At 35.5% G+C, this 67215-nt stretch overlaps 2 protein-coding genes across 4 annotated transcripts; one reads left to right on the forward strand and one right to left on the reverse strand.

The window, feature by feature from the left end:
* The first annotated feature begins 12731 nt into the window (after positions 1-12731).
* LOC115979605 (histone-lysine N-methyltransferase SUVR4) lies at positions 12732-23363 on the forward strand. Of its 3 annotated transcripts, XM_031101659.1 has the most exons (11): positions 12732-12853; positions 13040-13545; positions 14375-15405; positions 15996-16261; positions 17752-17818; positions 17974-18024; positions 20429-20523; positions 22125-22261; positions 22362-22646; positions 22808-22900; positions 23073-23363. In XM_031101659.1, the coding sequence occupies exons 2-8, from the start codon at positions 13104-13106 to the stop codon at positions 22219-22221; spliced, it is 2049 nt and encodes a 682-aa protein (XP_030957519.1). In that variant the 5' UTR covers positions 12732-12853; positions 13040-13103; the 3' UTR covers positions 22222-22261; positions 22362-22646; positions 22808-22900; positions 23073-23363. The 3 variants fall into 3 exon arrangements, with proteins under 3 accessions (XP_030957519.1, XP_030957518.1, XP_030957520.1); XM_031101658.1 differs by having other exon boundaries at positions 22808-23362; XM_031101660.1 differs by lacking the exon at positions 22125-22261 and having other exon boundaries at positions 22808-23360.
* Positions 23364-32829: 9466 nt separating this feature from the next.
* Positions 32830-37412, reverse strand: LOC115982484 (peroxygenase-like). Its single transcript, XM_031105092.1, has 6 exons — positions 37274-37412; positions 36061-36210; positions 34472-34557; positions 34294-34391; positions 33283-33408; positions 32830-33185 (listed from the first exon to the last, which is right to left on the reverse strand). Exons 1-6 carry the CDS (start codon positions 37380-37382, stop codon positions 33026-33028), a joined length of 729 nt encoding a protein of 242 aa, XP_030960952.1. The 5' UTR covers positions 37383-37412; the 3' UTR covers positions 32830-33025.
* Between the last annotated feature and the right edge of the window lie 29803 nt (positions 37413-67215).

Here is a 67215-nt window from a genome sequence, read left to right on the forward strand (position 1 = left end):
ACATTACTACGGGTGCTTTAAATTCGGATACTCAGGGAATTATCATTGACAATAACTCAAGGAGAGAATGGGATGTTGCAGCATTAAATCCGAATCATGAGGAGGTTAATACAGATGCTACAAACTTAAAGGAGGCACGTGAGCTACCATTACTAAAAGCATGAGCACACGCTAGACAAGTGCAAACCTAGTAGGCCTGCAAACACAAAGCCTAAATGGACTAGAATCTCTTGTATGGATTGTGGGCTAAGGGGCTTAAGTGAGGAAGAGTCCATGAATATATTGGGGAAGAGGGAGCCTTCACAGATTACAGAAGAGGAATTTAACGAAGGTTTAGTGGGGCAGCGGATGAAGAGGAGTAAGACACAGGACGATGATACAACACAGGCAGCGGCGGGGGTGATGGCTCACCCTTGCCAATCATAATGAGGCTTCTAAGTTGGAACTGTTAAGGGCTTGGGAACCCTTGGACAGTTTGAGCCTTCGTAAAATTATGAAGGACCAAGCCCCTACAGTCTGTTTTTTGATGGAAACAAGGCTAGATAAAAAAGGGTTTAAGCAACACTGTGGAGACTTATCTTTCCCAAATCAGGTTATTGTTAAGAAACTTGATTCAAGGGGGGGTTTGGCACTATTATGGAAAGATGATGTGATGGTAGAAGTTATTAACTTCACCGAAAACCACATCCTAGCAAAGGTGGTAGAGGAAGATGGCTTTCAATGTTACTTAACATGCTTCTACAGGTGGCCAGAAGCGAGTCAGAAGTCAAAATCTTGGGCACTGCTTTCTCAATTGGCTTCCTTCGTTAATGGTCCATGGATGTGCATTGGTGACTTTAACGCTATTTTACACTTCTCTAAGAAACTAAGTAGTCGGCCTCCTATCTATAGCCAAATGGATGATTTTCGACGAACCTTGGAACTTTGCCAGTTATCAAACTTGGGGTTTATTGGTTACCCTTACACTTGGAACAAGAAGAGACTGGGACTAGCAAACACAAGGTAATGGCTTGATTGAGTTGTTGCTTCTGAAAGCTGGAAAGCGAGATTCCTAGTTAGCATAATAACCCACCTGTTTTCCCATGCTTTAGACCATTTACCATTAATTCTTCAGACATGGACCTTCAAGAGAGTGACGACAAGAGGCATAAGGAGTTTTAAATTTGAGGAGATATGGTTGTTATGGGAGGAGTGTGAAGCTATAGTCCAAGATGCTTGGAACAAGTTGGATAGTGGAAATTCGAGTCTGACTAGGATCAAGGACAAGATTGCAAGCTGTGGGATGGATTTGCATGCTTGGGGGTCCACCGGAACGCACCCGGATACTGAAAAAATCAAGGAACTCCAAAAGAAAGTTGAAATAATAAGTATGGGCGAGCTAACAGAAGGTAACGGGTCAGATTTTTTAATAGCAAGTAAAAAGTTGGATAGTCTTTTGCTGAAGCAAGAAATATATTGGGCGCAAAGGTCTCGTATCTCATGGCTGAAACACGGGGATAAAAATACTAAGTTTTTTCACTCAAAAGCCTCACAATGAAGACATAGAAATTTTATCCAGGGGATTAAGGACAAGGACAACAACTGGGCAAAAGAGATTGAATATATTGTAGGGGTGGTAATAAACTACTTTGAGACTATGTTCAAGGTAGGGGGTTATGACCAGTTGGAAGATTGTATTGTTGCAGTAAAACACAAGGTAGCCCCACATATGCTGGAAATTCTATCTAGTGAATATAGTGCAAATGAAGTGAAAACAACATTGTTCCAAATAGGACCAACGAAGGCTCCTAGACCCGACAGCATGAATGCTCTCTTTTACCAAAAATTTTGGCATATTGTTGGTGATGATGTGACCAATGCAGTGTTGCACTTTCTAAATTCTGGAAATATGGATCTTAAGGTTAACTATACTTATATTGTCCTTATTCCCAAGATAAAATCCCCAGAAAAAATGTTTGACTATAGACCCATTAGTCTATGCAATGTCATATACAAAATTATCTCAAAAGTTTTGACAAACAAACTAAAGAAAATTTTACCAAACTGATTTCCACCACCCAAAGTGCCTTTGTCCCTGGTCAACTTATCACTAATAATATCCTAGTTGCTTATGAATCCCTACATATTATGCATGGGCGCAAAAAGGGCAAAAAGGGGTCCCTTACTTTGAAGCTGGACATTAGTAAAGCTTATGACCGGGTTGAGTGGGCCTTCTTTAAAAGTATAATGGTTAAGATGGGATTTCCTGAAGCTTGGATAGAACAGGTGATGTGTTTTGTCTCCACCTTTCTTTTTCTACTAAAATTAATGGTAAAATTTATGGTAATATCATACCTTCTAGAAGGCTCCAACAAGGAGACCCCCTATCTCCTTATTTGTTTCTCTTATATGCAAAAGGGTTCACTTCCTTACTGGCAAAGGCGGAGATGGAGAACTGGATCCATAGGGTGTTTATTTGCAGAAGAGCACCTAGTATTACTCACCTCTTGTTTGTAGATGACTCTCTATTATTCTACCAAGCCAATTAAGAAGAGGTTCAGGTGATCATGGATACATTGCAGTTGTATGCTAAGACTTCCGGTCAGTGCATCAATATGGAGAAATCTTCAATATACTTTAGTAGTAACACAAAGGTGGAACAAGGGGAATGGATAAAAAATAATTTGGGTGTTAAGGAGGTGGGCAAATTTGAGTCATACTTGGGGGTATTTCAATTATCGGTAAAGCTTTGCAATGAACTCAATGCTATGTGCACAAGATTTTGGTGGGGACAAGTTGGCAATGAAAGGAAGATTCATTGGAGGGGTTGGATATGCTGTCTACATCCAAAAAAGAGGAGGGCATGGGTTTCCGCGATATTCAAAGCTTCAATTTAGCAATGCCAACCAAGCAAGGATGGAGGTTGATGCAAGGAAAAGACTCATTGCTATTTAGATGCTTCAAAGCGAAATATTTCCCAAGATGCACCTTTTTGGATGCGGTGGATGTACCAAACAGCTCCTATGTTTGGAAGAGTATTTTGGCAGCCTAAGGAATTTTAGAGAGAGGTCATTGCTAAAGGGTTGGAGATGGATCAGCAATTCGGGTTACCAAAAATAGATGGATCCCGAAGCACTCGACGAATAAAGTGATTCATACCTTTCCAGATGAGGAGTGGCAATGGAAAGTGACAGAACTAATTGATTGGTCTACCCATACTTGGGATAACCAACTTATTGGGGAGAAGTTTCACCGTGATGATGCAACAGCTATACTCCAAATTCCACTAAGTCGGAGACATATCCCGGACTCCATATACTGGATACACAATAAGGAGGGGGAGTATACAGTCAAATCTGGATACCAAATTGCCAGGTAGATTGTGAAGGAGGAAAATATGTAGGGGGAATGTTCCAACATAGGGATGGGTGATTTGGTGTGGAGTACTCTATGGAAACTTCATATTCCAAACAAACTCAAGGTATTTGGTTGGCATGTTTGTCATGATATCTTACCCACCCATGAAAATTTGGCACGCAAAACCATTATCGAGGATCAAACCTATGAACTTTGTACAAGAGGAGCTGAATTTGCACTGCATGTGCTATGGGAATGTAGTGTGGCCCAGGACGTGTAGGCAGGGAGTATTAGGAAGTTGCAAAAGAGAACTTGTGAAGTGCGTGATATTAGATAGCCAGTGGAGGAGATGATACACAAGCTAACATCGGAGGAGCTCGAGCTATTCTTTGTACAAGCATTGTTAATATGGTCTCAGCAGAATATGGTTATAAATGGAGGGAAGTTGCAAGACCCATCTCTACTTGTTCAAAGAGTTTCGGACTTCTTGAAGGAATACAAGGAAGCCCAGGTTCAGTTGGAGGTCCCAACAAGTGTCCCGAGAGTCTCAAGTTGGCACCCACTAACAGGTAATGGCTTCAAGCTAAACTTTAATGCCGCTATATTCTAAGATATACACGCATCGAGGTTTGGAGCTATTATACAAAACGAATCGAGGGAGGTAACGGCGTCCATGTCAGCAAAAGGTCTAGCGGTGGTTGACAGTAAGGAGGCCAAAGTGCTTGCTTGCAGGAAAGCCGTGGAGTTTGCAGTGGATTTGGGGTTCTACAGTTTGATCATTGAGGGGGATAACAACACCGTAATAAACCCCATCTCCAGGGCGCAAGCTAACTATTCTAGACTAGGTCATTTGTATGAAGACATTGGCTGCATTATTTCGAGTTTATAGGAAGTATCCATCAGTTGTGTGAGTCACTTAGCTAATTCTGCAGCGCATTCTTTAGCCAGATATGCAAGAAGTATTGAGGATGAGGTTGTATGGTTGGAGGATATTCCTCCACCTGCACTACAAGCATTGTATGATGATTCTCAGTTTACTTAAATAAAATTTAGGTCTTATCAAAAAAATAAAATAAATAAAATTCAAGTTTGTTTTCAAAAAAAAAAAAAAAAAAAATTCAACTACTAGAGACGCATTCTCCTCTCTCTTCTCTCTGGCCTCTCTCTCTCTCTCCTCTCTCTCTCTCTCTCTCTCTCTCTCTCTCTCTCTCTCTCTCTCTCTCTCTCTCTCTCAAAAAAAGAGCATAGATGCCCAATATGATTTCCGTACAACGCCCACCAAACCCAAAAACTTTCATACTTGCCATAGTCAAAAGCACACATTTATAAAATGTGGTTCACACTTCACACTCCAATAAATATCCGCCACGTCATCAAACTAACAAAAATCAAATCTCTCTCTATGAAAACCAAAAAGTCCCTGTTTATCAAAAAAAAAAAAAAAAAAAAAAACTCCTAACTTTCTCCTTATTACAATTCCTCTGCTCCAAAATTTTATCACAATTTCATGATTTTTCCTTCAAAATGTTTAAAGTTAATCATACTCTCTAGCAAAATCTGTTTATATAATTTTTTTTTTTTTAATAGTCGGTGGGTGATAAATGTTGATTCAATTAGGTTATTGTTTGATGGAAAATTATACAACATGAAATTAAGATTCTTGAGAGTTTACTGAAATTATGAAACTTTAGATGATAAAGTTTGGGGATATCTTAATTCTCTTGATTTTTGGCATTCTAAAGTCTCACCTAAAAGTTAAGATTTTTAACCTCTCACGTCTTCTACTTAATTAGCCTAGTTAGCATTCCTTATTTGGTTTCACCTCCAGATTAGCCTAGTCAACATTCCTTATTGGGTTTCACTTACCAAATTAGCCTTAAAACCAATCAACAATCTTTAGTGGTGTGCCTTTGGGAATTACTTTTAAGTTGGTGTTAAAGTTATTTCTGTACATTACACACCTTTGGTGCAGTGGTCACTCCACAAGTATAAATGTTTGTGGGATATGAGGGGCAAAGGTCATGATTCAAGTCTCCAGGAGGAAACTTCACAAATATATATACACTTAGATTAAATTAAAGTAGAAATTCTATCTTGTATTAAAAAAGAAAAAGTTATTTTGTGTATTATTTGTGCGTCCCACATGGGTCTCCCAAGAAAAAAACTTATTTTAAGTTTTAGCTAGCTTCTTTCTACTACTATTGCAAGTGTCACTTAGCTTTTTTTTTTTAGTCAAAAAATCACTACTTTGCAGGTCCCACTTAGCTTGTTTTTTATTAAAAAATCACTACTTTGAAGGTCCCACTTCTTAGTTTTTGCTCACTTTTTGTTTATTGCAAATCTCACTCTACTTTTTTTTTTTTTTTGGCTAGCAGTTGAATTTAGGGGAAAAAAAAAAAAAAACCAACTTATTTTATTTAACTTTTATCTACAATACTTTCAACAAAAATTTGATAAGTTATTCCACATTGTCACTAGATTTTATTTACTATAATGGCCACCTAGCTTATTTTCTCTCCCTTAAAACTTACATTGAATTCTTAGGATTCGAATACTAATTTCTTTTGACCTCTTTTTTTTTTTTTTTTTAAAAAAAATCTTATGACCTACCAGAGATCCTGATTTCTAATGACTACAAAAACATTGATATCTAATTTCCTAAAATTTCAAAACTTACAAAAATCTTAAATTATCAACAATAAAAAATCCTATCAACAATAAAAATAAAAAATAAAAAAAAATCCTATCAACCATATGTGCCTATTGTATTCGAATGAAAAGTCTTCAATTTCATTTTGGGTGTTACCTTTTATGTTCCACCAATCATAATTTGCTACAAATAATTTTTTCTTTTCTTATAAAATAACAATTTAAAAAAAAAATACACATAGTAATAAACTATGATTGGTGGAGCATAAAATAGAAAATTAAGGACGCATTTGGTATGTTGTAATAGATCCTACAATAGAATGGTTATTCATGTGATAACTATTTGTTTACTTGGTTACATCTTTATTATAGAGAATGAATTTTTTTTTTTAATTTTTTTTATACAAGATAGAAATTCTACTCTAACTTAATCTAAGTGCATATGAGTGTGAAACTCCCTCCTAGAAACTTAAACCTCGGCTTTCTCAAAAAAAAAAAAAAAAAAACTTGAACCTCGGCTCTTGCCCCCCACACCCCACAAGCACTTATGCTTGTGAAGTAACCATCGCGCCTAGGGTGCACGATGGTATTATAGAGTATAGTTATTTAAATTAAGTAATAACTATTCATTTTTAAAATGACTATAATAGCTATTCTATTAAGTGGGTAACAACTTTTAAAATTAATATATTTTCAAAAAATACAAACTTTCCATATGCATCGTATTTTACAAACATTCCATTCATAACAACCGAATGTAAAAATATAAATAGTTACTTATATTGCAACATACTTTATTCCCAACAATAAAAATTAGTAGGGGGTAATCATAGTTCCCTCCCTTGAAATTTGGAGGAAAGACACCTCCACCAACACCTAAAGGAAAAAACACTCCCTTCCCTTGAAGTCTAGAGACATTAACACTCTCCCTTCTGATTTTATTAGTAATGAAATATTCTAAATTTGTATAAGAATCTATTTACAAAAGTTTAATCATGGTTAGTAAAAAAATAAGGGTAAATTGCAAATTACACCCCTAAAGTTTGGGGTTGATTGGATTTTGGGTTGATTGGATTTTACACCCTAATGTTTCAAAAACTTGATTTTATACCTAAAGTTTGGTTTCGTTAGCAATTCACCCCTTACGATTAGTTCCTATCATTAACTGACACATCAACATACTGAAATGTTTTATTTTTGCCAAATCAACCCCAAAATTATGTAGTTTTAGTGATGACCAAGTTAAAAGCTAGCACAATCAAAACTACGTAGTTTCATGCCTAAACTTAAAACACAAACCTCTAGGCTAAATGTCATTGTTCAGGCTAAACTCTAAAACAAAAAACAATGAACCACGGATCTGACCTCACTAACCAATAACCCATGAACCCAGACCTCCCTAACCCATACACAAGACCAAGCTAAAAGTTGACACAATCAAAACTCGTCTTGGTCCCAAAAACTGGTCCAACATATTTTATTATAGCAGCTGAAATTAGAAGCTTTTTATGTTGAAATTGAAAACCATGGTAGCTAGCTCTAGATTGGGGCAACAAAGATTGTAAAGAAGAAGAAGGAAGGTGCATAGAGAGAGGAGAATAAAGAAAGACCCATAGTGTTCATGTAGCCAGTAAGGATTTTCGTTCTTTATTTTTGATTTCTTTGCGTCTCACTCTATTTCTTTGTTTTTGATCTCTAGTTTTGCATCTTTTTAATTGTTTGTTTTCTAGGTTCTTTTGTATTTCATTAAACATTGTTTTGTCCTCCTCTTCTGGTATTTTATTATATTATATTTCTTGTCTTTGTTATTTCTCCTTGTCAAGTTTACAATTTAATATCATTACTTCTTGTTTGTTTCCTCGCTTATCTTTCTATGTTATTCTATTGTCCTAGTTTATAGTTCTGTGCAGAGCAATGTAGCCCTCCTCTTTATGGGTAAGGGAGGTCTGGGTTCATGGGGTATGGGTTAGGGAGGTCAAATCCTCAGAGGTCTTGTTCGTGGTTTTTTGTTTTCTGTTTTAGAGTTTGGCTTGAACGGTGACATTTAGGCTAGAGGTTCGTGTTTTAAGTTTAGGCATGAAACTATGTAGCTTTGATTATACCAGCTTTTAACTTGATCATCATAGAAACTACGTAGATTTGGGGTTAATTTGAGAAAAATAAAACATGTCAACATGGTGATGTGTCAGTTAACGACAAAAACTAACCGTGGGGGGTGAATTGTTAATGAAACTAAACTTCAGGGTGTAAAATCAAGTTTCTGATATATTGGATGTAAAATCCTGTCAACCCCAAACTTCAGGTGTATAATTTGCAATTTACCCAAAAATTAACTAATAAATTTAGAATAAAAATGAAAAATTTATCAAGCACCAAAACACTTGTAATAACAAATCTTTCCATAACTCGTTGATTGAAAAAAAAAAAAAAAAAAAAGCAAAATTCACAATTAATATTTTAAAATACACTTTAATTAAAAATTTCAAACAATAATTTTTAATTATAAAATAAGATAATTTTGGAAATTTTCCATTAAGTAAAGAACAAGTTAGTACACAACATTTTTAATATTAATTTAGCGAAGTTTGATCAATTGAATGTTAAGGAGGGATAGTGTATTTTCCCTTCAAGTTTGGGGTGAAATGTCATTTTCCCAAACCATAGGGGAGGAGAATGTAATTACCCCAAATTAATACTATTATTTTTTTTATATACAAGATAGAAATTCAACTATAGTCTAATCTAAGTGTATATATGTGTGAAACCTCCTTCAAAAGATTTGAATCTCGGCCCTTGCCTCTCATACCCCACAAGTACTTAATACTTGTGAAATGACCATCGTGCCAAATTATTACTATTCTTAATGTTGGATCCTTATGTAAATGTTAAGAGTAGTATTATTCAATGTACCAAAGTGTGCCCCAAGAGTGAGACAAATGATTTCTCTTCATTGGATCCTTGTGTAAATGTTTGAAATTGAGCCTAAATGGTTGTGTTTCACTTTTACAATTCTTTAATCTATGTATATAATATAGACTAAATTACACTTTGCCTTAAAGATTTGAGTTGTTTTCATTTTGGCATTTTACCTATTAAAATTTTAATTTTAGCCTTTTATGTGTGGTTCAGTTTCTGTTTGGCGCTATATATTTCAAATTCTTATTTTTTCATGAAGGGCCAAACAAAATGCAAAATCAAATATGAAGGGCTAAAGTGAAAACATAATCAAACATGAAGGACCAAAATGAAAATTTGGAAACATAATGGCTGATATGAAAATAGAATCAACTATGAAAGGCCAAAAAAAAAATTTTAAAATGTAAAAGGCCAAAAATATATTTGTCTTTTTTTTTTTTTTTTTTTGGAAAGGCATTATAGTCTTTAATATACCTACAATCTATATATATTAAAAATATATAGCCAAAACTAAGAGAAAATCCAATTAGATTTTATATATATATATATATATAAACACGCTACGCAAAATTGAAAATACAATTGAAATCTAATTGGATTATATATATATATATAAAAACACGCTACGCAAAATTGAAAATACAATTGAAATCTAATTGGATTTTCTCTTACTTTTGGCTATATATATATATATATATATACACACACATATATATATATAAATATTTATATATATATATATATATATATAAGAAACCATTACATATTTTAGAAATCTATGGTTTAAAAAATGTGTAAGCTAGTTCACCGTGTATATTTTGAACCTCTTCTAAAAAAAGTATAATTTGAATCCTGTAATTGAGATTGTTTTTAATTGTACTTGTGCATATACATTGGGTTGCACACTAGTTTATATATCTATTTAAAGCCAAAAATCAGAAAAAATCCAATTAGATTTCAATTGGATTCTCAATTTTGTGCTACGTGTCTCATTTAATTTAATTTTTTTTAAAATTTTTGTGCCAAGTTAGTAGTGCAAAACCCAAAGAGTTTATATAAAAAATATATATAAATACTGCAATGGGCAATGAAGAAATTGGATTGTCACAAAAGCTAAACTCTTTGAATTCTTTCTCTTTAATGAAAACCATGAAATTGTTGATGAAGCTTTAGAGAAAAAAAAAACAAAAAAAAATCAAAGCAAGTAACTTTGTATTTACTTGAAGGTTTTAGAGAAGGCTGTTGTCTTCACTGCGCCATCATTCTCTACCTTAAGGTTCCTTCCTCTCTCTCTCTCTCTCTCTAAGTAAATAATTCTTTATTTTCAATTATTGTCTTTGGATTTGTTTATTTGTTTCTTTCTTCTTCTTTTTTCATCATTCTCACTAAGGTTCATATATATAGCTCTCTCTCTCTCTCTCTCTCTCTCTCTCTCTCTCTCTCTCTCTTCAAATTTCTTATTTAGTTTTGATTATCTTATTTAGAATATTGATGGGTTTGTGTCAATTTAGGAATTTTGCAACTTCAATAGTTTAATTTTTATTGATTTTCGTTCATTTTTATCATCGTTGATTAATGTTCCTGTGTGTAAACAGGAGTTACAAGCTAGTGAATTTAATGGTTGATGAAATTTGAAATGATAAGATTGTAATCCATTCTTTTAGATTTAAGATAGTGGATGATGATTTTTCTTCATTTTTGTCAACAAAAAAGAAGAAGATAAGGGATGATGAAGGAAAGAAATGCTATCAATAAAATCAATTAAAGTTAAAAATTTTAAATTTATATTTGTATCTATCAAAAACAACCATTTTTTTTAGCTCTTTATGTTTGATTTAGTTTCTATTTGGCCCTATACATTTCAAAATTTTCATTTTCATGAAAGGCCAAACAGAAAACTTAATTCAATATGAAGGCCAAAATGAAAGTTGAATGAAATATGAAGAACCAAAATAAAAAGATAATCAAATATAAATGGCTAAAATGAAAATTTTGAAACGTAAAGTTTTAAAATTAAAACTACCCAAACTTTAAAGTTCAAAAATGTATTTTAGTCTATAGTATCATACGATGAATTTAGGGCACATTTGGTAAATTGTGATGGTAATTACATAGGAATAAGAATAAATATTACAAGAAATATGAAATGTTATAATGTAATGTTTATTACTATTTATTTGTTTGGTGACAACACAATAATAGAACTCCGAAGACAATGAAATGAAAACATTTTAAATCAAACTTAAAATACTCTCTAAAAAATCAAACTTAAAATATATTTTAGGAAATATCTTACTCATATAATTATATTTCCTAAAAAATAATATTTTTTAAATTTGAAAGAAAGATTAGTTATTTTTTATGATTTTTTATTTCATAATTATTATGTGCATATGGAAATTTTGTTTATTTAGGAAAATATTAATTGTAGAAATTAATATACCTACCAAGGAATAACTATTTCATCCCTTTTAAATATGATTAGTTATTCCTTATTTTAAAAAATAGTTATTCTTAAGGACATATGAATAAGTAACTATTACATTAGAGCATCAGCATTGAAGAATGTTATTCTATCCTATTTTACCATCCCAAAAAGTTACTTTATCAATTATACCATACCATTTTACAATACACCCTACATCCAAAAACTTTATTATTTTACTTTTTCATTAAAATATTATTTTTTTCACATCATCACTTTTTTTCAACTAAGGGGTAGAATAAAAAAAAAATATATATATATATATATATATATTTTTTTTTAGCATAGTGCTACAGTATAATTCTAAGTTTAGAATTGTACTGTAGCACTATTGCAAAAAATTTTGCAATAGTGAGGTATAGCATTTTTTGATATAAATGTTTTTTAGCTATGAAATGCCAAAAAGACTTTAAATATGGCATTAGCATTCTTCAATGCTAATGCTCTTATAGTGTCTATTATAGTCTACCAAACTTTTTCATTAAAATATTATTTTTTTCACATCATCACTTTTTTTCAACTAAGGGGTAGAATAAAAAAAAAATATATATATATATATATATATTTTTTTTAGCATAGTGCTACAGTACAATTCTAAACTTAGAATTGTACTGTAGCACTATTGCAAAAAATTTTGCAATAGTGAGGTATAGCATTTTTTGATGCAAATGTTTTTTAGCTATGAAATGCCAAAAAGACTTTAAATATGGCATTAGCATTCTTCAATGCTAATGCTCTTATAGTGTCTATTATAGTCTACCAAACATAAGTTTTTGATGAGATTTGAAATGATAAGATTGTAATCCATATTTTTAAATTTAAGATAAAAGATGATGATTTTATCAGGAAAAAAAAAAAAGAAAAAAAAAAATAAGGGATGCCGAAGGAGAGAAACACTGTCAGTTTTTTTTTTTTTTTTTAATAGGGAACTTTTTTGTACTTTTTTTTTTTTATAGAAAGTGGAACCTTTTTTTACTTGTTTGTTAACTTTGACTCCCATCTTTATTAAAATAATAATAATAATAATTGACTCCCATCATTAAATTAATTTTAATTTTAATGATAAAAGTTTTTTTTAATAATAAAAATTAGTAAAAAAAATTCATAAAATTGGACTATGAACACACCATTCGTCCCTCTCTGCAAAATTCCGTACAATGACTACGTACTCACCCCTCCCCCGCCCCCCCAAAAAAAAAAAAACTTATAAAACGTGCTTCACACTCTCCAATAAATATCCGCCACGTCATCAAATTAACAAAAAACAAATTCATCTTCCTCTGCCTCGAATAAATAAATACTAATAAAAACACTAACAAATTCGACCCCACAAAATCTCTCTCTCTCTCTCACTGTGTAAACGAAACGACAATAGAAACATTCCCAAACCCCTTACTCTTCCCTCCACAGTTCCCTATACCCATTTCTCTGCTCCATTATTTCATCAAAATAAAATTGTCTTTCACGGTATAAAATTTCTATTCACTCTATTGGGTATTGAGAAAAAACCAAAAAAAGTTTGATTTTTTTCATTGAAAATGGTAGTTTTGTATTGTGTTGTTTGTTTACTTGTTTTCATTGTTGTTTCTTGAATTTTTTACTTGTTAACGAGCTTTTTCTTTTTCTTTTTTGGCCTTCATATGCATGTAACAGTTACTACAAGACAAAGTTGGGTCCTTTTTCTGAGTTGGGTCTTTTGGCGTTTTGGGTTTTGGCGATGGCTCGAAACCCAAGAGTCATTGCGGCGTTTAATGCAATGAAGCGTTTGGATATCCCACCTGAGAAGGTGAAACCCGTGTTGAAGAAGCTGTTGGTGTTGTACAATATGAATTGGGATTTGATTGAAGACGGGAATTATAGAACACTCATAGACGCCTATTTTGAGCTCAACGAAGGTGGTGCCACTAGTGGCAAAGATGAGGTTGAAGATGATGAAAGGTCACCAAAAAGAGTTAAACAACAGAGTTTAGTAGAAGGAAAAGGGAAGGAACCCATTTCTTGTGGTGATGATGATGTGGTTGCTGGAGATGATATTGATGTTGATGATATTGTTCATGATGATGATGGTGGTGGTGGTGGTGATGCTGTGTGTAATACAACTATTACTAGTACTGAAAATCCAATGCTGGATCAACCCATTACAGTTCTCCCTCCTCCAGGTGATAATCATATCAATTGTTTCATCGTTTTTTGCTTCAAATATGTCCCCAAATTTATTTGGCTCACGAGGGAAAGTCGCTTGAGATGGTTTAGTCATGATTAGAGAAGAGTAACTCAAGTTGAAGGAATAATTAATACATAATGCTAACTAATTTGTTGAGGATTTATAGCTAGCTCCAAAAAAATTGGGACTAAGGCCTTGTTTGTTTCTTTGTTTGTTTGTTATTGTTGTTGTTATATGTTGGAATTATGATTAAATGATTAAGTTTATAATTTTGTAGCGGCTTAAGTTTTTGAGAAAATTGGTAATTTATTATGGTATCATATCAGGCAGTCCTAAGTTCTTCGAACTTTGTTTCAACTCTAGCTCCCATTTAAAAACTTAAAATCCCATGTTGAGTCTTGTTTATTAAGGGGTTGTATCATTTTCGAACTGCTTAACATTTGGGATAATTGATGATTAATCATGAGGTGGATAGGGGATTAAACTGTTGCGTCTTATTTTTATTTACATTGCAGGAATTGAAATTTTAGATACAAGTTGCATCATCAATGACCATGGTAGTAATTTTCAATATCTACCTGTTATATTTGTGTGATTCATAATTTACACTTTTACTGTTTGCTGATTTCACTTCCTAGCTTTGTTTTGTATTTGTGGCTTCTTAGGTACTCTTATACTTTGGGCATTGAACTTTTGATCATGTGAATTTCATCATGAATGCCTGCTGTAGCTATCCCATGTTTGATTGATTATCTGTTTTATTTGTGTTAGTGAGAACTATAGTTAATGTTTGCTAATCTATTTCTTGGTCTGGTTTTGTTTAGCTCGTCCAAGGTCCTCAAATGGTTCAACTGCGAAACCTATTGTCAAGGTTCTGCCTCTTCATTATGTGCTTCTTGGCAATGACAATGACAATTCAGTGGGCACTGGCCATACAAGCCATGAGACTGATTTTGGTATTGCTTCTTCATCCTTGGGAGAAGTGAAAATCTTATTGAATTGTGATTCTGCACTTCGTCAAATGAATTTTCGTATTCCAAAGTTAGACTCAGTTCTGAAATATGTGGAGGATAAATATTTCAGATCAGGGAAAATTGTTGGGCCCCAGTTTTCTGTGAGAATGTTGTTGAAGGATTTGTGTGAAAGTTATTTGAAGCTGGGTACAAATTCTCTTGATAGATCTACTGCTGTTAACTCTTCTTCTGATGTGATTATAGATGTCCGTGATGCCTCACGTATTACTGGACCAAAGAAGAGAGCTTTTGCAGTACGTACTTCTGAAACAGATTCAAATCGAAAGGGTTCAGGCAGTTCTAGGCATATAAATTCACGAAATCTGGTTCATGATGGGAACAGGGCCTTCTGTAATATACTTGACATAACAAAAGGTGCAGAAAAAGTGAAAATATCATTGGTTAATGAAGTTGGCAGTGAGCAGCTCCCAAAATTCAATTACATTCCACACAATATAATTTATCAGAATGCTAATGTAAATATTTCATTGGCTCGGATTGCGGATGAGGATTGCTGTGAGGATTGTTCAGGAGACTGTCTTTCATCATCAATTACTTGTGCATGTGCTCGAGAAACTGGTGGAGAGTTTGCTTACTCGCCACAAGGCCTGCTGAAAGAAGAATTTCTAAGCGCTTGTATCTCTATGAAGCGAGCACCTCAAGATCACCATTTTGTTTATTGTCAATACTGCCCATTAGAGAGGATGAAGAATGAGGACATGCCTGAACGATGCAAGGGCCATTTAGTCCGTAAGTTCATTAAAGAATGCTGGAGAAAATGTGGATGTGACATGCAGTGTGGTAATCGAGTAGTGCAGAGAGGCATAACACGCAAGTTGCAGGTGAGATTCTCCTTGAATTTCATATGGTGGAAGCAGGTTGATTTAGCGTGAGTCTTTAATTTAATTAGTCAATTATTTTGGCTAGGGTGTGGAGCCAAGCAGGTTAGAATGACTTCAAGATATCATTTGACTGAGTTTCAATACTTGGTAATCATTTTTGACAAACAATCTCAGAAAGTGTATGTTCAGCATGTGTTCCTTTGGACAATAATAAAGTTTTCCTGCTGAAAACACCCATTGTTTGGTTATTCATGCTGAACTAGTTCATGAAATTCTTTCTGCTATTTTGTATACATCCAGTGATAATTAAGTTTTTTAAGCTACATATGTTATATCATAATAAATGTTCATGGACATTTGAACTCTAGCTTATCTGGCACTTATTCTACTTATAAGTTCTAGGGTGAGGGTGAGGTTGTGAGTTCGAGACTTATTGGATGCATGTGTAACTTACCAATAATACAAAAAGGAAATGTTCATAATAACTACAACAATAACAATGACAACAACTTCTTGTTTTATTGATAAGATAATTTTCATATGTTTATTCTTTATGACCTGTAAACTTTGCATTGGCTTTTATTCTTTAGGTGTTCTTGACTCCTGAAGGAAAAGGATGGGGTATCAGAACACTTGAGGACATCCCCAAAGGAGCCTTCATATGTGAATATATAGGGGAAGTACTAACCAACATGGAGTTATACTATCGGATTCTGCAAAGCAGTGGCAACGAGAGACATACGTACCCAGTAACACTTGATGCCGATTGGGGCTCAGAAGTAGTTTTAAAAGATGAGGAGGCACTTTGTTTGGATGCCACATGTCATGGAAACGTTGCAAGGTTCATCAACCATAGGTAGGCTTTATGTTTTTTTGTTTCTTTAATTGGTTATTGCATGTGTGTGTTATGCTCTTAGCTGCAATTTAGCAGTATTTTTTTCTTCTATCAATTGCGTGTCTTCATCTTAGTGGGTAACCCATTTTATAAATTAGGATGTTAATGCTCAAAATTATCTTGGTTGCTTTTCGATTTTTCATGAGTGAAGTTATTTGTTTCCATGATTATGGCTGTTTTCATGAGTTGATGGCACCTTTAGAGAAGACATTGGAAAATATTATTGGTATCTGTAGCCAAGGAAGTTGAACTACAAGAATAGGAATTTCTTTGTTTCATTGTGTGTATAAAATGCTATAAATACAATCAGTGCTTATGAACAAAGAGTAACAAAAGACAGTTTTGACTTTTGAGCCTTCTCAATATGCATAAGCACCACCAAAAAAGAAGAAGAAAGAGGTGGGAAAGATTAATTTCTAATGAAGAAAAATAGAGGTTTTTTTGTTTTTTTCCAGGTAATGCCTTGTTCATTTGTTCGTTTTCCTTATCTGTTGCAATAAGGAAAGTAACATCTATGATTCTGTGAAAGGAACATTTTTAAGAAATATCATACCTCAGAAGATATAAATCCTAACTTATCTATAGAAATTGAATGGATCTTACAGATTATTTTGACTTAAAAAGAAAGCAAATGTACCTTATTATAGCTAGTGAAACTCAGGAAATACATAGTAGATTGTTTTTCCTGAATAACTTTTTCATGCTTGAGTAAAGATTATGCTATTTCAAGTCTATTTCAAGTCCTCAGAAATCTGAGTTTTATTATTTATTGTCCTTTTATTTAAAATTCTTTTCTGTAACAACATCATAGACTAATGGTCGTTGTTGTATGATCCTCTAGAAAGAAGGAAGTTTAAGCCCTTTGCTTGTCCTATAAATTGAATGCTCCAATGAAATTTTCATAGGATTGCTGCATGAAGCCACAAACTTGAATTGATCCACTGAAAAAAATTTGTGCTGCTGCTTAAATCAGTAGCATGTGGATCATCTGTGTGATTACAAAGAATGCAATTATTTCAAATTTCCTGCACAAGCTGTCAGTGGTTGTGATTTTAGTATTATCCTGTTCAAGCTTTTGAATTTATATATTTAATTAATTGGAAAATGCAGCCAATGAGTTTTGACTCAAATCCTCCTTCCTCCTATAAGAATGGGTGAAGAGTGTGGGTTCTATGAAGAAGGGATGATTTAGTTCTCCATGGGGTGGGCAAATTGGCCCTCTTCTATTTAATCATTATTGGCACTTGATTTTTCTATTTTATCTGTAATTACTTGTGTCTGAGAACAAATTATTATGTTCTTCTACTATCAAATATCAATATGATATCACCATATGGTTTAGTGCACTTCATTACTTGGTTATCATCTACTTTTCTTTTCTTTCTTTTTCCCTTTTTTTTCTTAAAAATTTCCCATTTCTGTGTTCTAAAATGAATTGTCTATTGTTTCAGATGCTTTGATTCGAACTTGATTGATGTTCCAGTTGAAGTGGAGACTCCAGATCGTCACTATTATCATGTATGATTTTGACCAGTTTCATTCGCATTTATTTCCTAACTTATTTTACATATTTAGAAGCAAAGGAAATAATTTTGGAAGGGTTTGGATGGGGAGTTGTAAACCTTCTAGAAAGATGTACAGCTAAAGTACCTGCTTGTGTTTCTTGTATGCAGCTTGCCTTTTTTACTACGAAGAAAGTGCGTGCTTTTCAAGAACTGACATGGGTAAGTAGGCTCATTGTGTGAAAACAAAATTGTTTCTTGGAGTTTCTTAGCTTAAAACATGGACTGCAAATGGTTGTTTCACTTGTTTGTTTGAAATTTTTTGGATTTAAACTACTTAAAAGGAAATGAAAAATTGATGGCCTTAATGTATGATGTCCAGTCTGGGGAATTCAGAATTGTCTTATGCAAAAATAGGGTTCCACATTTCCACTTCTGCTAAAATAGGGTTCCTGGTAGTTCTATTTGATCTTTACAATCATCACACCTTGATTCATTTTCAGCAGCATGTACAATTTTTTTTTTTTTTTGATAAGTAAAAAATAATCATTTTTGTAGTTATAGTAGTCCAAGCATTTTTGTGCCCATTTGAATCTATTGCTCAACAAAGGACTAAAATCTTTTCTATGGAGGTTCTTCAGTGGTATTAGATACTGCAGGTCTATATTACACTTAACTCTTTCATAGCTTGCTTTTACATGGGTGTCATATGAATAGTAGATACAAATGAATCTATCAGCATTATATATTTATATATATATATATATATATTCAATCCTACTTATCAAAAATATATGTATTCAATCCCAGCATGTGTCTGTAAAAATTTAAAACCCCAATTTTCAGCAGTCGTCAAATATCTATGATTTTCTTTTTTGATAAGTCAAAATCTATGAATTTTTGAGTTGCAGAAATGTAACACAATGAGGCTGAGCTTTCCAAAACATCCTGTTGACATAAAATCTGCATCTTTTTTGCTCTATTATATATGAAAATAAAGCTATTTTCATTTGCACACAATTACTTGCAGTACTATTTATCAGCATGAGAAAGTAGTTCCCACACTTGTATTACATGTAGGGTTGATGTAGCCAATAAGTTGTCCATCTGATGTAGTCTTTATATTCGTCTTTTTTAAAGATATATTAGCCCGTTTAGCCCATATCATTAAATTCATGCCATAAACAGGAGGAATAAGGGTCTGTTCTCTTGCATGTGGAGTAGAAGTGGTTTAAGGTTAACTATTTGCTTTTTGTGATTGTGTCTTTTCATGAAATTTCAATTTAGTTATTTCCATGTTGCATTGTTTTTAAAGAAAAGGACAGTGGACTGGGTGATATAAACAAACACGTAAATGTCGCCAAGAGCAACTGGCACCTTCTTGTGTTTCTAACAAAAATGTCTAGGGTTCAAATCCCCCTCCCTATATCAAAACAAACATGTAAATGTCCTAATAGATGTATCTTATGGTCAACCCTTAAAATAGAAGAACAACTATTTATTGTGCTGTTTAAGGCGCATTAAATTCATCAAAGCATCATAGAATCATAGTATAGATGTAAATTTAGGTCCAAGTCAATTTATTAGTTATAAAAAAACTTTAGGCCGTAGTCAATGTAATTCTGATGGCAATCATGGTCACTATGTGCTTGGGAAATGTGAGTTTGGATGCCAGTAAAATGTCACTCTGTAAGCTGGTGAGAAGTCTGTGGGAAGTCAGATTGTATTTTGGTTTAAACCTTTGCCGTAATCTCAATGGGAAGCTTTTCTCAAAAAATTGTTCTCTTCACTGTTTCTCTCTGACTTTCTGATGTTTTCCTAATTGAATATAACACTAGATTGGTGGGTTGTTGTTTTGTTTGTACATTTAGAATAGAAATGTGACATCCCCTTTGAACCGCTGAACTTAATAGAGTCCATGATGGCTTTAGAAAATGTCTTCTTAGTGTGCGTTTGGCATTAATTATTTTTGCTAGATTATTTTACTATTCAGCTTATTTTTAATATTATTCATGGGTCCCATTGCACTTTTTGGTACTATTCATAGATCTCACTGTACTATTTCAGCTAACTTTTACCTTTATTTATAGTACTTTCAGTAAAAAGTTTTCAGTTTCAGTTAAATAAACTGTTCCCAAATGGACACTTAGTGTGCGTTTGGCATGCTTAATTTTGCCAGCTTATTTTTGCTACTATTCATGAGTCACACTGTACTTTTTGATACTATTCATGGGTCTTACTGTACTATTTCAACTAACTTTTACCTTAATCTACAGTACTTTCAACAAAAAAATTTCAGTTTCAGCAAAATAAGCGGATTCCAAATAGACCCTTAATGGAAGAAAACTGACAAATTAAAAAATTGTTGATAAGGCCTCCACAGAACCCTTAAATGTATTTAAAGAATATTCTTACAGTGTACTCGAGAAAAGAAAGACATTCTTACATTCTCGTGAACATTTTATGGGTTACCTGCTCTCTAAACTATTGGAAGTTTTAAGCCATTAAATCTTATGCGCATGCTAATATTTTATGTGACCTATTCTGAAGTTCTTGTAATTTAAGTTGAACTCTGGCTGTCTGCACTCCTCATTGCTTAGATTGTTTTTTCTGAAATCATTTGCAGGATTATGGGATAGACTTTGCTGATGAAAATCATCCAATTAAGGCATTTCAATGTCGTTGTGGAAGTGAAGTCTGCCGAGACAAGAAACATAAAAGGTCAGTATATATATATATACATAGAACATAATGTGAGGCTGATATGTATATATATAATATTTTGATAAGTATATTTGGACAGAAGAAAGAACATAATGTGATTATATTATTTAATTTGGTTTTGAACAAAAATCCACTGATCTGTTTATGCCAATGAGCTCTATAGCTCACATGACAAATTGCAAGTTGGAGCATAAGGTCATGGGTTCAATACACACAGCATGTACATGTAATTACCAGTTGCCACTAAAAAAACCATTGATCTTTCTGTTAAGTCTAGGTGTTTGTTTAAGCGTTTTATTGTGACTCAGTTTGAGTGAGAAAAGCTGGATAAAGGATAACAAAATTGATTCTCCCTCGCTTTGTATATTTCATTATTAGGCAGCAGTGTGGCTTTACCCGTAACTGTTCTCCTGCAGGAAATAGTTACCCTTAAATCTCTTTATTCGCTTTTGATAGGTTGATATATCATCAAAGTCTGAGCATTTGAAAGAAAAGAAGCACAGGAGACCGATTTGAGTGAGAAAAGCTGGATTAAGGATAACAAATTTGATTCTTCCTCGCTTAGTGTATTTCATTATTAGGCAACAGTGTGGCTTTACCCCTAACCGTTCTCCTGCGGGAAATAGTTACCCTTAAATCTCTTCATTCACTTTTGATAGGTTGATGTTTCATCAAAGTCTGAGCATTTGAAAGAAAAGAATCACAGGAGACCGTGAAATCATCTTCCTTTCTTTTCACTTTTGTGACTCATTCATCCTTAAGAGGTTGAAGTTGGAGTTCTCGTGTTTCATTAGAACTTGGAATATTAATGGGAATTGTAATTTCAGAGAATTATTTTGAAACCAACAACCTGGCTTTACTGAATTTTCAAGAATATACAATTCCCAATCAGAATTCCTGCATTATGGACACACCTTAGAACTACTTTCCTGCTAGACTTTTTTGACTATTTAATTTTCCACATAGATACAAAATAGTTAAGGCATACAATACCTCAACAGGATGTGTTACTTGTGGAGCATGACCATGCTCTACCTTAGACAGTGCATGACTTCTCATCTGAACTCAGCAATACATAATTTAATATTTAAACTGACCAAAACTGCAAAATCAATTTGGTTGTTACTTCTATTAAATTGATGCAGCCAAATGGGCTATGTTCTCTCCTCTTCATGGTGATTAGTTAAATTAGAAAATGTGATGAGTATATAACAATGGTTTAGCAAGAGTTTCCCCTTTCTCCATGGTTAATAGTTTTTCTTGGTCTGTAGGCATTCGTTTTTTTTCCTAGGACTTCTGTTCATCATGTACCGATTCCAAAAGAGATTATGAATTGAATTTAACTTGGGACAACTTACACTGGAAAAGTGTATGTGAACAGTTTTTTATTTTTATCTCTGACAATAGTATGCCTGGTGCTTAATTTTTCCAAAAAAAATCCTGATGCTTAGGCTTTGAATGTAAAGCAAATCTTAAATAGGAAGGTGTTCATAACATAATGCATTGCATATTAATTTGATGTTTTCATTTCATCTTTTAAATTTACACACATCACACGATTTTTATGAATTTGGCTCATTGTCTCTCTCTTTGCCCAGCCTAAAAAAGGTGGATCTTAAACAGAAATCAAGCAGTTGCTTTCAATTATCTTTTGAGAACTTTGGACCTCCCAAACACCTCAGAGGGCCCAAATAACTGAAAGCCTTAACCATGATATAGGGAGAGAGATTACGTGGTGCATTATGCTTTGTTTCAAATCTGAAACTAAACAATTAATTTAGTTTGGCATTTCTTAATATCTTCTTTCCTGATCATTGTAAAGTTTTCTGTAACAGGAGCTAGATCAATGGGTACAACACTTAGATGAATAATTGACAAGATCATTTTCTGAAGGACAATTCTCTTTTTTCTGCAACTTCCTACCAATTAATACAGAAGTAACTACAAGAACTTTCATGAAGAGAGATTTTTTTTTTCCAAAGATAAAGTTTTGGAGATGTCTGAGGATATTTTGGGAAGTTTAACGATGATATGTTTCACTATATCATACATAGAGCTTTTGAATTTCTGTAGTTGTCCCTGTCAATTTTAGAGCGGAAGCAGACACATGGAGAGTATTTGTGAGTATTTTCAATATCCATTCGATTCCTCTATTTGTTCCTCATCCAGCCTTTTTGCGAACTGGAAAAGGCGATGCATTTAAATTTCCTTCTCAAATAGAACTTTATAAGTTCACTGAGGTATATGTATTGACGGTACGCAATAAATTTTATGCCTGCAGGTTTGTTTTTGGCTCAAGTCCCTCACACATTTGTTATAGCATACCACATGGACCAGAATTGATGCATGTCCTACAGCAGACAGACATTTTTAGGTGTAGATTTTATGCTTTTTCCCTCCTTAGAATTTTTTTTTTTTGTCTTTTTTTTTTGAGAAACTCCCTCCTTAGAAATCAGTTGCACAAATTCCTGCTCCATTAAAGCATACAATTGATTTCTCCTACTGTTTGAGCTGCTTTGTGCCTAACATCTTTTATCTTTTTGAAGAAATCAAGTGTTCGGAATTTTTGTCTACATCTAGCAGCCTATCTTGTAGGTAATTCTCATTGAAGTTTTTGATTTTATGGAAATTTTTTGACTCTGTATGTTCAAGATTTTAATACAAGGTTATCATACCATGAGTCCTTGCCTATTGACTGTCTAAGATTGCTTTTTTAGTTACTGGACTCATGATGCCACCGAAGAATATGGATTATAGGTTTTAAATATTGTTCTAGAGACGTGAAGATTACAAGTGGATGATTTGGCAGAAGACAAAATTTGGTTACAAACTTGGTTGTAGCAATAGACTACAAAACCTACTAAAAAAATTAACAGGTCTATATATTTTGAAAATCTAATTATTAGATTGCATGTGCTTTATATTTTTCACATACATGTCAAATTTTTTGCTAATCGGATGTTATTTACTAGTCAATCCATAAAGTTTTTTATGCCTACTTTAAGACTATAAAACTTGAAATTTAAATTTTTTTTTGATGACATAGCTATTGATTTACAATGTTTTGAAAATTTTGCAAGCATGGGGAATATAAGAAAATGTAATCCAATATTGAATTTGTCAAAATTCATATCCAATAAAAAAAAATTAAATGGAGTTGTAGGCTTGTAATCACTAACTACAATTAAGTTTATAATCAAACTTTATCCTTTGGTGGATGTTTTAGCACTTTTTTTATTAATTGGATTGGAAAGGTTTTTCATAATTCTGAATCACCTCCCATTTATTGATATACTAATGCTTGAATGAATTATTAAGTCAAACGTCCTTGGAATCAAATTTGGGCATGTCTTCCAAATGACCTACTGTGGTTTTGATTTTAGACAAGTTGTTTTCACTCTTTGAGTGTATAATATTACTGTATAATATTAGTGCCATTAGCAAACCATGGCTTTCAGTTGCATTTGCACATCTAAGGCAACGAAGAAACAAAACCATCTGGTTTATATAGTGTGACACAAAGAAGGGTCTATGATTTCTAATTGCCAGAGCATCATAATTGGAGATGTTGGTTCATTACATGCATTTTTTTTTGGATGAGAATTTAAGTTTGATTTTGAATCCCCTCGCCATTGTTGCACCCATTTGATTGCCACCAGTTTTTGATGTTGGGAAGAAAATACTTTGGTGATGCTCCAATTGAGAGGCTAATATAATATAATATATATGAATACCATTTAACCCAAAAGCTTAAGATTCAGCATATAAGTTTGGACTAAGCTATATTATATTAACAACTCATTCTTCACATATATATCTTCCAAGTTTGTCAATTCTTTCTGAAAATGATAGAAAGAAAGATGTCTTTGTTTACAATTTAATTTAAAAAACTCCTATAGGAGAAAAAAAACCTCCTATAATGAACTTTACAAATGTACAATCATTGGAGCTATGTCAATGAAAGAAAAAAGGAACAATATATTAATATCATTAGAAGAGTTTAAGAGGAAAGACTAAAACTTTTTAAGTATAACTACTGCATTGTCCACTGACCCTTCTTCAAGCCTGATGATTTTGTGGTAATGGTCACATATGATTATTGTAAATTGGCCTATTTAAAGTAGGTGACAAAGGTTGGACTTACATAACTTTTTTTTGGGGGGGGGTGGGGGGGGGGGGGGGGGGGGGGTGGTGTGGGGGTTGGGTTGGGCGCATTTTTGATCTTATATATAAGAGACAATTTCCATGTTGTGGAAATGGAGGGTATGGTTTCATTCTTTGACTTCAGTTGTCATGAACTTTAGGATGGTCATATCAAATATTTCAATTGACCATGAAAATGTTAAGACCTATATTATGGAATCTCCTGAGGGAGATCTCTTGTGGGTACAAAGGATTATGAGATATGATAATTATGTAACCTCAGCATTGATATGAGCCGTGTTGAAATTTGTATTTGTCAAACTTGTTTCAAAAAAAATAGTGGAAGTGACTACACCTGATTTAATGCAAATCTTTTATGATGTGTGAATAATAGAGAGGGACGCCTCTTTAAATAGTGTGAAAGCCACCACTCATTGTCCATTAAATGCATAATGGAGAGATGGAGTGGCTAAGAAAACATGTACATCGCAAAGAAAATCTCTATGAAAAAGAAATTAACTTAGAGAAAATGCATTCAAGTTCAAAACTCCTTGTTTGACTTAAAAACTTTGTAATTTTGATAGCATTAATTATCTTCAAACTTTTCTCTACATTTGAGTAGATGTGCGTTTATAAGACGCTTAAACTGTTAAACACTTGAAACCACATTGCATTTGTCAATTTTTATATCACTGACCGTGTCTATAAGTGTTTGCATAAATTATTATTTTTATGATAAAAATGCAATTTTGAGACTTGTTGACCTTAATTTGGGATTTTCGCACGCAAATCAAAGACAAGCAAAATACGATAACGACACTTTCCATGCTATTATTGCTATTATTATGCTAAAGTAAAGGAAATTAGAGAAGTCATTAAATGGTTAAAATACTTTTTTTAATCTTTAAATTTTGCATTAATTTCGTTTTCCATCCTTAAGCTTTAAAAATTTTGTTTTTTTGTCCATAAACTATAGAAAATGTTACACTTGTCAAACTTCAATTTAAAAAGTTAATAAATAAAAATAATTAAAAAAAAAAAAAAACTCTTAAAATAGTTTAGAAAGGTAAAACAAACTTTTTAAACTTTAGGAAAAAAATGTAAAATTCTTTCGAACTTTAATGACCAAAAAAATAGTCTAATATGTATATAGGCATTATATGGTAGAGAGAGAGATGAAACAAAATTCTTATTCTTGTAATGAATTTGACATTTAACGCACTTGTGCACTTGAACAAAATAATTTTGGACAAGTGAGTGAACCCTTTAGAGGGAAGAAATTAACTAGCATGGGTAACGACAACGACAAGTGTCGTTTGGTTCACTGAAGAAAAAGCAGATCCCCAAAGCTTGGCTTCCATGTATTTTTTGACAAGCATTCATACATGGCTTGTCTTTGCATGACCCTCCTTTCCCATGATATAATCCCTCCTCACATTGCCCTGCTGCATTTATTTTTACCAGCTTCTCACCTGCACTTATCAAAAAAATAAAATTGTGACACATTAATTTGTTTCACAATATTAAATTATTGTGGGATGAATTTATTGTTGTAAGCATATAACTTCGAGTGGGTTTGTTCAATTAAGAGGACTTTTAAGTATGGAGAGATTGTAATAGACATAACAACTAAGAACTTGATTAAATTGGGGTTCAATCCCCATTTATACAAAAAACGGATTAGTGTCTTGATTTGATAATAAAGAGTTATATCATTAGGAGCGAATGCCATAAGTTAAAACTTTCTCAAAAAAAAAAAAAAAATTATTCCATCTAAAAGAACAATATTATCCAGACTTTTAACTTGATTAAATTTACTTGAATTAAATCAAAGAACATTATTGGATAAGTGCTTACTTGAATCAAATTAATTCTATTGTATTAACAATATTATCCAAATAATGTGTGTACAATATTTCAAAATAATTGCATCTGTCCTATGATTCCATCTAAAAGAGTAAAAAAAAAAATTGGTATTTAGAGCTGCTAAGGGAGAATACAATGGAGAAACTTCAATAGAAGTCAGAAGGTGTGAGATACATACCCAATTGAATTAGTTCACTTGGAGTGGATGCGATAGATCTACCTTCAACTATTGTCACACACACACAAAAAAAAAAAAAAAAAAAAAAAAACAAGTTAAACAAGAAAAAAAAAAATACTAAGAAGGTAATTTTTAAAAGATTGAATCTTCTATACATTTGGTTTTACAATATCATATCAAATGAATTATACCATTAGCAATGAAGAGAAACAATAGCAGGATAGCGGACACAAGTAGGCTTTTCATGATTCTTTTTTGTTGTATGATGAAAATATACACAACAATAGGGTTTTCCTTGACAAGTCGTGTGGTAGGAGTTGGTGTTTCAAGCGGTATATATAAGCTGAGGATATTTGCACTCTGTTTGGGAGGATGGAAAAGAATATTGAAGGAAGAGAATCAATTTAGAATATTTTTTCCATTCCTTTGTTTGGAAAAGCACAATAAAAGGTAAACATTTTCTATTTATATAGATTGCAGATTAGTAAAGATGATATATATGCTATATAGCATAATCAATTTCGCATTCTAAACAAGGAAGTGTTTCAGCCATTGCCTCGTTATGCTTATTAACATAGGTGTCAACATATATTTTTTGTCAAATATTTAGCATTATTTCTTTCCTTGTTTACCACATTATCAACCCTTGATTACGGTCTTCTGAATCAAGGCAAATCAAACGTCCTTAATTTGCCTTGGAGCCTTGGACTCCAAGCCACTAACCACCAATAAGAAAATGATATATGTTTCGTCATGTGCATTATATAGGTATATAAATATCTCTACATTGTATAGAGAAATGTTACAAAAAAATATAGTTAAGCCTTAAAACAATTTCAACAATTAAAATTTAAGGGTACGTTTGGTAAACTGTAATAGTGATTACATAGAAATATAAGTATTATAAGGAATACAAGATGTTGTAATGTAATACTTATTATTATTTATTTTTTTGGTAAAAACATAAATATAGACTCCTGAAAATAATGGAATGTTTAAATAAAGGATTGAGATCTTTTAGAGTTCCTAGGGTACTCTACCATGTAGAGTTCTTTTAATCTTAACCTTTCATTTATAATAAAAGGTCTAAATTTTGTCATATCATTAATCCACTAACAAATCTACAAAAATAATGATTTTAATAAATAACTACTCATAGGATGGTCACTCTACACAAGTACAAAGTTCTTATAGGATGGGAGGATTTTTTTTTGGGGGGGGGGGGGGGGGAGGCCGAGGCTAAGGTTCAAGTCTCTAAGAGAGAGATTTACACACATATACACTTAAATTATATTGGAATAAAATTTATATTTTGTATAATAATAAAAAAAAAAATTGTTAATGGGATAAAATAAAGGCGAAAACATTATTTTAGTCCCTATATTTTGGGGTCACGGTCAATTTAGTCCCTACATTTTGGTAACAATCAATTTGGTCCTTATTATTTTCAACTTATAGTCAATTTAGTCCCTACCGTTAACTCACTAACAGAAAATGTTTACGTGGCAAATGGAGTACATAGTTGGCGCACTTGAATCATACATGGCCAATAAAATAATTTTTTTAAATTTGAATTAACATTAGAAATAGATTATTCCATATGCATCAAAATAAAAACTCGTATCTTCTGTGTTTAATGAGTTCTCACCAACAAACCCGAAATTTTTTCATACAAATTAGATCCGTCGCAACTAAAACTAACCCAGCTACCCATATGGCAAACCCAGTACAGTTGCAACCTAGATCCAGTTTTCATGCTATCACAGCACTCATGGGTTTGGATCTAATTGTGGTGGTGTGGTGCTTGCTCCGTCAGATTTGCACAAATGAGAGAAACCAAAGAATTGGAGAAAAGAAAAAAAAAATTTGAAGTGAGGGATTTTTGTGGTTTGGGTTGAAGATTGAAGGTTAGAAAAGATTAGATCTTTGTTGATTTGTGTGATTTGATTTCGGGGAATTGATCAGCAAATCTCTTTCGGCCGAGTCACACCGTAGCTGGTTAGGAAAAGAATAATTGCCCAGATTTGGGTTTTCATTTCCCTTTCACTTGTTCCAAATATTGAATGAACCCGTTGAGATTTAGATGCACATTGATGTTGCGATTTTTCCAAAGATTCTCAAAAATGAAAATCAAGATAATGTTTAGGGAATCTGGGTTGTCATTTCCAGACATGAGTTATTGCAAATTTGGGTTTTGGTTGTACATTATTTGAAATATGTTCATTAGTTGAATTACATGTTTAAAGAAAGAATTTTGATTAAAGAGTTCAACTGTTCAAGATTACAAATTGTGTTTTTCCTATTTATTTATTTTTGTGTTCTTGAGGATTAAATTAATTTTTGTTTATGAAGTATTTTATTCTTTTTGATGAGTTTGATGTGAATTTTTTATTTTAAGTTTTTGTTTTCTAACGTAGACTTTCTGTAATTCAAATGCTCTTGTGGACCTTTTTTAATGTTAATCAAAAATTTTAAAAAAAATTTATTATTTTATTGGCCATGTAAGATTCAAGTGCGCCAACTGTACCCTTCGTCTGCCACGTAAACATTTTTCGTTAGTGAGTTAACGGTAGGAACTAAATTGACTGTAAGTTGAAAATAACAATGACCATATTGACTACTACCAAAATCTAGGGACTAAATTAACTGTGACTCCAAAATATAAGGACTTAAATGGTGTTTTCACCTAAAATAAAATTAGTGACTAACAATTTATTTTGACATTTATTTTAACATGTTATTAGAGAGAAAATTGTCCATTCCTTGTCAATCTTCATTGCTGCTTCCACTATCAACTTCCAAACCCACACCCAAGAATATCTTGATCCAGACGGATCTCATCTATTCATACATAGACTCCTCAAATATACATTTGGGCTCTCTTAGAATTATCAATTTGATGTCACAACACCCTTTAAGTGTGATATTGGTACGGGATTCAAAGGATTAGTGCAATGTTCAAGGTAACACATACTGACATTCGTTTGAAACTAAAAATAATAAATTATTCAAGTTGTAAATGAGAGATATTTTGTCCCATCACAAAGAATTATTTGATTTTTTTTTTCCCCAATTCAAAGAATTTACATGATACACCTAGACAATCATTTCGTGGATTTAACCCAAATTGTGTGAAGTGATGGTGCGTGCTAAGTCCCAAATTGGGTGTTTATTAGGTAAGATATCGGGGGTGATTACGAGAAGTCTCAATTGTAATTTGACTAATCATTTTGGGGTGGAAACGCAAATCTAACTAATCATTTCAGGTGTTTACTAGGTCTTACAAGAGGACATGTGGCTCCTAAGGGGGTGGACTATGGGACCCAAAAGTCCAAAAGACCTCTTAAGTTGGGTGAGGTGAGGGGGGACCAAGTCTTGATTGAGTCTCACATGGGCAAGGCAAAGGGAGTTGTGCACTTTATATGGAGTCCTTGGACTCTAATTAGTATAAGAATTTAAGTGAGGGAGATTATAATACCCAAAATTATGCAGATTTAATGACATGTGCTAAGTCAGTTTGTGTTTAGTGGCCTAACATGCCAGTTTTATCCTGATGGCATATCCCAGAGGTTTTTGTTATACAAATATACGTACACATTGAAGACATGCTTACTTATACCCTCGTAAAAGAGATCTCTTCACAACTCTTTTTGGCCCTTGGCGAAAAAAATTTATATGACTTAGAAATTCAATACTTGGGACCCATGAAAACTAAGAACCCCACTTAATTAATCCCATTTCAACATAAAGCATACACTTCCACAACAATTTCTCAGGTTCTCCTAATATAAAACTTATCCACTGTTTGATTCCAGAGAAAATGTGGGGAAACATAAGAAAATTAAAACATTTAATGCTTAGAACAAACCCAAAAAAAAAATTCCCACTTGGGTTTCACAAAATTTAACTGTATTGATTCATAAAGTTGGTTTCAAAAATACACACACACATATATATATATATATATATATTAATTACAGAGTTAATGTCTGAACATTTATGAGCTTAAAGTGATGGAAATGGATTTTTTGTTTTTGGGTTCAAGTTTCAAACTTTTTCTACGATTTAAACAGAGTAAGATAAATTAAATTCCACACACAAAAAAAAAAAAAAAAAAAAATTGCAAGAACAAACTATTAATAAAATGACAAGCAAAGCGAAATCCAAATGCATAGTATAAAGAATCTATGTGTTTGAGACCAAAAAAAATATATATATATATATATATATTTACTGAACAGTGGCAAACACAAAGTGGGTACCTCGTTTCGACATGGTTGAGACTTGAGAAAGCTGCTGTAGCAGTGTTCCATCAAAGGTTTAGGAGGGGTTTTATGAAAAATATTTAAGGTTTTTAGTTTGGACTTTGGACCGCGCAGCTTAATAGGCCCATTTTCACCAAATTTCTGACTCTTTCTTTTCCTGTAGCCCATTTAGGACGGGTTTGGATTTTGGATTGAAACGGGTTGTTATTCCTTCGGCCTTTACTTAAACTGTAACGGGTCAGGTTGGTGTGTGTTTGTTTCTCAAAATAAATAAATTAACCAAAAAAAAGCTTCAAATATAAAATTTGATAAACACATAAATATTTAAGTTTATAATTCGATAAAAAATTCAAATAGTAATTAATTTTACAGAGAAAACCGTACATAAACCATGAAATAATTAAGTTTAAAATTTTCTATAAACTAAGCATACTTTTAGATTGACTCTTTACAAAAAGCTATTTATTTATCAGTTAAAAGTCTGGCAAAATTATAATTGTGCTTAAAAAAATGTAAGGCTTTTAAAAATTTTTACATAAGCAAATAAGCTAAAAATTGAAAGAAAATATACTAATTTAAACCAAAGTCATATGATATATATAGCTTTAAGAATAAATTTTAGTAACATGTTAGCTAAATAAGAAAGTAAATACTTATGAAGAAAACCCATAATGTACTTAACGAAAAAGCTACTTAATGTTGATAGTAAATTCAACACCGAAAAAATTTGTATTTTAGAATTTCTTGTCAAGTTGACGAGTAATGTCATTAGTATTTTCATCTACTACATAGAAAATTAATATAACTCTAGTACAAACATGGATTGAAAATAAGTCAATAAGGAATTAAGTTTAAAATTTTTATAATAAATGCTTGATGAGTCAATTGGGTCGGGTACGGGTTCAACTCAGTCAGGTTCAAGCAAGAAACTTATTGGACTAAAACAGGTTGTCCAACTCAGTGGGTATGGGTGAAGATTCTTCCTAAGTTTATAGGTGTGTTGCGTGTAATTTATCTAATAGAGATTTTTTTTTTTTCAATTGGTTAACATTCCTCAAATTGACTGAACTTGCCCAAAATTCACCCCATAGTATTAATTGATAAGAATCCTGAAAACATTCAAGGCTTTTTTTCTTTTTTTTTTGGTGGAGAAAATCTAAGGCATATAATCCATTATATAAGTAAGAGCCTGTCCTTTTTATTCCCTAAAGAGCAATTCTTTTTTTTGAGAGATCCCTAGAGTACAATTCAAACTCTTACATTGTAGAACTTCCTCTATGTTTTTCCACAAAGAAATAAATTGTGTAACGCAATGGATAATATCTTAAACTTCTTCAACTTTTAATGCATAACTTCCATTAGAAGTTGTACTGGGGAAAATTATGAACATAATAATGATATACACATGTTTATAGGATAAGAGTGACATCAACTCGTGATCAATAAAGCCATTTTAAGAGCACCCACACTAGATGTGGGATATGTGCCAAATGCTAAATATTTGGCACATATCCCACACCAAACCCAATTTTAGCCCATTTAGTAGATGTGGTAAAATTTTTTTTTTTTGCAACATTGAACAGTACCGTGGCAAATTTGCCACGGTACGGAAGAGATGTGGTATATTGTTTGTTGTTTGTTTATTGTGTTGATGTGTAGTAAATATTATTTTAATGTGTAGTAAATATTATTTTAATGTATAGAATTGAATTATAAAACATCTGATAAATGGGATGTTGTAAAATGATGTGGTAAAATAATAAAGTAGGCATTTGATGTGGTAAAATGGCATAATTTTTGGAACATCTGCTACGGATGCTCTAACACGGCATATCTCATGTCAAAGTCACATTATTCTCTAATCAATCTTATTTTCTTCATTATTATGATAAAGTTGCGACACAAACTAACCCTTCAAGGCAAGGTTATTTGTTTGACCTTACAAAAGAAAAGGCTACAAACATTTATATAATGCCAAGTCAAATTAAATTTTCACTGTTCCAATAACGTACACAATGATCCTAATCTTCTTGATTATAGGTTCATATTAGTCAACCTTTTTACCGACAGCAGCATTCTTTTGCACCATAGCACAATATTCAAATAAGCTTCCATCAAAGCAACGCCTCACAGCTTCTCTTGCTAAGAAACCTTCCCCATCCTTTGCAAGAACATAAAGAACGCCCCACTCTAGTTTACTTGCAAACCTGCAACATTTATAAAATGAGATTGATTACACTTTCAAGAGGGTTTCTCATATATGGAGAGAGAGAGAGAGAGAGAGAGAGAGAGAGAGAGAGAGACCAGCCAAAGAAGTCATGTGCATTGCGATTTGCCTCGGTCATGTGCCAGAGCTCCCGTAGGGTAAGTTTGTCAGGCACTGTACGAGCGTATTTGCTGAACATGTTCTCAAGATTTGCAGGGATAAATCTACAAATAATTTGATAACAATATTTTATATATGGGTTTATGTAGCAATACTTGTACACCAAAAAGTTGAACTAAACATCAAGGGAGAGGTACAATAATATAATTGTAACTTCTACAACTAAAATTATGACAGAATATTATCTAATGTAGGAGGAGAGGGTGGAAGCATAAACCTAATTTTTATTTTTTTATATAAGTAGTAAAGTTCTATATTGATTTGGATATAAGAAAGATTATCATATATAACTCAATATTCCTTATGTTTGGGTACACATACTGAAGTATGAATATGATATTATGAGTAGGCACACTTCGATGAGTTCTAGAAAATAAATGATTAGTCCAAATTAGCCAAATCAAAAATATATAATGCATGAACCCTAATTTAATGAATTATTAAATTTCAATCCATCCCCTCACCTTATATAGGTTGCACACCTTGAAACCACTCTTTAAAGAAGAGAGATGAAATATATGTACTAATTATAATATCCTAGATCATGTGGGTTGGATTGAATAAGTGTATGTTAGATAAGCGTATATTGAATTCTATATTTAGTGTTTATAAAGAGAATTGTAACTTGGCTATCATTTGAGGTATAGTTCTTTCGAATCCAAAGGTTGGATTAAACAATAATTTTAAATTAATCAAGAGATGAGAGAAAAGTCTACTTGACCACAAAGGTAATAAACAAGGGATGCTTCTACTAAATTTAGCTCCTTTCCACCGAATTACGAATTGGGCATTTGATTCTCCCACACTCATGTGGGTGGAAATGAGACTCTTTTACCTAATGTGTCATATCAATAAGCAGTATTTGCAAATAGAAAATGAACTAGAAAATGTAAAACATTGCAGTTTGGCATGAGTTTTTCATCTCTCACCTTCCCTCTGTGTCATAAGTCCCTGAATCACTTCCATGCTTTCCCTTATGTATGTTCTGTATGTATATTGGGAAGTAAGGTGATGATGGTATCCATGTCTGCAAGAAAAGAATTAAAATTATCAACTTTAGCTCTAATTAAGTACAAATGATCATGTTCCAAATCACAACAAACTTACAGGCAAGGTAGCATAGCTCATAGATCCATGGATCAAAATCATAAAAAAGAAGGAAGCAACTGCATTGAAACCGAGTGCACGACATCCTGTAAACAAACGGAGAGTTAGCCATTGAACCACCAAAATCACAAAACATGAACCCATTTCTGGTTACTCTTACTGAAACTTGGTCTTGGTCTTGGTCGAGCATAACTCAAACCAACTTAGTAAACTAAAAAACTTTGCCCCCCATGGGGAAAAACTCTTTATTTTAAAATTTGTCTGGTCCAATTAGAACACAAAAACTGGCATATTTACATTTGTTTGAGACTATATTTAATTAGAAATGCAATTGGCTTGCAAATGAAATAATTAATTACTACTTCAATTCCCATGTAAACAAAGATTAACAAGAATCTTTTTGAAGAGCAGTTACAACCACCGAGTTAACAAAACAATCATAAGCAACCTACGAGGAAATCGAAATTTGATTGCTTATTTAAAATAAAAATTAGAAAATATAATGGTTCAAAAACCTAGGATTGAAATTGAAGTAACTGGAAAATTGTAACACTTTTAGTTTGGAAAGCGATTGTATACATTTTTTTTTTAATTAATATAAGTAACGAAAAAAGCGAATGCATAATCAAAATTTGTTTGCAAATGCTATTTCCTACAAAGATTGATATTATAATATTAAAGCATATAATTCATCCCACCAACTCTAATTTTACCACTCTAAAAATATTGTTTCCAATTGCTTTTTTTTTTTTAATTCCTATTGCTAAGTCTAACTAACTGTCTAAGCACATTACCTAATTACCCAACGAGACCCTACAAATGCAAGTATCAACTACCGTCTACAGTGGCTTTCCTCCTTTAAAAACTCCTGCAGGTACTGCAACTATATCACCAATAAATAGCACCGAAGAGATTCAAATCAACCGTAAAAGCAAGTAAGTCAACACTAGTTTGCTCTAGATCTATTGGTCCAAACTCTTGATCGAATATGCTAACAAACAACCTAATATACTACTCTTAAGGCCTTGCACAGTTTTAGAAAGTCGAGAACTATTCATAAAGCCATGCACTCTCTCCAACCTTTTCCATCTATCTTTAGAAATGAAGGAGTGTATAAATTAAGACTTATTGATCTCTCTATATCAAACTATTCATTGGACTATTAAGCCATTTCGAGACTTCTAGTATTGATCGACCAACCCATAAGAAGAGATTCATAAAGATAAGATCCTAAATTTAGTTAATTCCCATGAGGAGCTCATTCCATAAGGATAATGAGAGAAATTTAGGCATATGCATACGAAGGTAGGACACATACATAAGTTAAGGTCCTTTTTTTTCTCATCTGTACATTAATCGCCCATTTTGAACATAACCAAATCATCTTAAGCACTTTCTCAGAAAGGTACTCAAGTTGGACACGTACATGAGTTTTAAGGTCTAAGACTCTAAAATTGAATAGCCTGGATTTGTACGCAACTCACACACCAAACTGATCCTACTCCAATATTATTAGTTACGAACAACAAATCATTTCATAGTTTCTCAAGTCTCCGGAGATTAATATTTGCCATCAGCACACAGCTTACCTTTATATGTTTCTGATGGGTAGATGATGCCATCGTTGTCTTGGTCAAAGAAAGCTACATGCTGTTGAAGCACGGACATGTTGTTATGTTTATGGCCCCACGTACCATTTATATTTTCTGTATCAGGTGCAACCACAGCTCTAGGCAAGTCTGAAGAAGAATTCACAACAAAATAAATGAGAAAAAAGGGAATCCATTTTTTTTTTCTTTTGTTTTAACAATACCCAATTTGTTCCTGTGCTTATGGTTATGGGCGAAAGATATATAAGAGGTAGTCCAAGTCGTTCGTAAAGCCACAGCCAACCATAAACTTATTTATACAAAGAAAAGCTCAAACTCAACACAAACTAAAATTTGTGGTAAGGAAAAAAAAATATGTATCTGAGTTGGACGATCTAATACTAGTTATTATTATTTTGAACAATGTTGAAAAACAAATTAAATTAAAGGAAGTTTTTTTTCCAAACAAATATGCAACAAATCCCCACACAAAGATTTGTTTCAAATGTTTAGCGTACATTAGGTGAACTCAAAATTGACTTGGCTGTTATGTCATGCTAGGAGGAAAAAAACAGACACTCATAAAAAGGAAAAAAAAAATGATTCAATTGTTCACTACAATGTTGGGTAGAATTTTTTCCACTTTTGATGTTGCTTGCTTGCTTAGATAACATTTCGCCTAGAGCCCGTTTGGATTAAGGGGGAAGAAAGAGAAGTGGAGGGCGTAGAGTAAAGTTGGCTAAAAATATGTTAATTTTAAGTCAAATCTACTCTACTTCCCCTCCCTCCCTCTCAATTCAAATGGACCACTAGTCCATGACAACTTTTCAAATTAACCTGAAACTTATTCTTAATCTCAAACAATCAATTATGTTTATTAATTAAGTAACACATATCTAAACCTTTTAATCTTCAATCCATTTCCACACATATTCACCTGTTTAATTACTATTGGAAAATAAAATTCCCAAAAAAAAGAAAAAAAGAAAGAGAAATGCACAAGAGTTTTTACTTCAAAATTCAAATCCATTTGTTCATTTTCTATACAGCATGAACCATGAGAATAGTAAGCGAAAAACTTATTGAAAAGGCACTGTAAAGTAAAAAGACTTAGTCAGAAATGCATTAATCTAAATATTTGCTCCCAAAAAGAAAAAAGAAAAAGGGGGGAAGGTTGATGTACAAGAAAAGCATAAGGGATGGAGGATATTACAGGGCTTGGGGAGCTTAGACTCCAGATCATCTCGGACCTTCCTTTCTGCGGTAATAGGAGCCATATCAGCCACCGTTTTTATGGCTTCTTTTGAATCCTCTGCTGCCATCTCTCTCTCTCTCTCTCTCTAAACTCAACAATGAACTGTGCTCTGGTAGGAACTTTGTGTTTTTCTATCTATATTTATAACTACTCTCACATTCCAAATTTAAAATATTTTTTATTAAAAAAAAAAAAAAACCCCTCTAAAGTCTAAACTCTAAACGCACAAATTGTACGTAATTGCATATAATATTTCCACAAATGTAGCAAAAAAAATAGGGAGGCGTTGAGACTTTTTTTCAGAGAGAACAACAAAATTCCAAGTGACTAGGACTGTAAACGCTGGGGAAGTACGTGGAACACATCCATGCATGCCACAACGTACCGTGGAAGATCTTTACTAACGTACATATAGGGCACATGCATAACGATGAGGAATCTTACTAGGGATACAATTTTGGGACACAATTTTTGGCACAACTCGTCACATGACGAGTTGTGATCGGTAAAAGTATGTTGGTAAGAGTATGTTAGTGGGCTATATAGGATCACACTTTTACTGATCACAACTCGCCACATGGCGAGTTGTGGCGTTGTGCCAAAAGTTATGTTCCTAACATAATTCGATCGATGAGTATTTAGTTTTTCACTGCTCATTGATTAATACGTACTACGTAGTACATGTACGTGTATGGTGCTTCGTATTCAAAATGAATATGATACTGATTTTTTTTTTTTTTTGGGGGCAAAAATACAAATATCATCTGTTTAATTTTGCAAATTGTTATTTTTCATAATTTAAGATTCACTTTTGTCATTTCAGTCATTCAATTATCATTGATGATCACAGTTTATCCTTCTATTTATATATATTATTTTGTCTCAAATTGTTAACCGGCCTTTTATTCTATTTTGAAATATACCAAAATGAATCTCTCTTTTTAAAATTAATTAACAAAATTCCTATCTTGCCTTTTACATTATTTAAAAATTCAATGTCATTATTTTTTTTATAGTTTAAATTAATAAGGGTAGTTTTAAAAACTTGTACATTTTTAATTGACAAAAAATACATTAAATGAAGTTCAATTCCCTTTAATTGACAGACAATGCATTGGTTAAGCGATTCATTTCCCATTGGATAGCCAAATCAAATCTAAAAACATTCATTAAAATCAAACCCACATCATATGCAGAAGAACCCTAATCATAATATCATTTATGACAAATCCAAATCAAATTCAAATTCAAATTCAAAGAACCAATCTCAACCTAAAATCACTCAACCAAACCACCACAAAGTCATTGCCTAACAATTGCCATCACTGCCGCCCTTCATCAATCGATGCCCCAAAAATAAATCACAATCTTGCAAACAGAAGGTACCTAGATGTGGTGGTGTGAGCTGATCTTGGAGTTGCATGCTTTATGTCGCCACCACCTCACCTCACGAAACGGCACCAACATATTCCTCCATACCTAACATTCACAAAAGGAAACAAGCACCAAAAAGCATGATGAAGAACAACAAACCTTGGAAACTAACACTAGCAACCTTAACTTCTTTGCTTTCCCCTCATTCTTCCTACTCTCCGAATTCTTTGCCATTGGCGCCAATATAGGCTACTATTGTTTCAACCGATCAATATCGAAACCAATGAAACTTGAGACACTTTTTTTTAAACCATATGCAAGGGTTGGTTTAGACCAGGGTTGCAGCATGTCTCGATGGGTTGCAAAAGAGAAGGAGAGAGAGAAACTCAGGTGGCGCCGGACTTGATATCTTAGGGCATGAGAGAGAGAGAGAGAGAGAGAGAGAGAGAGAGAGAAGAAACTTTTCTTAAAAAACTTATATTTTTAATTTATTTATTAAACATGTAAGTGAATTATTTAGATAAAAAATTAGGGCATAAAATTAAATTTGGGTCATTTTACTAGGATTATCAATGATTTTTTAACAAAATTGGCAGCTAGACTAAATTTGACAACATCGTGAACACAAAGGATTAAAATGACAAAAGTGAAACTAAGGACCAAACTCATAATTAACCAAACTTAAATGGTGTAATTTGTAGTTGTTTTTTTTTTTTTTTCTTTTTCAAAGGAGGAATATGAGATTAATTAGTCAAAGGAAAAATATGAGTTCACAATTTATTAAAATCCCAATTCTAACTCTAAGCTATGTGACTGATTCAAGGCAGCCAGGCCTTAGAGAGAGAGAGAGAGAGAGAGAGGGGGTTTAGCATAAACTGGTTATTCTCATTCATGTCTCTACTCATTGCTTGATTACACTTATATATATCCATATTCCAACTGTTAATGCAATCACACTAACTAACAGGTCTAACAGCTTAACACCTTGCTGTACCTGTAACTAACTTCTAACAACTATCTTTAACTGTCTAAAGCACATACAACAATTCTAATCTGTTACAATGAGTTAATTACACTTGTTGCTGACAAGGCCAATGACTTGGACTCTTAACACAATTCCAATGGTCATACTCTGTATCACTACTTACAAAGTGTGGACATTATGTTTTCATATTTTTCTATTTGATGTCTGCACCTTATAAGTGATGTATACAAATATTAAAATTGAAAGTGTGAAACAATCATGATACAAAAAAGTTTTTCAATAATTTATAAATATGAAGTTCAAAAAAAGAAAAAGAAAAAGAAAAAAGAAAGGTCACTTAATAGACCATGAGACCAAAAAAAAAAAAAAAAATTATAAAAATTCATAATTTTTTTTTTATAAAAAAGGAAACTAACTAATAGGGTTGAGAGGCCGGCCAAATCATTCCGAGGTTAACTAAGGAAAAAAATAATAATAATAAAGACAATTTTTTAAAAAGAATAAAAGACAGCTTATAATGGTTACATGCTGACAAGAAATGTCACCAAAAGTTTTATCGAGTTATTAGTCGAGTTGTCTCAATAGGCCTCACTTTTACTTTTTAGCCATATAACCATATTGTCGAGATAGAGCCTGATCAATAATGGAACCCACGTTATAAAAAAAAAATAATAATAATACATTGTGATAAATATTCCGTGTGCTAAACTGACACTTTATAAAGATTCAGCAAAAGGAAAAAAAGAAAAAAAGTATTATAAAGATTAGAAACCTTTATGACATGATGTGTGTGCTAATTAAGCACTCACAACCACTAGAATATAAATCTATATAAAATAAAAAATAAAACACCTTGAATAACTTAAAATTAGGATACGCGTGACCTAGATACAAATATCATCACTTAAAGTATTCAACGTTAGTAGATTAATTACAATTAACTTAATTAGTAAAATCTTTTATTATTGAATAATATATATATATATATATATAACGTTTACTTTTTGAACTTTATTTACATTAAAATAATTAATTAGTGTCTTGATATGATAATAAAGATTAATTAACTTAGGGGCCATAGATTAGAACTATATAATACCTCTAAGAATAAAAAATAAAAACAATAGCATTAGTTGACACATAAAGTGATTCTAACAAAAAAAATTTTACCCAAAAAAAAAAAAAAAAAAGATTCTAACAAAAAAAAGCTGAGACACAAAGTCACTAGGAGATAAGTGAGTATATATATATATATAACGTTTACTTTTTGAACTTTATTTACATTAAAATAATTAATTAGTGTCTCGATATGATAATAAAGATTAATTAACATAGGGACCATAGATTAGAACTATATAATACCTCTGTGGGGCCCAAATGATCTATGGGCCAGGCCCATCTACCCAGGGAGAATCCAGAGGCCCAAGCCGAGGAGGGCTATGGCCCAAGCTCGACAAAATAGCTTTTGGATACCGCCGAGGACAGCTCAATCCTCGGCAGACCCAAAGTCCCCCCAAAGAAGAAATAAGGGTAAAAACGGTATAGGACTGAAACTTGGAAGAAAGATCTAAAATATCAAGGGAAAGCTGCTGTTATTGCCATTTAATGCTCTGAACCTGACAGAGCCGTATTCTTTGGCTTTTACAACCATCCCTAACGACTTTGAATATGGGCTGATGGGACAAGTATCAATTTTGGAAATGTTGACCTTATACGTGGACGAAGGACAATAAACGCAGGGAAATATAAAAGGAAAAAGGAGGAACCTAAAGAGGGGGTTGGGAAAAATGGCTAGAAACCAGAGCCTCCCAGCCCACCTCCAGGAGAAAGACTCCAGGGGTGTAGGAAAACTTAGCTTGTACGAACACCGCGAAAAACCCGCCGCCTATCGATCAAGGCCTAGCCTTCCAAACCCACGCTCTACAAATGATATTGTTAGGAGTCTTTTCACGCGCGAACCCGACACTGTTACGGTCCGCCACGAATCACGTCCTTACAATTGGCGCCGTCTGTGGGGAAGGCTTGTGTGTTGGTATAGGAAGTGGGTCGATAGAGTTTTTTCGATATATCTAACCGTTGGTTATAGAGTTCTAGTATAAAGTTCTGTTAGGGACTACGTTTCTTGACTAGGGGCTGGGTTGAGGAGCTAACTCCCTTAAAGCCAAGGTCCCCTGTAAAGAGCAAACTAGGCACTTGGTAGCGTTAACCGTATGGATAAACTCTAGGGGCTTGGCTGAGGAGCTAACTCCCCTAAAGCCAAGATCCCACACAAAGAGAAAACTAGGTTTTGGACAGAACCAAGGCATTGCATGGTCCACCGGACTCAAGCCTCAGGGGAAACCAACTACCTGGATGTGGAAAACTAGGTTTTGGACAGAACCAAGGCATTGCATAGTCCTCGGACTCAAGCCTCTGGGGAAACCAACTACCTGGATGAAAACTAGGTTTTGGACAGAACCAAGGCATTGCATGTCCTCGGACTCAAGCCTTGGGGAACCAACTACCTGGATGTGGAAAACTAGGTTTTGGACAGAACCAAGGCATTGCATAGTCCTCGGACTCAAGCCTCTGGGGAAACCAACTACCTGGATGTGGAAAACTAGGTTTTGGACAGAACCAAGGCATTGCATAGTCCTCGGACTCAAGCCTCTGGAGAAACCAACTACCTGGATGTGGAAAACTAGGTTTTTGATAGAACCAAGGCATTGCATAGTCCTTGGACTCAAGCCTCTGGGGAAACCAACTATCTGGATGGGGAACCAACTATTTTAAAAAAAAAAACTATGGCACATAAATCTCAAAATCCATCCGAAGAGAGCTCCGCGTTAACAGATGGGCTAATACCTTGATTGCATGGATTCCTCGGTCTACCCTCTGATCCCCCAATATCAAAGGGGTTGATGCGACACGGCGCAACATATTATCCAAAAGCACACCCAAAGTCCCTCGCTACTTAGCTACCCTTTCAGACGAATTATTTAGAGATTATCGTTCTCGGACATTGGTCTAGCATGCATCGCATAAATACTCAGCGCTTATCCCGGTTAGTTCCAAGAATTTAATTTATTGAAAGTTACCATTGTTATACTTGATAATATTTGTGAGTTTAAATTAGTAGGAACCTGTGTTAAAGCATTTTTTCTGCCTGGAATATCCTTAAGGGCAAGCTTGCATTTAATATTCATGCATAAAGTAGTTGTTACGGAGAAGAAAGATATGTATGGAGAAATAGACACATATTTTATTAAGACAAAGGAACAGTACAGTGTACAATGAAAAGCTGAAACAAGCTTACCCTAAAGCTGACTACATAAGTAAAGGAAAATACAAGCGAGTGGAGATAAGGCCGTGGGGACAGCTCAGAGGAGAGGTTGGCTACTGCGCCAAGTTATTGTCTAAGGAAACTATTCCTCGACACTTCTGCATGCCCATAACTCAGGCAGCCAAAGAACCTGACCTCAGGCTAACACCATCTACAGAAAAGGTGCTAGGAGCTTGAGGTTGGGAAGCCCCCACAAAAATTTGCCTGCTACAAGGCAGACAGTGCTGATGGTGGAAATTTCTTCTTTGGACATACCGAAAAACTGGCATGACCAGAACCTGTTTCGGATTTTGACTGAAAGAGGGAAAAAGACCCTCTCCCCTATGACGAAATGGAATGCTCCCTTGAACTTGCACCTCCTTGGCCCGTACCTCCCTACTCTGAGTCTCGGGGGGACATGACGCCTTTGTGGCGGAGGGAGCTCCTTTTTCCCAAGCATGATGAACTAAGGGAGGAATCTGAAGGATTTGTGTGTGGATAGAGCAACTTTCTCTCCTATTTATGTTAAAAGATAAGGTGGTGGCATTTAATTCACGCAGCGTCTCAAGGAACGCTACAGACAAAACGTCTCTGGCACGATTTCCAATGTCGTCTGCAGCCCTGAAGATAAAGGAGTCTCGAGAATGAGCACCTCGAACACCGGGACGCCCGAAAAATACCGCGTGACCTAAAATTACGAAAATACCCCCTAATTTGTGGGCCCAATAGATTCGCGGCCCAAGCCCGATTCAGCACAGGGGCCCAGGGACAGAACCAAGGCCTTGTATGGTCCTCGGACTCAAGTCTATGGGGAAACCAAGTACAAAAAATTATAAAAATTACAAATTTTGGACAGAACCAAGGCCTTGTATAGTCCTCGGACTCAAGCCTATGGGGAAACCAAGTACAAAAAATTATAAAAATTACAAGTTTTGGACAGAACCAAGGCCTTGTATGGTCCTCGGACTCAAGCCTATGGGGAAACCAAGTACAAAAAATTATAAAAATTACAAGTTTTGGACAGAACTAAGGCCTTGTATGGTCCTCGGACCCAAGCCAATGGGGAAACCAAATACTTGGATAAGAAAAGGTTTGAATCTCGTAAGATGGGTTACTTGATAAAAATGCCAGGTCACTTCATCCACGGCTTAAACACCACAAAAGGTTAAGGCCAACAAAGGTGTAAGGAAGGGGGTGGAAAGCCCCAGCACTTAGTCATATAAGAAGGCCGCTCATTCGGTAGGTGCTATATCTTCAAATGGTTATTCCTTACATGACATCAAGCCTTCGTCTTTCTCCTCGGCTAGCATGGGGTAAGTATTACTCTTCACTGATCGGCCTTATTATGCCAAGCATTTCTATTAAAGTTATGGCGATATCTATTTATTATCAAGTATTTTGGTTTTAGTCGTCATTGATTTAGATGTTATATCATTGTGCCGAGCAGTGCTTGCAAATTTATGAAAACGTAAAGACATAATATGCGAAATAAGGTAGACAACAATCTTTATTAATATGAAAAATTGCTACAACATACAAAAAGGGGCTCAAACGGGCCTATACAAAATGTGAACTGCCTAAGCAACCATTACATCCGTAGTACAGAAAAGTAAACTGTCAAGCGTCTTTTAAACTCGTCTTCAAAGTTTCTCCAATCTCCGCCTCATTGCTGCTCATACTAAGAGAGGGACTCACCTTAAAAAAGAGAATGAATGAAGAAGAAGGAAATAGTAAGGAAGAAATCAATGACGAAGATGGAGGGGATGAATAAAGAAGATGGAAGACATGAGTAAAGAAGGAGGAGAAGAGGAGAGAAGAAATGAAAAGAAAGAAAAGGAGCAAAAGAGGGAGAAGAGAAAGCACCAGGTCGGAACTGGTGCTGGGAAGACTATAAGGAGAGGGCGGGGGAGGGCACCAGGGAGCAAAAGAGGGAGAAACAGAAGCACTTAGCCCCTGCCTCAGCCCTGACTCCTAACACGCCGGTGCCATATTAGGTACGCTCGTGAGGAGCCGGATGGTAATGATCTTGGGTGTTCTTGACTCAGTCACGTCGAAAGTTTGACGTGACGAGTCCCTGCTTCGGATTTTGACTGAAAGAAGGATGAGGTTGATTTTGAGTCTTCGCCATCCTTGTCCCGATCGAGCCATGATGAGCTTTATCGGAACGTGGCGTTTTTGGGAGGGGTGGGGCTTTTGCATCCCTTGTTGTTACGGTAAAGTGTATCACGATTTAGTGTATAAACCAGTGGATAAAATGAACCCTAGGGGAGGCCAAGTATTTCAAATCTCAGAAGGATGAAAAGGGATTCTTTACAAAAACAATAACCTCCTCCTTTCCTTCTTATACAGAGGGTGGAGCGGGAGACATTTAATAGGTTCAGATCTCCAAAGGAATCTGCCAACACAAACATGCCGGTTCCGCTTCTCCACCCCATCAAAACAAACCGCCAAATTAAAGTAGTCTCGTAAATAGTGGTCATTAAAAGCACGTTTTGGAATACCCAAACGATAAGAACGCGTCAAGCGCGAAATCAAAAAACCGTCTCATAGACCGGTGCATTTCTTGGACAGATGAAGAGCCGCCAGCATTATTAATAGGCCAAATTGATTGGGCCGTAGGACGAGGTTGGACATCACCAAAACCCCCCTTTCCAACCAAGAGGTTGGACAGCCGGGTTTTGAGGGGCTATTGTGGGGCCCAAATGATCTATGGGCTAGGCCCATCTACCCAGGGAGAATCCAGAGGCCCAAGCCGAGGAGGGCTATGGCCCAAGTTCGACAAAATGGCCTTTGGATACCGCCGAGGACAGTTCAATCCTCGGCAGACCCAAAGTCCCCCCAAAGAAGAAATAAGGGTAAAAACGGTATAGGACTGAAACTTGGAAGAAAGATCTAAAATATCAAGGGAAAGCTGCTGTTACTGCCATTTAATGCTCTGAACCTTTCAGAGCCGTATTTTTTGGCTTTTACAACCATCCCTAACGACTTTGAATATGGGCTGATGGGACAAGTATCAATTTTGGAAAGGTTGACCTTATACGTGGACGAAGGACAATAAACGCAGGGAAATATAAAAGGAAAAAGGAGGAACCTAAAGAGGGGGTTGGGAAAAATGGCCAGAAACCAGAGCCTCCCAGCCCACCTCCAGGAGAAAGACTCCAGGGGTGTAGGAAAACTTAGCTTGTACGAACACCGCGAAAAACCCGCCGCCTATCGATCAAGGCCTAACCTTCCAAACCCACGCTCTACAAATGATATTGTTAGGGGCCTTTTCACGCGCGAACCCGACATTGTTACGGTCCGCCACGAATCGCGTCCTTACAACCTCTAAGAATAAAAAATAAAAAATAAAAACAATAGCATTAGTTGACACATAAAGTGATTCTAACAAAAAAAATTTTACCCAAAAAAAAAATTCTAACAAAAAAAAGCTGAGACACAAAGCCACTAGGAGATAAGTGAGTATATATATATATATATATATAACGTTTACTTTTTGAATTTTATTTACATTAAAATAATTAATTAGTGTCTCGATATGATAATAAAGATTAATTAACATAGGGACCATAGATTAGAACTATATAATACCTCTAAGAATAAAAAATAAAAAATAAAAACAATAGCATTTTTTTTTTTTTGGGTCAACAAAGAAATATCATTAAACTTAGGAATTTATAAGTCTGTTACAACGAACGCAAGCTTTATCAGTCGCTAGAAAACTATCCACCACAGGCGGTGGGTACAAAAAAATAACAAAAGAGTCTAAGCTATTAGCTCCAAGTTTGGCCAACGCATCAGCACATTGGTTGGCTTGTCTATAGATGTGAATTATCTGCTTGTTGGAAATCTCTCTCACCAGATTTCTGTAATCAATAAGCAATGACTCCATTAACAAATTGGCGGTATTGTTATTTATAAGTACAACAACAGCATTAGTTGACACATAAAGTGATTCTAACAAAAAAAAATTTACCAAAAAAAAAAAAAAAGATTCTAACAAAAAAAAGCTGAGACACAAAGTCACTAGGAGATAAGTGAGGGACTGACACGTGGATACGTTTGGAGTTTTATTCATTATTATAAAGTTGTAGGACAAAGTACACCAACTCTTACTCACAACCTGACCTCTTCATTCATATCAAGAGACACCGTTTGACTCATCAAAACAATATCCCAAACACACCTATATACCTAATTTCTGTATTCAGGGTCCCCCTATAGAAGTTTCCTTTCACTTACACAGTGGCCGTAAATATCAGATAGGAATGCTGTCATTTTCATTCTGAGAGAAAAAGTTTGTGGTACAAAATCATCTTTCTCCGAATAATTCCTCATTAACCACACACTTCACTATATTTTATACACTATATTTTATATCTCAATTAGTTAGTGATGATTCCAAGAATTTTGTTCAAAATGTTTTTTAAGAAGTATAAATTACACAATCTTTTTTTTTTTAACCTTTAGGTAATTAGGTTTGATTTAATGTTATTAATTTTACTCCGTTCCGGCCAGAAAATACCGTGCCAGTAAACAAACCGGAACAGTAACTCACCCTATTCCACTTCAAAAAAAATTTCGGGTCATTCCAGTCTATTTTGGATGTTTTAGGGTGTTTCAGTAAATACCAGCCGAAATTCAAGATTCGGTCGGCTTGAAGTTTGTGCTTAAAAAAAAATTTGTTCTTAAAACCATAACAAATTTGCATTCTGTAAACCAAAAACCTCAAAAGGGAAAAAAAATGAAAAGAAATGAAATGAACAAAGGTACCTGTACAGTTAAAAAAAAAAAATCCTATTGAGAAATTTAAAACTCAAAACTTGAGAAGAGACAATGCCGCACTGGTATTGGTAGAAGACACAGACGAACAAGGAGGAAGGCAAAACGTAGATGTAAAAGTGTAGATGAAGATGTGATAAAATTTAAAAGTATGAAGGGTAAAAATCGAGAAGACAGAAGACGTGTGTGGTTAAGAATAAAAAATAATAATAATTAAAAATGAGAAGTAAGTAATATATGTCTGGTGAGAAAAATAATATTGTAATAAAAAATAATAAAAGGTTGAAAATTGTGTTGTATTGAGCAGTGTGTTGAGTCGAAGAAATCAAGCCACTGGCCAACCTGTAGTAGTTTTATTATTTTTTTTTTTTTCAGATTTTAGTTAATTTTTTTTTTTTTTGAGTTTTTCATTTTTGCTTGAAAGACTCTAATATATATATATATATATATATATGTATGTATATATATTTATATTTTTTATGAACTCAAAACGATAAAAAACTTTATTGAAATGAAATAGAATACAAGTAAAAGACTGGGCATTAAGCTCAGATTTCTTTTTTTTCTTTTCTTTTTTTCATTGGAAACGGGGGAACAGTAAACCATTAAAACAAGTGTCCAGGGAAAGGACCAAAACAAAGTGTAGCCCAGAGGCATTACACCTTTGTCCACTGCGAACCTATCAAACCTGTTCTGCCATCATCAGTTGAAAGACTCCAATATATTGTTAAGTTGCTCAAATTATGGACCAAAATTTAATTTTATTGACATAAAAAAATTCAAGGAGTTCCTAAATTTTTTTTTAAAGGTAAATGTGGGGCCGAAGAAAGTGCAGCCCCGGCCCAGACCCAGTTTGTCTTAAGGTCCGCGGCCCAAGCCGAGGAGAACCATTGCCGAGGACGACCTCCTCCTCGGCACTTCACTAAACGACTAAAGAGAGGAACAAAATGGGTGTAGGGGCAGGGCCAGGGAAAAGGCAGCCAACACAGTAATACGTAATTCGGCATCTAACAGGCCCATGCCCATGCCCATGCGCCTTTCCAGCAACTCCCAACCACTCTAGGTATGGGTCGACTGGACAGGCCTGTACCCCAAAAGGGTAAAATCAACACGTGGACACAGAAAAAAGGATGGAGCACCAGTATAAAAAGGGGGGGAGATCCGTCCACGAGGAGATATATGATTTTTCCCATAGGAACTACGATGAAGCAGATCATCTATGCCTCCGGGCCATACCTTTGAAGCCCACTCTCTACAAATGATATTGTGAGGGCCTCTTTTCGTACGAGCCCAATACTGTCTTGGGATCGTAACAAATTGGATACCTACAATTGGCGCCGTCTGTGGGAAGGTTTGTGCCTGGGCGTAGATGATGGTCTAAGACGATACCCGTGTCGTTTCTACCAGCCACTTACTGTGCTCTAGCGTAAAGCTTCGACAGGGGCTATGATTCTTGACTAGGGGCTACACTTATAGCGTCAGCCACGTAGATGGTTCAAGGGGCTCAAACGAGGATTTCATTCCTTTAAAGACAAGGCCCCGCAGATGAGAAAAGCAAAAGTACAAGTTTTGGATAGAACCAAGGCCTTGTATGGTCCTCGAACCCAAGCCTCTGGGGAAACCAACTACTTGGACGCAAAAATACAAGTTTTGGACAGAACCAAGGCCTTATATGGTCCTCAGACCCAAGCCTCTGGGGAAACCAACTACTTAGACGCACAAGTACAAGTTTTGGACAGAACCAAGGCCTTGTATGGTCCTCAGACTCAAGCCTCTAGGGAAACCAACTACTTACACGAAAAAGTACAAGTTTTGGACAGAACCAAGGCCTTGTATGGTCCTCGGACTCAAGCCTCTGGGGAAACCAACTACTTACACGAAAAAGTACAAGTTTTGGACAGAACCAAGGCCTTGTATGGTCCTCGGACCCAAGCCTCTGGGGAAACCAACTACTTGGACACGAAAAAGTACAAGTTTTGGACAGAACCAAGGCCTTGTATGGTCCTCGGACTCAAGCCTCTGGGGAAACCAACTACTTACACGAAAAAGTACAAGTTTTGGACAGAACCAAGGCCTTGTATGGTCCTCCGACCCAAGCCTCTGGGGAAACCCACTACTTACACGAAAAAGTACAAGTTTTGGACAGAACCAAGGCCTTGTATGGTTCTCGGACCCAAGCCTCTGGGGAAACCAACTACTTGGACGCAAAAATACAAGTTTTGGACAGAACCAAGGCCTTGTATGGTCCTCGGACTCAAGCCTCTGGGGAAACCAACTACTTATACGAAAAAGTACAAGTTTTAGACAGAACCAAGGCCTTGTATGGTCCTCGGACTCAAGCCTCTGGGGAAACCAACTACTTACACGAAAAAGTACAAGTTTTGGACAGAACCAAGGCCTTGTATGGTCCTCGGACACAAGCCTCTGGGGAAACCAACTACTTGGACACGAAAAAGTACAAGTTTTGGACAGAATCAAGGCCTTGTATGGTCCTCGGACTCAAGCCTCTGGGGAAACCAACTACTTACACGAAAAAGTACAAGTTTTGGATAGAACCAAGGCCTTGTATGGTCCTCGGACTCAAGCCTCTGGGGAAACCAACTACTTACACGAAAAAGTACAAGTTTTGGACAGAACCAAGGCCTTGTATGGTCCTCGGACACAAGCCTCTGGGGAAACCAACTACTTGGACACGAAAAAGTACAAGTTTTGGACAGAACCAAGGCCTTGTATGGTCCTCGGACTCAAGCCTCTGGGGAAACCAACTACTTACACGAAAAAGTACAAGTTTTGGACAGAACCAAGGCCTTGTATGGTCCTCGGACTCAAGCCTCTGGGGAAACCAACTACTTACACGAAAAAGTACAAGTTTTGGACAGAACCAAGGCCTTGTATGGTCCTCGGACACAAGCCTCTGGGGAAACCAACTACTTGGACACGAAAAAGTACAAGTTTTGGACAGAATCAATGCCTTGTATGGTCCTCGGACTCAAGCCTCTGGGGAAACCAACTACTTGGACACGAAAAAGTACAAGTTTTGGACAGAACCAAGGCCTTGTATGGTCCTCGGACTCAAGCCTCTAGGGAAACCAACTACTTACACGAAAAAGTACAAGTTTTGGACAGAACCAAGGCCTTGTATGGTCCTCGGACCCAAGCCTCTGGGGAAACCAACTACTTACACAAAAAAGTACAAGTTTTGGACAAAACCAAGGCCTTGTATGGTCCTCGGACCCAAGCCTCTAGGGAAACCAACTACTTAGACGCACAAGTACAAGTTTTGGACAGAATCAAGGCCTTGTATGGTCCTCGGACCCAAGCCTCTGGGGAAACCAACTACTTACACGAAAAAGTACAAGTTTTGGACAGAACCAAGGCCTTGTATGGTCCTCGGACCCAAGGCCTTGTATGGTCCTCGGACCCAAGCCTCTGGGGAAACCAACTACTTAGACGCACAAGTACAAGTTTTGGACAGAACCAAGGCCTTGTATGGTCCTCGGACCCAAGCCTCTGGGGAAACCAACTACTTGGACGCAAAAATACAAGTTTTGGACAGAACCAAGGCCTTGTATGATCCTCGGACCCAAGCCTCTGGGAAACCAACTACTTAAAAGAAAAACTACGTTACATGGGCCTTAGAATCTATCCGAGGAGAACTCCCCATTAACAGTTGGCTTAATTCCTACACTGAGTGGATTCCCCAGCCTACCCTCGGACCCTCAGTACCAAAGGGATTGATGCAATTTAGAGCAGTATGCTACCAAAAAAACACAATTGAGGTCCCTCACTGCTCGGCTACCCTCTTGGATGAATTATTTAGAGTTTATCGTTCTCGGACATTGGTCTAGCATGCATTGCGCAGCACTCAGCCGTTATCCCGGTTAGTTCCAATAATTTAATTTATTGAGGATTACCATTGTTATACTTGATAATGTCCGTAAGTTTGAACTAGTAGGAGTCTGTGTTAAGGCATTTTTCTGCTCCGAGTATCATTAGAGGCAAACTTATATTTAATATTCATGCACAAAGTAGTTGTTGCAGAAAAGAAAAGTATATAGAAAGAAATAAACTCATCTTTTATTAAGACAAAGGAATATTACAGTGTACAATGAAAAGCTGAAATAAGCTTACATTAAAGCTAACTACGTAAGTAAAAAGAAAAATACAAGAGAGTAAAGATAAAGCCGAAGGAGAAACACAGAGGAGAGGTTGGCTGCTGCATCGAGATGTTGAGTAAGGGAACCACTCCTCAATACTTTTACATGCCCATAACTCAGGCAGCAAAAGAACTCGGCGAGGGGCCTGCACCTTCGAAGAAAAGGTGCAGAGAGCACCTGGCTTTGGGCCAGCGCCGCTGAAGAAAAGGTGCAGGGAACCCAACTTGGGGCCTGCACCGTTGAAGAAAAGGTGCAGGGAGCCGGAAGTTGGGGAGCCCCCACGGAAATTTGCCTGTGACAAGGCAGACGGCGCTGATGGCGGAAATTCCTTCTTCTGACATGCCAAAAATCTGGCATGACCAGAACCTGCTTCGGATTTTGACTAAAAGAGAGAGGAAGACCATCTTCCCCCTGTCAAAGCGGAGGACCGGCTTGAATCTGTGCCATCCTTGTCTGTACCATATCACCTGGAGGATTCGGTGCCTCTGAAGCGGGTAAAGACCCTTCATCCCCACCCATGCCTCAAGCATATTAACCTAAGGCTAAATGACACTGAAATGGAGACTGAGTATTGCGGATGGATTATGTTTCTCAAGGAAGCAGAAGGGTTTGTATACAAGAGGAGTGACCCCCTATCCTATTTATACACAGAGCAGACCGGTGGCATTTAACTTGTGCAAATTTCCAAGGAACACTACAGACAAAGCAGACCGGGCTCAATTTCCAACCTCACCCTCAGCCGTGGGATCTAAAGATCCTCGTGAAGGCGCGCCTCGAATACCGAAATATCAAAAGACTCCGCCGAATGAAAAATAAAGGCGCGTCCCTTGTTTTGGCACGACTCCCGAGTAAATGGAAAAATGCAAATATTTATGGAGTGCAGAATCAGAACGGGCTATAATGTGGGCCCAACATTATCAAAACCCTCCTCCCCAACTAAAAGTCGGGCAGCAGGCTTTTGAGGGGCTATTGTGGGTCCGAAGAAAGTGCAGCCCTGGCCCAGGCCCAATTTGTCTTAAGGTCCGCGGCCCAAGCCGAGGAGAACCATTGCCGAGAACGACCTCCTCCTCGGCACTTCACTAAATTCCTAAAGAGAGGAACAAAATAGGTGCAGGGGCAGGGCCAGGGAAAAGGCAGCCAACACAGTAATACGTAATTCGGCATCTAACAGGCCCATGCCCATGCCCATGCGCCTTTCCAGCAACTCCCAACCACTCTAGGTATGGGTCGACTGGACAGACATGTACCCCAAAAGGGTAAAATCAACACGTGGACACAGAAAAAAGGATGGAGCACCAGTATAAAAAGGGGGGGAGATCCGTCCACGAGGAGATATATGATTTTTCCCATAGGAACTACGATGAAGCAGATCATCTATGCCTCCGGGCCATACCTTTGAAGCCCACTCTCTACAAATGATATTGTGAGGGCCTCTTTTCGTACGAGCCCAATACTGTCTTGGGATCGTAACAAATTGGGTACCTACTGTAAATAAATATAAAATTTTAAATTATTATATATAATTTTTTTTTTTTTTTAGGTCAGGGTGGTCTTGGGACCACCCTAGCCATAAGGTGGCGTAGCCAATTAGTGAGTAAATTACATAAATTATACATGGATCCACCACTTATACTTGGTAAAAAATACTCTAATAGCCATATGAAACATGCGTTAATTCTATAGTGAAATGTACCTTTATCACGTATTCTTTTTACTCTTCTAATCAAAGTTTTTAATTAAAATAAATTAAAACATATGGCATATCACAATTAGTAGAAAATAAAAAATAGGAAATGAAATTTGTATCCGTCGTTAAACTTTTCCTTGTGAGCTCAAAGTAGTAGAAAAAATAAGTACTAAGTTCATCTGTATATAATTTTACACAAATAGCAATTAACCACGATAATAAGTTGCTAAGATTTTTGTAATTCAATGATTTGACATCTTCTTATATTTCAAACAGAGACATTCATGATTTGTAATTATCCAATCATCTATAAAATAAAAAATAAAAAATAAAAAAATTTACTCTGTGTGATAATAGCGGTGGCGAGAAATTTTTTATTTTATTTTTTATTATTTGATTTGCGGCATCAAGAATTGGAATTGTGATAATAAAAGAAGGGTTTGTTTTATTGTGACTATGCAATGAATGGAACGTGGAAAATATTGGAGAGATAGGACAAAAATCTAGACCGACATGAGCGATGAAAATTAAACGAGAGAGAGTTCATAAATTGAGAAACTCTACAGATAGAGAGTAGCACCGCAGACATATGGAATTGATCTTCAACTAATAGCAAGAAAGTTTCCTTATCAATCTATCAAATCTGTATGGAAATAGACTTCGATGCAAAAATTGTCGTTCATGTACTGACTAATCTCGTTGTTCCTCAGTACTAACTTTTATAGCCTAATATAAATATTTACATATTGTTGTTTATTTTTTTGCTAAACTACATATTGTTGTTTATGAAGTGCAAGTCAGTGATGATGTTGATTTTTTTCTTAGGTTCAGACATCCCTTTCGTGAGGTTAATGGAGAATCTGACTCTTTGGCACAGATGGGTCGTTGCTGCAACCAAACATTGACTGCCATCATATATAGCTACCCTTTGGGCATAGAAGCAACTAGCAATGAACGATCCATGAATGGGCTAACGGGTTATTATGCTTATGCTCCCTCCACAACTTTTTAATTTTTTAATTTTATATAAAAATAAAATAGGAAAAAATATATTTCACTTAGTGAGATTTTACAAATTGACATACTGTAAAAATATATATACTGAAAACATGACTTAAAGTCACATATTTTTAGTGTATTTTAGCGGTGAATATTTAGTTATTTACACACTGTGTATAATAAACACTACCCCATAAAATATAAGGTTCTTTTTACTTTTCACTTATTTTTCTTTTGTGCAACAAGAATGTAGTAGTAATTAAAGAACATCTCTAGCTGTCACAATTCTGAAATCATGCATGCTTCCTAACGTAAATTTGAGAATTGACACTTTTACACTCACATTGATTAGGCAAGGATCATTAGAAATAAATCATTGCCAAGGAAGACTCCTCTTATTTATATAGCCCCTTAAAATTATCATTGACATATTCAACGGGTATTTAGACATTTAGTAATTAAGGAAATTCCTTTTTTGTTTTGGTAGGTGAATGTGGCATGAATGTTTTTTTCTTTAAAAAAAAAAAAGGAGGTTAGATCAGAGTAATTTTGGTGAGTTCCCCGTTCTAGAAAATTTTTAGGGTTATTGGTGCTAGAGGAAGTTCATTTTTAGGTGAAAATTATAATTTTATCCTTAAAAACATATTGAAAAAAAATACAACAATAAGAAAAATGAGGCAAATCAAGACCTTTTGAAAGCAAGAAAGTGAATCTCAAAAAAAAGAAAGCAAAAAAGCAAAGTTCCAATTTGGCCCCCATAGAGGAAATAGTATTTTATATCAAATGATACCATGTGATATATATCAAAATCCAATAAATGAAAGATATGTGTACAAAAATTATAGGGACATGATTTGGAACCCAAGCCCAAGGTGTAAGGGATATCGGCCTAGTGAGCACAGTATAATAAATTTGTAGAGAGTGAGTCAGAGAACTAAGCCTTGATGAGTTAGACAACAGTTAGTGTGACTTTAGAAGTGGGTCAAGCAAAAACAAGAAGAACTGATCTAGATAAATTCACTCTCGACCCAGTCCGAGGAGATTAGTTCCAATATAAATCAATTGAACAGGTTACAAATACAATTTTGATTGCTACAATGTTTTTTTCTATTAATTTTCAGATCCCTATCCATGAAGGACCTCTTACATTATATAGTTCCATTTGGACGATCTTGATCCTACACTTGTCGATTATTTGAGTCACTGCTTGAATGTTTGTCCCATCAAACACCCTTTCTGGCTTTCTGTGAGTTGTGGTAACCAAAGCAACACTGTTCATGAGCCTTCTCCACATAAATGCGGCCAGAAAGTTAGTTGCAGGGCATTCAATGCGGTGGTAACAACTTTCCCTTAGATATTTTTGAGTTTCCATCCTTCTTGTGTGTTCATGATGCACGTTCCTATCATTATAACTTCCTGGAAGTTTTCCCTGACTATCGAGACATACATTTGAGTTGTACCTAGCATATCCGAGGAGGTATTCCTCCTCAGATCACCCTCCCATTCGTATCTCACTCATTAGATTCTAAGCTTGACCCATCCAACATCATTCATTTATTCTCGAATTACTATGCTTTCGGCCAAGTTCCAAGGCCCAATATACAATTTGGGCTCTTAACCCTATAATAGCCCCTCAAAACTCCGGTTTTTTTCTCTCATCCGAGGAGAAAAGTGGGGTTTTGTTTTTTCATGCGTTAATATTATTTTGCCCTTTGATTTGCACACGTGGGAGTGCCATTTTGCGCACCCCATGATTACTACTGACTCTTCAGACCCCACGAGGTGTCATTAATTGCTCTAGGCAGTGTTTTGTTCCCCACATCCAACAATGAGGCGCTAATCCAATGGCTAATATTTCTCCTTGGGTTTTGAGTAGGACAACTCCCACTCATTTTCGCCCCCTATATAAAGCACCAAGGGAAATCACCTTCCCCTCATTTCACAAGTTTTCAAACTCTCCAGAGATTCCAAACACCCAAACTCACAGAGCTCTTTAAGTTACTAAGCCTCCCACACCTTTTCCTTAAGAAATCTCCGAAAATCTTCCCAAAGGTTTCAAGGATTGACATATATATATTAGTTCTTGTAAGTTTCTACTTCTTCAAACTTTTCTTTTTCTTCTCGGCCAATCTCCTCGACCTTCCAGTTTTTATTACTTCACTCACCAATTTCAGTTATTTCCCTTTAACTTGTCCAAATGGGTAGATTTAAGTACCTAGTAGACTCCCCTGCCAAAATAGAGGCCTTTAAGGATAAATACCACATACCACAGGAAGCTGCCCTGCGATACTGTTCCCTAGAACAAATAGTAACACACAGACAAGAGGGGAAAGTCATCATCCCCATGATAGCTTTCATAAAAGGGGGAAGGACTCTTCCTATTGGTAGGATAACACGGGACTACCTCATCAACCATAAGATATGCCCCCATTAGTGCGCGCTCAACCTATTTAGGATCTTAGGTAACGTCGATGCTTTCAACGAACATCTGGGCTTGGGGCTCACCTGGCACGATATGGTTCATATGTACGAGTGTCACTCACTGATGTGGGGTTTTACCTTAAGTCCAAATCGCTTGTCATTAGGCTCATCTCATGCCTCCCCAAATCTAATAAAGGGATGAAAGACGACTACCTGATTGCTTCAGAGGCGTGGCATGATGGCCTTCATTGCCCAGTCCTAGAGGGAAAGCTAGGTGGGATACCTTAGTGTTAGGTTCCTTAGCAAAAGATTTAGATCCTTTAACCCTAACCATGTCATTATTTCCCTTTCATTTTGCTTTCTTTTGATGATGGATTTTAACTTTCTAATCATGTTTTGCTCCTTGGCTATTTTTGTAGATAAGAGGCAAGTAGCTCCTAGGCTCAGCCTGACCAACGTTGTAGCTCTCAATTACTTGCTGAGATATACCAAGAAATTGACCACACCATAAAAGCAAGTGACCTGCAGCTAGCCCGGATTGACGTATCACAACCAAATTTCCTAGCCTGAGACGACCTTCCACCGATCGTACTGCCACTCCAACAAAACCTTCCACTGGTCGTACAACCATTCCAACAGGTTCTGCCCGAAGTAGCAGCAGCAAAAGAAGAGATTGCCTCCTCAAATTCCTCGCTCGAAGAAGAAATTGACAAGTTTCGTTTTGCAGAGGAGGAGACTCAAGGAGTGCAAGTAATTCCCATCTCGGACACTAAGGACGAGCTTGATAGGCATTCGAGTGTCCACGCTCCGATCCTAGTAGTTGCCCGTCCAGATAGATCATCCGAGGAAGAAGAGGACGAAATGGCCTTAAATCGAGGGAACAAAGGCCTAAAGGAGTTGCTGGCAGGGAGGAACACAAGGTCAACTTCTAAAGAAGTCCCCAAATCTAAACTTCCTCCTACCCTACCCTCTCTTCCCTCTCTACCCCCCACTAACCTCGGATTGCACACGGATCCAAACTTGAAGAAGAAGAGACCAGTGCAGGAGCTGAAGGAAGGGGAGGTGGTCCTTCAAAAGGGTACCAAAGAGTAAAAAACGACCAAGGACCTAAAGAAAAAAGGGCCACCTTCGCGAACAACAAGAAGGGGCATAATGGGGCCAAGGTGCGACTTCAGCAACGCACCTGGTCTCCTAGGTTGGAAGTGGATGAGGCTACCATCCCTTGGAACGCCTTAGTCAGGGACTTCCAAAGGGGGCATGCTGCTCATATAGCTGAGGCCTTAGAGCAGCCCCTCCTTCTTCCTAAGGACATGGATGTTGCCAGGAAGTGAGGCAGCAAGACCTGTTTATGTCCTTGAAAAAGGACCTTGCCCTAGTAAATATACTGTCTGACGTTTTTCTTTTAGATATTACTATGTTTTTCCTTTTTCTTTTTCTTTTTTTTTAATCTCTCTTCTACTCACATGGGATTGCTATGTTATTCTTGTGCAAATCACCTAGGAGGTTTTTGTGGTCGAGGAGTGGGTAAAGGAGGCCTGGAATGATGTTAAAAACGAGGTTTTCCTCCGCCTCAAAGTTGAGAAGGCCTTGGGGGCTGCAAAGGAAGAGAATAAAGAGCTGCTCTCGAAGCTAACCGTCGAGGAGAGAGAGAGGAAAAGTGCTCAAGTAGGGCTGAAGAGTGCCGAGACTCAAGTTGAGGACCAGCGCAAGCTGCTCTACCAAACTGAACTGGAGTTAGCTACTTCAAGGCAACTTACATTGGATCTAAAGGCAGAGCTCCAGAAGACTAAGGATACAACTCAATTGCACTGGAGTTGTTATTTTTTACAAACATGTCTCTCACTTATTAGATTTTAATATAACTGACATGATATCATTTTTTTTTTTTTTGATCTGTGACATGACAATAATAATCTTTTAATTCCATTCATTCAAAGTTCAAACACACTTTGAAATCATTTTTCAACCAATAATTTTTTATTGTTTTTTTTTTAAATAAAAAATTCAAAATTTCACCTAACTACTTTATTACTGAATTCTATTGTAATCCATTATGATATGAACTTTTATTCTCAGTCAAATATGGGATTTTATATGTGTAAACTGATCATTATTTTGCTTTGGTTTCTTTTTGGCTCACAATTTTGAAATTTTCTATTGTTTGCCTAATGAGGTTCCAACGACCATCAAGATAATTTTCTCTCAATTTCCAACTCACTCTCTTTGTTTATCAGTGAATACTTTTGTTTGGTCTCACTAAATATGTTTATTAACCTCAATTTATTGTTGAATACATTTATTTGACTTTGTTTTATTGTTGGAAAAGACTAAGGAACATTCCTTAGGTTCTCTATTTAAATTCAAAGTTTCAAACTCATAACTTGATTTCATTTAATTTTCCTTGAGATTATGTTACTTATGTTTTGCATTGGTCAATTCATACACGCATTTGAATTTAAGTAGGAAACCTAATATATCGCACATTATGAATTATACCTAACTTTTGCCCTTTTATTGTTTAAACAAAAACACAATGACGAGTGATCCATTAACATTAATTTTGAGTTTAACTAATATGAAAAAAAAAAATGTTTATATACAAACTAGTTTAGAGAAAAATGTTTTCAATCTATTATGTGTTGGTGGAAAAGTTAATTCAAGTGTATTTTTAATCAAATAATCTTTTTAATAAGTCATATATGACTTTTTTAAATAATATATAAGGATGATCCTATAGATTTAAGAGGGATAAAATGAATATTCGAATCTAACTTCCAAAATGTCCAAGTGTGACACATGTTTCCTCAACAAAAAGGCCCCATAAAATTAAGAATACAGAGTTAATGCTCGTGCTAGTTTAAAATTAATCATGGCTGATGCTGTTTAAGGGACTAAGCAGTTTCTAAGCATTTTCTTGGTCTATGTGGTAGTCAAAGTACGCATAATTTATTTAATCTATAAACAATGTAGAGTGAATGTTCGTTATGGTTGGAAATCAATATTGCAAAGATAATATTGTTTGAAGGGAGTTAGAATGGTCATATGTATATGGTTTAATTTATCCGTCTATGTGGCAGTCATTGGTCACTAGTCAAGTTGCTCCAAAATTAATTAATGAGTTTAAGCAATTTAGCGTGGATGATATGGGGAGATCATGTTACACTTGCAACTATAGCCTCAAAATCTTTTTTTTTTCTTCTTTTATTTAGGAACCCCCTCAATAATAATATATATATATATATATATATATATATATTTATAGAGCTTCAATTTATGATGTTCGCTTCTGTGATTTTTGCACTTTATTATTAAACCAAGACACCAATTAGTTTTTACTAGCATATCACTTGTTTTACCTATCTTATTATATGTTATATTACTAAATATGTTGCTAATTATTTTATTTTAAAGACAGTTTAACTATAAACTAAGTTGTAGTCAATGGCTACAACTCTATTCAATATCTTTTTATTGGATTGAAATTTTGACAAATCCACTGTTAGAAAACATTTTCTTCTTAGATCCTCCATGATTGCAAAATTTCTAGAAGATTAAGAATTAATAGTGTGGGGCCCGAAATCTGAGGTCTCAGCCCACTTTGTGTTAAGGGCCCAAAGCCTAGGCCGAGGAGCCCTACTGCCAAGGATGCGTGATGAAAGCTCCTTGAAGGCCCAAGGATGTGGTCGAGGACGACTTCACGTCCAACATCTCACAAAAGCGCCTGAAGAAAAGGACAGATTCAGTACAAGAGCAGCACAAGGGAGAAAGCTGCCAACACCTTAATGCGGAGCCCAGCGCCTGACAAACCCATACTCATACCATGCTATCCAGCTTTTCCCAACCACTCTGACGTATGGATTGATAAGACGAGTAACTACCCCAAACGAGGGGAAACGGACACGTAGGTGAAGAACGGGAAGGGAATACTAGTATAAAAGGGAAAGAGAGCTGAGACAAAAGGGGAGGGACCCCATAAAAAAGAAGAAGGGCGAGGATGAGACGCTTAAGTCCGAGGAGACAAACCTTTCAAACCACATCCGTGTAAGGTTTAGCTATACAGGCCAAATCCCCCTTCGTATGGGCCTCCATGTAAATCATGACTAAACCGCCGTCTGACGACCAAGGTTCAGCCTTTCTAGCCCATTCTCTATGAATTATATTGTTCGGGCCTTTTACATACGAGCCCAATGTCATTCTTGGGTCGCTGAATAATTGTGTCCCTACAATTGGCCCCGTCTGTGAGAAGGCTTGCGCGTTGGCGCAGATGGCGGTGGAGTCAAGTCCCTATCGATCAGAGGTCCGCAAAGTTTCTCCCATTTCCAGCGACATGCAGTCGTTGCTCAGACATAAACTTCCGCTAGGGGCTACGCCTTGCGATGCCAATGGCACGGACAGCTCTAGGGGCTTCTAACCCCAAGTTAACTCTCCCCACCTTGGTCGAGGGGCTAACTTTTAAAAGAAAAACTACAAGTTTTAGACAGAACCAAGGCCTTGCATGGTCCTCGGACTCAAGCCTATGGGGAAACCAACTACTTAAAAGAAAAACTACCAGTTTTGGACAGAACTAAGGCCTTACATGGTCCTCGGACTCAAGCCTATGGGGAAACCAACAACTTAAAAGAAAAACTACAAGTTTTGGACAAAACCAAGGCCTTGCATGGTCCTCGGACTCAAGCCTATGGGGAAACCAACTACTTAAAAGAAAAACTACAAGTTTTGGACAGAACTAAGGCCTTGCATGGTCCTCGGACTCAAGCCTATGAGGAAACCAACCACTTAAAAGAAAAACTACAAGTTTTGGACAGAACCAAGGCCTTGCATGGTTCTCGGACTCAAGCCTATGGGGAAACCAACCACTTAAAAGAAAAACTACAAGTTTTGGACAGAACCAAGGCCTTGCATAGTCCTCGGACTCAAAAAAAAAAGCTACAAGTTTTGGACAGAATCAAGGCCTTGCATAGTCCTCCGGACTCAAGCCTATGGGGAAACCAACTACTTAAAAGAAAAATTACAAGTTTTAGACAGAACCAAGGCCTTGCATGGTCCTCGGACTCAAGCCTATGGGAAACCAACTACTTAAAAGAAAAACTACAAGTTTTGGACAGAACCAAGGCCTTGCATGGTCTTCGAACAAGCCTATGGGGAAACCAACTACTTAAAAGAAAAATTACAAGTTTTGAACAGAACCAAGGCCTTGCATGGTCCTCGGACTCAAGCCTATGGGGAAACCAACTACTTAAAAGAAAAACTACAAGTTTTGGACAGAACCAAGGCCTTGTATGGTCCTCAGACTCAAGCCTATGGGGAAACCAACTACTTAAAAGAAAAACTACAAGTTTTGGACAAAACCGAGGCCTTGCATGGTCCTCGGACTCAAGCCTATGGGGAAACCAACCACTTAAAAGAAAAACTACAAGTTTTGGACAGAACCAAGGCCTTGCATGGTCCTCGGACTCAAGCCTATGGGGAAACCAACCACTTAAAAGAAAAATTACAAGTTTTGGACAGAACCAAGGCCTTGCATAGTCCTCGGACTCAAGCCTATGGGGAAACCAACCGCATAAAAGAGACAACATGAGGTTGGGGCGCGACCTGGACGTTACATGGACCTTAGAATCCATCCGAGGAGAATTCCCCATTAACAGTTGGGTTAATCCCTAAACTGCATGGATTCCCCCGTCTACTCTCGGATCCTCAGTACCAAGGGAATTGATGCAATATAAGGCAATATGTTGCCAAAAACACAATCGAAGTCCCTCACTGCTTGGCTACCTTCTCGGATGAATTATTTAGAATTTATCGTTCTCAGACGGTCGTCTTGCATGCATCGCAAAGCGCTCGGCAGTTATCTCGGTTAGTTCCAAAAGTTTAATCTATTAAGAATTACCATTGTTATACTTGATAATGTAAGCAAGTTCAAACTAGTAGGAATTTGTTTTAAGGTTTTTTCCTGCTCTAAGTATCATTAAAGGAAAGTGTACATTTAACATTCATGCACAAAGTAGTTGTTGCAGAAAAGAAAAGTATTTGAGATTAGGCAAATTCATTTCTTATTAAGATAAAAGAACAGTACAGTGTACAATGAAAGAGCTTAAATAAGCTCATACTGAAACTAACTACACTAGCGAAAAGAAAAGATACAAGGGGATGAAGGAAAAGCCGAAGAAGAGATGCAGAGAAGAGGCGAGCTGCCGCTCCAAAATTTTATCGAAAGAAGCCATTCCTCAATACTTTTACATGCCTTCAACTCAGGCAGCCAAAAAGTCCAACTTGGGACTTGCACTGCTGAAGAAAAAGTGCAGGGAAGCCAACCTGCGGCCAGCACAGTTGAAGAAAAGGTGCCGGGAGCCAGAAGTTGATGAGCCTCCACAAAATCATGCCTACGATAAAGCAGACGGCACTGATGGCAGAAAACCTTGCTTCTGACGCACCAAAAATCTGGTGCGACCAGTACCTGCTTCGGATTTTAACTGAAAGAGGGAGAAATACCATCTTCCCCTTGTCAAAACGGGGGACAGACTTGAATCTGTGCCTTCCTTGTCCGTACCACATCACCTTGAGTATCATGAGGATTCGGTGCCTCTGAAGCGTGTGAAGACCTTTCATCCCCACCCACGCCTCAAACATCTTGCTTTGAGGCAGAATGGCACTAGAAATGGAGATCATGGGTATGGCGGAAGGAATATGATTCTGAAGGGAACAGGAGAGTTCATATGTAAGGGGAGTGACCCCCTATCCTATTAATACAGAGAGCAAACCGGTGGCATTTAATTCATGCAAATTTCCAAGGAATGCTACAGACAAGGCAGACTTGGCTCAATTTCAACCTCATCCGCAACCGTAGGATCTGAAGATCCTCGTGAAGGCGCGCCTCGAGTACCGAAATGTCAAAGGACTCCGCGTGAGTGAAAAATAAAGGAGTGCCCCTTATTTTGGCACGTCTCCCATGTAAATGGAAAAACACAAATAATAGCAGAATACAAGATTTGAGCGAGCCATAATATGGGCCTAACGTCACCAAAACCCTCCTCCCCAACTAAAAAGTCGGGCAGCAGGATTTTGAGGGGCTATTGTGGGGCCCGAAATCTGAGGTCCCAGCCCACTTTGTGTTAAGGGCCCAAAGCCCAGGCCGAGGAGCCCTACTGTCAAGGACGCGCGATGAAAGCTCCTTGAAGGCCCAAGGATGTGGCCGAGGACGACTTCACGTCCAACATCTCACAAAAACGCCAGAAGAAAATGACATATTCAGTACAAGAGCAGTATAAGGGAGAAAGCTGCCAACACCTTAATGTGGAGCCCAGTGCCTGACAAACCCATACTCATACCATGCTATCCAGCTTTTCCCAACCACTCTGACGTATGGATTGATAAGACGAGTAACTACCCCAAACGAGGGGAAATGGACACGTAGGTGAAGAACGGGAAGGGAATACTAGTATAAAAGGGAAAGAGAGCTGAGACAAAAGGGGAGGGACCCCATAAAAAAGAAGAAGGGCGAGGATGAGACGCTCCTCGGATTAAGTCCGAGGAAACAAACCTTTCAAACCACATCCGTGTAAGGTTTGGCTATACAGGCCAAATCCCCCTTCGTATGGGCCTCCATGTAAATCATGACTAAACCGCCGTCTGACGAACAAGGTTCAGCCTTTCTAGCCCATTCTCTATGAATTATATTGTTCGGGCCTTTTACATACGAGCCCAATGTCATTCTTGGGTCGCTGAATAATTGTGTCCCTACAAATAGCTATGTCATCAATCAAATGTTTAAATTTCAATTTTTTGTAATTTTAAATTAAGTATAAATAATAAGTTTATGGATCAAATAATAAATAACATCCGATTGACAAGAAATTTGACATAAGTGTTAATAACATAAAGAATATATAATCCAACGGTTAGATTTTTCAAAATATGTAATTATATTAATTTTTTTAGTGAGAGTTGTAGCCATGGACTATAACCCATTTTGTTACCAAAATTTGTGCTTATTTTAATTAGTACTAGATAAATAATTATGGAGTTATGTTTTATTTATTCAAATAAATTAGTTTGGATTAGGATGAATTATGATAAGTTTTATTGGTAGATGATTTTGGTATATATCTTTATCTATTTGGAAGTGTTTTTCTTTTCTTTTTTTTGAGAAACATCTATTTAGAAGTTTGTTTTGTATAAATTTTGATATTGATAATTATTAAGAATATTCATAAATAGAGTTCCGTTCTAACAATTTTGATCGAGCCAGGATCTTGAAATTGAGAGGCAAAATTGCTGCCTCAACTAATTTTCAACATGCATGTGAATTTGCTTGACAAATTCGCTTGACCTTCTGACTTCACTTATTACATGATTATAATGAAATTTATAATTCAAACTCTTAAAATCATAATGCGATGCTCATGCAAATTTCTTCAGCCTTCAATTCCAAACATTAGAAGCTAATCTCTTCAACCCATTACAAATTTAAATTCCAAATTTCAGCGACTAATCTCTTCAATCCATTACAAATGTAACCCACAACAATATATGATTACAATGAAATGGTGGATTCCAGTTAGCTCAACTGGTAAAGTCTATGATGGTTGTATAAGAGATTTGGGATTCAATCCCCGCTTATACCAAAAACTAATTGGTGTCTTGGTCTAATGATAAAGAACTATCATCAAGAGTGGACGCCATAGGTTGAACGTATTGGGATTTTCTGGATTCCTTCCATTTCTAATACAATAAAAATACAAGAGAAACAAAATAAAATTATAATATTTTGTTCTTGATATATCAAAAACAAAATTGGATTGAGATGCGGGTATCTCGCTCTCTTTAAAGAGATTCAAACATTCTCTGTTGTCAACCATTTTTTTTCTCAATACAAATCTTTTATACAATTTTTTGTATTCCACCAATTATGGTATGTTATGTGTCTAATATTTTTCCATTTTAAACTTTATTTATTTTATAAGTATGTTCCACCAATTATAGTATGTCATGTGTCTAATTTTTTTTCCATTTTAAACTTTAGCTATTTTATAAGGAAAGTAAAATAAATACATGACAAGTTATGATAGATGAAATATAATGTGGAAGTGTGAAACACAAAAAGTGGTACATAATTTTGTATTCATTTTCTCATATAATATATTTAAGCCTAATAGTAATAAATCACCATACTCATAAATTAATAAGGACTCTCTCTTCTTATAAATGAGGGATTCCAAAATTTTTTTTTTTTTGAGAGAATTTCAACCTATGGCATCCACTCCTGATGATGCTCTTTATCATCAGACCAAGATACCAATCAGTTTTTGGTGTAGGCGGGGATTGAATCCTAAATATCTTATTCAACTATCAGAGACTTTACCAGTTGAGCTAACTGTAACCCATGAGAAATTCCAAATTTAATAACACGCCAAGTCTTCATTTACCATATTAATTACCATATTAAAAAGTACCATATCTTTTCAATAAATTTGCTAACTTAATATTTAAATGCTCCAAACACTTTAAATGTAAAGTGTTTGGAAACAATCATATCCTTTGGGGAGAGATAATCACAAGCCTTAATTTATTAAAGAATTTAGTCACAGTCCCAATTGATATATTTTAGGACTAGAAGTGTTTTGAACTCTTAGGGCCTGTTTGGTACATGTACTTAAACAACAGTTTTCAGTTTTTAAACAACATTACACATATTTTTACACACTTTTTCACCTACCCATGTTTTCAAAAAATAAAAATAATATTACTAGAAAAACATTACCAAAGGGGCTCTTAATTTCTAACAACTAAAAACTCTTTTTGTCTCTTTTTTTTTTCTTTTTTCTTTTTTTCATTTATATCAATGCTGGGTCCAATTTGTGAACTTTTTTATTAGATTACTATCACAATGCACATGTGATATATTTGTATAAATAAAGGTAAAATCTAATTATTAAAATTAGAAATTATATTTGAATATAAAATTTTTAAATTCGTAATTGTTTCAGGAAGAGAGAAAGAGAGGGTGATGAAATTTGACAATAGAAAGAAAAAATAGAAGGGGAAAGAGAGAGATTTTTATTATTAGTTTTTATAAAAGAGAACCATTAAAGAGTTTTGTCGTCTATAAACACGACTCTAAGACTTCCTTTTTAATATATTTCCAAACTGAAAACTGCATGGGGATTGGGGGTATGATGATATGTTCTTTGTTTTTAT

The sequence above is a fragment of the Quercus lobata genome, chromosome 3 (assembly GCF_001633185.2).
Source record: "Quercus lobata isolate SW786 chromosome 3, ValleyOak3.0 Primary Assembly, whole genome shotgun sequence".
NCBI lineage: Eukaryota > Viridiplantae > Streptophyta > Magnoliopsida > Fagales > Fagaceae > Quercus > Quercus lobata.

Coding starts and splice junctions, on each gene's coding strand:
- LOC115979605 (XM_031101659.1), top strand. CDS start 13,104: ATGGCTCGAAACCCAAGAGTCATTGCGGCGTTTAATGCAATGAAGCGT. Junction 16,262..17,751: donor GCAAGGTTCATCAACCATAG/GTAGGCTTTATG, acceptor CTATTGTTTCAG/ATGCTTTGATTCGAACTTGA. Junction 18,025..20,428: donor CTTTTCAAGAACTGACATGG/GTAAGTAGGCTC, acceptor AATCATTTGCAG/GATTATGGGATAGACTTTGC.
- LOC115982484 (XM_031105092.1), bottom strand. CDS start 37,382: ATGGCAGCAGAGGATTCAAAAGAAGCCATAAAAACGGTGGCTGATATG. Junction 34,392..34,471: donor TGAGCTATGCTACCTTGCCT/GTAAGTTTGTTG, acceptor CTTTTCTTGCAG/ACATGGATACCATCATCACC. Junction 33,186..33,282: donor GCACATGACTTCTTTGGCTG/GTCTCTCTCTCT, acceptor TAAATGTTGCAG/GTTTGCAAGTAAACTAGAGT.